This window comes from Pipistrellus kuhlii, unplaced genomic scaffold (genome assembly GCF_014108245.1).
Source record: "Pipistrellus kuhlii isolate mPipKuh1 unplaced genomic scaffold, mPipKuh1.p scaffold_m20_p_2, whole genome shotgun sequence".
Lineage (NCBI taxonomy): Eukaryota > Metazoa > Chordata > Mammalia > Chiroptera > Vespertilionidae > Pipistrellus > Pipistrellus kuhlii.
The window spans coordinates 69,321,794-69,393,882 of record NW_023425515.1 but is presented as its reverse complement, the minus strand read 5'-3'; the positions used below and the strand labels follow the sequence as shown (position 1 = coordinate 69,393,882).

General features: G+C 37.8%; 3 pseudogenes; all 3 read left to right on the top strand.

The window, feature by feature from the left end:
• Positions 1-9,893: 9,893 nt before the first annotated feature.
• LOC118722968 lies at positions 9,894-10,663 on the top strand (annotated as a pseudogene).
• Positions 10,664-51,427: 40,764 nt separating this feature from the next.
• On the top strand, positions 51,428-51,839 carry LOC118722967 (annotated as a pseudogene).
• A 576-nt stretch (positions 51,840-52,415) lies between these two features.
• Positions 52,416-54,119, top strand: LOC118722966 (annotated as a pseudogene).
• Positions 54,120-72,089: the final 17,970 nt, after the last annotated feature.

Here is a 72,089-nt window from a genome sequence, read left to right as displayed (position 1 = left end):
GTATGGTCAAATGGTGCAACCTCTGTGGAACACAGTTTGGTAGTTCCTTAAAATGTTAAGCAGAGAGTTAACTTATTGCAATTCCACTCATAAATATATATCCCAAATAAAGTAAAATACATGTCCACACATAAATTATAAATGTCTGTTCATAGCAGAAGCATATATAATACCAAAAAGTAGGAAACCGATCTCCTCCCCCCGAAAATATCTATTAATTGATAAAGGGAAAAAAAAAAAAAAAAAAAAAAAAAAAAGAAGATCCTCTGGTCGGCCTGCCCCAATGGGGGACAATTGGGCTGGGCTTACGAGGGGTAGGGAATGCGGGAGGTTGGCTGCCAGCCCTAACCCCTGATTGGGGTGGGGGATAACCAAGGGCCAGACCAGCCAGGGGGAGGGGCTGAGAGTGTTGGAAGAGGCTATCAAGGCCCTAATTGGGCTGGTTGGCTGCCACAGTATGCATCATAGTGACCGATCCTTCTAGTTGTTCCAGTTGTTCCGCTGTTCCAGTCACTTGGCTCTTATATATACATATGTATTAATACTGAAACATGCTACAACATGGATGAAACTTGAAAATATTATTTGAATTGAAAACTATCAATTACAAAAGACCACGTTATAATATCCATTTCTATGAAATGTCTAGAATAGGCAACTCCACAGAGATAGACAATAGATTAGTGATTGCCAGATTATGGGGAAGAACAAAATGGGGTGTGGTTGTTGATAGATACAGAGTTTCATTGGGGATAATGAAAAGTTCTAACTTATAAATGATGAAGCTTTGCATATAATATAAATCACTTTATATTTTCATAGACTAGGAAAATACTTATAATACATTTATATGAAAAAGGACTTATATCTAAGCTATAACAAAAAAACGGCACTTTATAATGAATAGATAAACACCCAACAAAATTTTGCAAAATATTTGAATATACACTTCACAAAATAAATATATAAATGGCCAATAAGCATACAAAAATGTTCTGGGCATAATTAGTCACCAGAATAATGAAAATTAAAACCACAATGAGCTATAACTATATATTTCAAAAAATGATAAAATATTTTTAATGTGTTGGTAAAGATGTAGAGCAATTAAAAGTTGCATGCATTGGTTGTAGGAGTATGAAAATATTTTGGAAAATATTTTATCAGATTCTTATAAAATGCAACATATACTTAACATATGACCCTGAGATCGCACTCCTAGGCATTTAAAAGAAAACATGTGTTCACAGAAAGATCTGAGCAGCAAATTTCATAAAGCTTGAATCATAATAGTTCCAAATTGAAAATACCCACATGTCAACAAATAAATGGCTAAATAAATCATAGTATATTCACACAATAGAATAGTACTCAATAACAAAAAACAAACAAACAAATTGAATATGCAATAACATAAATGAATCTCAAAAAAATCATACTGGGTAAGATAATTTAGATACAAAAATTATATATTGTATAACTCTATATAAAATTTTAAAGCAGGTCAGTGTTTTTCTAGGGCCAAGAAGTTGACTACTAAGGATTAATAGCAAATGGTATGGGATACTGAAATGTTTTATATATTTATTGTGGCAGTGGTGCATCACATGTGTCAAAATTCATCAATACAATTAAAATGGTGACTGTTATCATATTTAAACTATATGTCAGTAAAGTTGATTAAAAAATAAGGCCAAATGTTTCATCTTTGTCAGAAAGAACTTACCAAAGCTTCATTGTTGATTTCATGATTTGGGTGAAATTATTAAACTATTATTGGAGTCAATTGATTTTCTGCTTACAGTATATGATAATATTGATATATAAGTGGCAAACTTTAACTATTTACAAAGTTTTACAGTGAACAGGGCCAGCCCATTAACAGCTATTATTTCACATTTCATGGGTTTATAAAAATAAGTGAAATTAATTTATAAGCATAATCTTTTGATCTTAATGAAAAGTTATGCTTGAGAGAGTTGTACATGTTAAATGATTGTCTTTGAGCAATTTTTCTTAAAATAGCTATTAACTGTTGAAGTGGATGCTGATAATTCTTCACCAGATTCTGACATCTTCTGGTTTTCAGTCCATGAAATCACCACGGCTCAAATGTAGATGGTAAACACTGACAAACACAACACAAATTACGTGTGCACCATCAATTTCCTTGAGAAGCAGAACTTAAAAGCCTATTTAAAAAAATAAATATCCACTTGTGCTTTTTATGCTCATTACCAATGAAATAGCTTAGTGAAAAACGGACTAAAAGGAAATTACCAAACAACAAAATAAGCAGGTATGCGATAAATGTCCCATTCACTGTGGTTGCAACTTTCAGACACTTAAATGCTCTTTATACAGCAGAAGAGCTCAGTCTGTTTTCCCGCACATGTTTCATTTATACCTAGACTATCAATTCCCACATGTTCCACAAACCTGGCTCTGTGGCAACTTTTTGCATTTCTCTTGAAATCCAGGGCCTGCTTTAAGGATGTGTGACACGTACATTCACACAGGGTCTTTCTCTCAGAAGGAGCCCACGCTTGTTAAAAATTCAGTTGTTGCTCTCTTGAAATTCTTAAAGAGGGCTGAGGGGTTAATGAAGTACGTGCATAAGCAGTGGAGTCATAAATAACAAAATGAGATTAAAGAAAATAAAAGCAGTACATTTCTAAATGTGACAGAAAATTCTGATAGAGTATTGTTCCTAATCGTGAGTGCTAGTGGCTTTTATTGCATAGATTGAAGCATAGTTCAAAGGGCATTTTTAAATCCTCGTGTTGGTGGTTTTCCCAAAGTCTTATGTGTCCTTGCTATTTGGGGCTTTAACTGTTCTAAGGATTGCAAAGCAGTTTCATATTTTATATGCCGCTTTTCATTCGCTTTATTGAAGTGTTGCAATGTTGAAAAAACAAAACAAAAAACAAAACAAAAACTGGCCAACTTTTCAGAAAATATTTATCTGTTCCTAGCACTTATTTTTATATTAAAATTGATATTTTAAATTATAAAAAGCAGCAGTTATTTCTTGACAAAAGAGAATACAGAAATATATAAAAAATAATTGATGTCATATTCTTATCCCTCTGCACCCCATAATCAGCTTTTTAGAAGGAGCCACAATCTCTGGTTCATTATCAATCTTTTGGGAATACATCTCTGTGTGTTTATCTCAGCTTGTCCTGTAACTCGCTTTTTCATTCTCAACAACATATTACAGCTATTCTTTCATGTATATATCTATATCTATCTATCTATCAAGATTCTAAATATAGATTTATAGCATATATATATATGCTGTATTTTTTGAATATAGTAAAATTTTCAACTAACCCCAAATTGAATATTTCCAAAATTTAATAATGTAAATAACCTGCAGTGGAGAGATTCTTATTTACATCTATCACTTATAATACACTTTATAAAATATATAAGTACATGAAATGGATATTTTGTTTGGAATTATTAGCTATATTATGACAACCATCTTTCCTACTTATGCACCCTACCAAGAATAGCATCTCTTCCTACTTACTTGCTGAGAATTGCTGTTTGAGGCTAATCCACTACATCTAAACACAAAGGTTCTGCTGCAATTGTTCTTAACATTACTAAGAATGATAATAATAGGGATGGATAATCATGGGTTTACCTTGATTGTTGCAAATGCTTGTCATTAAAAGCTGGCTTCTATGTCCCATTTTCTAGAGTTAGTGCCTCAGGATAAAAAGATCAAAAAACACTCCTGTGGAGTCCATGTTCAATGAGCAGCAGTAGGAAAAGCTTGGTTTACTGCACCTAAAGCTTCACCGCTTTTACTGAAAAGTAAGATCATAAGGATTGTAGCTGAAAAGGTATTTTTCCTTATGGCTCCTGTGCAGGTTCAGATTCCACACACAAGGAAGCTCTCATTAAGGCTGCCGTTGTGAGGTATGCTTGGAAGCAGAGGATGGACAGTTATTTTCATCAACAGAAGCTGGCAGTTAGGATTTTGATTTTTGCGATGGTGTTGCTTCAACATTCAGCACAGGATAGTAGTCCCTCCCTATCCACAGTTTTACCTCTGCAACTTCAATGCCTGTGATCAACTATGGTCTGAAAATATTAAGTGGAAAAAAAACCAGAAGCAAACAATTTTTAAGTGCTAATTTCATGCCATTCCGAGTAGTGTGATGAAACTTCAGGTTGCCCTACTTTGTCCCACCCAGGATGTGAATCTTCCCTTTGTCCAGCATATCCTCACTGTATACACTCCAAATCCTTAGTCACTTGGTTGCCATCCTGGTTAACAGATCTATTAGGAGAATGAAAGAGAGAGGAAAAGAAAGATAGAGAGAGAGCATACATGAGCACATTCATTTAATCTTATAATAATATATTGTTATAATTGTTCAATGTTATTATTATTTTTAATCTATTTGCATAATTTATCAATTAAATTATATATATATATATATATATGTGTGTGTGTGTGTGTGTGTGTGTGTGTGTGTGTGTGTGTGTTTATAGGGTTCAGGACTAGCTGTGGTTTTAGGCATCCACCACAGGTCTTTCCTTAGGAATAAAGGGAGCCTATTGCATCTTCCAGGTACGCTCTCTCTGCCATCCATCCCTCATATGTAGACTGCATGTCTATCTCATAGCCCTAACTTTGTGTTTCCTTTGACCACTGTTATGCCTTCCCTCTTCCCATGTTAGGTTGAACCATCATCTAGGTACCTAAGAAGACTTGTGTTTTATGTGTGTGATTGGCATGCTTTTTCTGACATCAGTTTGAAATCTCTATAACGTTGCAAGTTTTCCTCTCTTCCCTGCACATCGATCTTTGTGCTGACTTCAATTATGCTGAGAAACGTTTTTTCCCCCTTAGCCCCTTTCTAGAGTTGATCTTTACTCCTTGAACTTTTAACTAGTGTCAGAGAAAAACAAAATCAGACATACATAAGGAGAGATTTTATCGTAAGAGGGAGGAAAGAGACTCCTGCAATAGGAGAAGGGAAACTTTTGTAATAGAATGCGTGGGACATAAACTCTGTGAGAATCACAAAGAGTAGTCAGAAAAGAAAGAACCAGGTTGGGAGATGGGATGAGTGAGAGTGGCTGTGAAAAGACAGTAAATCAGGTACTGTTACCCTGAGGTTAGTTAACATATTGTCAGAAGGGGCATTAAGAGGAGTGCTGTACTGGCTCAGGCTGAGGGTGAATTAAGTCAGTGGCCTGGAGAAAGGAAATGTAATCAGCATATAGTTAAAAAACATTTCATTTTTTATGACTTATGAGTAGGGATGAAACAGTCAGCTAGTCATTATGAGGGAAAGAATGGGAATCTGGAGGCTCTGTATCCATCCTTGTCATAGGAAGAAAAATGGGGCATCTATGACTCTGATCTAAGTCATAAGGTGTTTCTTTGTAATAAGACATATTCTGGAACACAACAGGTGAAATACCTCCTTTAACTGTTACTGTTTTCCAGGCCCATAAAGTTAAGGAAGAATCCAGTGTTACCATCAGTACATTCCTTTCCTTCTCTGTAATCTGACTTCTTTTCAGAAATGTGCTTCCCCACACCTGCATGTCTGTATTTTATATCCATCCAGTTTGTCTTTATCTCTCTCAGCTCTTGCCTTACACATTTTTCCTTAAAATTTTTATTATTATTATTTTAAAAATTAAGTTATAAATTTAAGCAAAAATTCCAAAATACAGTATTTAAAAACAAAAATACTACTTAACCTCATATCTCTAAGTATATTCCCTCTCAAAAACAAACACCATTTTTATAAAAATATGGATAAGTAAAAACAAACTATAAAAATTATCTTATACTAGAGGCCTGATGCATAAAATTTGTGCACGGAGTGCAGCCCAGCTTGCACTCTCTCCAATCTGGGACTACTCGAGGGCAGTCGGATATTCCTCTCACAATCCAGGACTGCTGGCTCTCAACTGCTTGTCTGCCTGACTTCCTGATTGCCCCTAACCGCTGCTTCTGCCTGCCATCCTGATCACCCCCTAACCATTCTCATGCCAGCCTGATTAATGTCTAACTGCTCCCCTGCCAGCCTGTTTGCCCCCAACTTCCCTCCCCTGCTGGCCTGGTCACCCCTAACTGCCCTCCCCTGCTGGCCATCTCGTGGTGGCCATCTTGTGTCCACATAGGGGCAGGATCTTTGACCACATGGGGGCAGCCATCTTGTGTGTTGGAGTGATGGTCAATCTGCATATTATTCTTTTATTAAATAGGATAGAGGCTTGGTGCATGAGTAGGGACCAGTTGGTTTGCCCTGAAGAGTGTCCTGGAGGAGGGTGAGGGTTCTCTTAGGGCATGGGGTGGCCTGGACAAGGGACCTATGATGGTTTGCAGGCCAGCCACGCCTGCTGGTGACCTAAGTGGAGGCCCTGGTATCTGGAATTTATTTACTTTCTACAATTAAAACTTTGTAGCCTGGAGTGGAGCCAAGCCTCTTGCTTGCTTAGTGGCTGGCAGCCATTTCTTTTGGTGTTTGTGTATTTTCTATAATTGAAACTTTGTAGCCTTAAGGAGAGGCCTGGGCTGGCCAGGTGTGCAAAAAGCTTTGTTTCTTCCATTGCCAGGGGAAACCCTAGCCTCCCACTTTTTCTAGCTCTGTGGCTGCTGCCATTTCTGTTTGGATTTGTTTACCTTCTATCATTGAAACTTTGTATACTTGAGTGGAGGCTTAGGCTGGCAAGGGTAGATGGAAAGCTTGGCTTCTTTCATTGCCTGGGAAACCCAAGCTTCCCTCCTGCTCTCTGTGGCTGTAGCCATCTTGGTTGGGTTTATTTGCATACTAGCTCTGATTGGCTGGTGGGCATGTCTGGTGGGCATGGCTTGTGGGTATAGTGGAGTGATGGTTAATTTGCATATTACTCTTTTATTAGGTAGGATTGTAATATTTTTTTATGATTTTAAAGATTTTCATTTAGCAAAAAATTCATTTGGTTTCCTCTCTGAATTTTATGGGTAACTCTAAATAAAGGCCTGTCGGGATACTTTTCCCAACCTTACAAAGGGTTGAGTATTTTGGAGAAAGGGGCAGAACATAGATGATTAAAGAGACAAAAGGTATTTTTGAAAGGCATTGGGGGTCAGAGGAGCTTCAGCTAAAGGGAACTGAAGACTCTCCCTTGACCAAGGACCCATGCTTTTATTCAACATGATTTATCCTAAGGGAAGGTGGAAATATACACTTTAAAGGGTAAGGTGTCTAAGGGTAGAGTGCAGAAGCATTATACGTTTGGGGAATAGCTTACAGCTGTTCAGGTGTTTGGCCAACAGGAGGCAATGAAATGCCCTGAACTGTCTGGCGGTTAACAATCCTATTCAGTTTTGGTGGAAGTGCCATTTAACCATTTCCAACAGGTAAACTACATATGTGGCTCATCCTTATTGAGCCACCCAAGCTTCACCAACCTTTTGGTGAAACGCTTGTAATTATTACATGCTGGAATTGGTTCTCGGCAAAGGCCCCTCTGTAGCCAAGTGCTCTATGAGGTTATTAGGACTTTGTTTCCTTCTATATTTAGGATCTGCTTTGCTTGGCATTGGCTTCATTTTACCAAATGGTGAAAAAGATGGCCACTAGCAGTCTAAGCTTGCATCCTATTCAATGAAAACATCTAGATATTTTGTTCCAGTTAAATTTAGGATTTGATCTCAATGTTCCCAAGTGAACCAAAAGGGTCCTCCCTAAAGAAATTAAGAAGCCCTAGAGGCATCCACGAATGGGCAGAGTCTCACAGCACAACAGACAGGTGAGCACTCCACCCACTGAGATGTCCCCACTGGAGTGGCCATCTGGTTGTTGTGTTGAGGGACCTTTGGTTCATTGCCTTGGAGAAGTTTATTTAGTTTGTGAGGTTTGATACCAGATTTCCAGTCAAATGTCTTATAAACTATCAGTTTATCTCCTAGTTTTCAGCCTTAGTTTTTACCTTTGGCTTCATAAGCACTTGACATTTCTGTGTGGCAAATCTCTTGGGATTCTGCAGGGAAAGCAGTTTTCCCTCCTCTACATTTCCTCCTGTAAGCACACCAGCTATGCTTCCTTTGTTCCTCTTCCTCAGTTATATAACTCCACCCACTCATGTTCCAGAGGATTCTTGGAATCTATTTTCTATTGATGCTCTTCCCTTAATCACATTATCTTGATTGATGTTTTACCTTTTTAAATTCTGTATCTTTATTTACTGGAGTCTTGAGAGAGAAAGGTGATAATGGTGATCGATCCTTGAATCAAATGTGTCCTAATCATGAAAGTTTTGGTGTTTCAGAGCTTTGTCCTTGGACATTTGCATTCTAGCTGGTCTAGCAGAAAATGTGATCCTTACAATGCTCTTTAAGTATATCCATTCAGGGATTCACTCTAAAAAAATTGTAAATTAAAATTATTATCTATTCACTTTTCATAAAACATATAAAATTTACACTTCATATTTAATATTGATGTCATTTGGCATCTTTTGTGAACATTCCTTCAATTTACAACATTCTGGAGCCTGACATTTTGCTGCTCATGTTCTTATTACAATGTACTCACAGAAGAAGTCTTCAACTGGGGTAGGGTTTTACTGTACTCTTAAAGTTACGTGATTTAAACATGTTATTCAACATTCTTTAGCTTAATTTTCCTCGAGAGGTTGAATTTAAAAGTCATTTTAAAAAATCCTTTTATAACCAGAATTTCATATTTCTCTAATTCTGAATAATGTAGGATAATCAGCCTACATTCTACAGACCAGGCAAATATTAAGAATTATGCCAATGTCCGGCACACAGTGTGTGTTTAATAATTTTTTTTTCTGAATGAAAGCAATTGGAATTGGAATTTATAGTCACTCATTCAACTAATCAAAAACCAAGTATTTACAGAGTGCTTACTCATGCCAGGTGCAACTCTAGGTTGGGGATGAAGCAGTGACTAGATATAATAGCATGAGGGTCTGTCCTCATGAAACATACACTCTAGTGGTAAAATACATAATAGAAAAATTATATAATATAAATTTGAAACAATTGTGATAGGTTTTATAAGGTGACTAAATAAGTTAAGCACATGTTGGTGGATGGTTGTGCTATTTGATAATGTATGCGCAGAAAAGGCATCTCTTACTAAGTGATATCTGATGAGTCTGCTAAAAGTAGAGCTAAGATAGAATGTTCCAGATAGAGAAAACAGTGCAAAGGCCTCGACACAGCAACATTTAGAGTGCTGAGAAACTGAATGGAACCTTTTAGAATCTATGATGAAGGAGGAAAGTTGGATAGGTAGGCAGGAGACCCAAAATAAGAATTTTTAGATTTTACCCTAGGTTTTTATGTGACTCATTAGAAGAATTTTAGAGTGTATAATAATATGAACTAATTACACTAAAAAAAGTATAATCTTTGTCTGCTGTAGGACTCAACCACCCTATTCACCTTATAACTTACTTGAATCTGGCATTTCCCATTGCCTTTGTTTGATTACTAGTATTTTTTCTCCTTAGTATTTATCACCATCTGTCATATTAATACATTTATTTTTTTGTTTATTGTGTGCCATTTCCACTAGAATGAAGTTCTGTAATCATTGAATTTTTGTCATTTTTTTGTATCTCTAGCTAATAGAAAAGTCCCTAGCACATACAATAGTATACTGATTGATTTTAGGGAGAGAGAAAGAGATTGATTGATTTGTTGTTCTATTTATTTATGCATCCATTGGGTGCTTCTTAGATGTGCCCGGACTGGAGATGAAACCTGCAACCTTGGTGTATTGGGACATGTTCTAACAAACTGAGCTGCCTGGCCAGGGTCCTAGCACATACTGTGCTACCAATAAGTATTATTGAATTAATCAATGGATTTTTTGATGGGGAGGGATGGTTCAATGAGCTTTCCTGTCCAACTCCTGCCATTGTATAATCAGCCAGGTATAGTTGCAGGGGTATGGTGGATGCCACCATCACCACCTCCATTAGACTGTTCACCAGGATTGGCATATTTCAGGCAGATAGATCAGATACTGATTCATTAGCAAGTTGAGCTTCTGGAAGTCTTCATAAGTTTTGGAACTAGTATTAAATATAAAATGAAGAACAGCCTTAGACAAACTATTTACTTTTCAGTAAAGGATAGTGATTTCTGTACCTGAAACTGCTATGGGCTTGTAAGTCTTTTACTGTAAGGATTCTTGGTAATATGAGCCAAGAGTCATAACTCTGGAGAGACCACTGAGGTGTGCCAGCTGCTGTTAGCCCTACTGCCCTCAAGAGATAGAAAGCCACGCTCCTCCTAGCGTACCACCAGGTTATGTTATTAAGAATTGGTATCCATGTCAGCCAGAGTTTACAGTTCAAAATGAAGAGGAGAGAGGATGTACTAAAAATTATTGGTCCATGTTGTGGTATTATGGATTTTGAGATTGAATCTCTTGATGAAGAAAATGTGGTTGGTAAGACTCCTAAGCATTAGACTGGTTTTGTGATTTAGAGATGCCAATAACTTTGGGATCCAGTTCCCTTTAGAACTTGATATAAAAGCTGTGATGCTTGGCATGCGTTGTCCCATTAACTTCATTTTTTGTTTGTTTGTTTGTTTGTTTGTTTGTTTTGTTTTTAAAGGACTGGAGACAAAGAACAGAGAGCAGGAGTTTGGTAGTGATTTAATAAAAATCTCCTTGGGAGAAAAAAAATAAGAACCAAGGTGGGATATCTATAGTAATAAAAGCATAATATGTTAATTAGGCCAGACAGCAGAATGACCTTCTTCACATTATTATGGATGTCACTGTGGCGGGGGCCCAGGCAGAGGTGGTTAGGGGCAATCAGCAGGCAGAGTGATTAGGGGTGATCAGACAGGCAGGTGAGCACTTAGGGTCATCAGGCAGGCAGGTGAGTAGTTAGGGGTGATTGAGCAGGCAAGCGGTTAGAAGCCAGCAGTCCCAGATTGTGAGAGTATGCAGGATGGGCTAAGGATCCACCCAACCCCTGATGCATGAATTTCATGCACCAGACCTCCAGTATATACATACATACATACATACATACATACATATTATACATACACACACACACACACACACACACACACACACACACACACACATATATATATATATATATATATATATATATATATATATATATATAGTTTTAGAGAAATTAATGAGAAAGAAGATAGAGAGAAGATAAATTCAAGCTTTACTTTGAAGGTATAATTGATGGTATTTGTTACTGGGTTGAATTCGAGAAAAGGAAATGCAAGAATTCAAGAATGGTTTCCTAGATTTTTATCTAGCAACTGCATAAGATAATGTTATTTTCTGAAATGGGAAAGTGAAGGTGAGAATCATGGTTTAGGGATGAAGTTAGTGGGAAGTAAGATGGTCATTCAATAGCCAAGTGGAAATGTCAGTTATATAATTGCCTATACCTTGTACTCAGAGGAGAGGTATTTGGGAGATATAAATTTGGTAGCTATCAGCATAAAGCTTCAGATGTTAATGATATTACATAGAAGAAGCATATAGACTGATAATTGTTGAGGGCTCAGGACCAAAAAATGAGTCATTAACATGTAGTGGGTAAGCCATTGAAGGAGATGGAGAGGATGTTCAGATATAGTGAGACTGGCAGAGCTATGTCATGAAAGGTCAGCAAAAAAGGTGAGTCAAGTAAGACATGAATCACTTTGCTGAATGCACCTGAGAGGCAATAATATGAGGACACATAAGTGTCCATTGGGTCTTGACAAGAGCAAGTGAATTGTAGTGCTTGGAATGAAAGCCATGTTAGAAATAGTTGGAAGTGAATCAGAAATGAGGAAGGAAACACCTTAGGTAAAGGGGATATATTAATCTAGGAAGGAAGGTGATAACCATGGATGTATATTCTTTAGCTGCTAGTGGGTAATGTTGAAGGTACTGTGTGGGTATAAAATAATTGTTATGAAGAGATGATATCTTTATGTGTTCCAGTGATCAAGCATTGAATTTCAAGGTTTTGTAACTTTAATGGTTCTAATGTCAGAATGGTGACTTATTTTTACATGCAAAATAAACTGAAGTAATTATCTGAATCTCAGACACTATGATTTACTGCCACAATGGAGCTTTGCCTAGAATCCTGGCTCTTTCTACTGGCCACATGATTCTCCAAGCCTGTGTTTATTCATCTTCTGAGTGGAAACAATAATACTCCTTATCCATGGCTTTTGTGGACATGAAGTGAGATGATGTCTGAGAGGATTGACTTATATTATTGATATTTGTGTCTGTACCAAAAGATAAAATGGACATTTACTGAAATACCTCTGATGGTACCCAATTGGCCATAGTGCAGCTATTGTCTTATGTCATAAAACAATTCTAGCTAATAAATAATGCCTTGAAGAAGAAATTATATTTTGACCACTTTTATATCCTCAGTACCCAGCAGTACACTTAGTTCTGAGATGTCTGTCAAATTAAATTAAAAAAAAGAAACATAGAGAAACTTCCAGAAAATTGTAGAGCAAGATGAAATTATGTGTGACTACATTTATCTGGCTTTGTAGTTCTGCCCTTGAAACAATGAGATGTGGAATGGTTTTCCTTCCAAGAGTCTATTTGACACTTGACTTTAAAGAATGGCTTAGGAAAACCCATATATCTTTCATATTTGCCTGAAGGTATACCACAACATTTTTGCTTCTAATTTCCCTGTTTCATTACTATTTATCTGTGACAAGATAGAACAATTTGTTGTAATTATACCTATAATCATCTTTTGATACCAGCATTTTAATTCAGTTCTGAAAGTTTGTTTAAAAAGGCTTTCAGGTTTTTTTCCTACATGTTTTAGTGGTTTATCACATGTTGTTTTAAATGAGTTCACTTTGTTCATGATGATTCCTTAATGCCCAGTGAATTGCATTAAAACTCTAGGAAACATGACCCCAAAAAAGTGCTCTCCATTGCCCCACATTTTGGAATTAGGTCTGAAAAAATATCTTAAGATTTGGGGCCAGGTGTATGTTTTTGTGTGCTCATCTGCCTTATTTTATTGTACCTGCTGTATTCTTTTCGTGGCTTACCATGTTTAAAGTCTTGGGGTATTTTAAGAATTAAAGTGGACATTTCAGCAGATATGCTTTCATCAGTCTGCAGGGACAAGTCTGTACGTTCATTGTGTCCTGAACAAGGAGATAAATGGATCTGTAGCAACAAATTAGACTTTAGAATTCATCAGTGTAGATTTGAGAGAAAGTATCTTCAATTGATCAGTGTAGATTTGAGAGAAAGTATCTTCATTTTCATTTGAGTACAAACAATTGAAATTAAGGAGATAAAATATTTAAATTCACCTGTTTCATTAAATGTTCCTGCATCTAATAAAATGAGGTTTAAAAGTGCAATGTTCTCTAGGAACCACAAAAAGGACATTTACTGCCTTTTAGAGTATTGACATATCCATAAAATTATTACAGGATTCAGTGGGGTTAAATTATGTATTAAAATATGAAAATATGGATCTTGGATCTATATCAAATCCTGATGTCAGGTCACTGGGGTTCATTAGGTTAGAATTGATTTTCAGAGAATATTATATTCATGGGATAGGGAGTGACTACTTTTTTATGTATTAGATTTATGAGACTGTATTATAATTGGCAATACATATTGTTTAATTTTCCCCCTAAGGATAGGTAAACCCTAAGTAAAAAATTCTGAATCACCTGCCCAATCACCAGAAACCAACAAATCCCTCAAACTCCAGTAACATGTAATGGAGTATTAATTTGAGACAGAGGAAAAAATATAAAAACAATGGTAATAATCAAAATAAAGAAAGAGTTAGATGAACTATAATGTAGTCACTAAGAGAATGTATAATTAGATATTTGTAATAACCTAGGGGGGAAAGCTTGTGTTGCAGTATTACATATGAAAAAAAGTCACAACTTTGATATATAGCAGAGCTCAACTAATATGTGCAAAAAATAGATTAGAAGGAAATTCACTAATATTTACCAGTGAGTATGCCTGGTAATTTACATTTTTCTTTATAACTTTATATGCTTGATTTTTATACAATAGACCTGTTACTTTTATCATCAGAAAATAAGTGAGACAAAGCTGTGTGTCAAACAATTCAGTTTAGTGCTAATGCTTATCCACTGGCCATTTGTGATGCCCTCTTGATGTGGTGTCTTGCTGTTTGAAAGTTATTTCTTATGTTAAGTCCTTTGATCACATTCACTTTGAAAACAGCATGTCCTTGCAAGCCCAAGGTTTGTAGCTTTCTCAGATGAGTGATTTTCAGATGTGATATTTTTTTAATCAGGTGAATTTTATGTAATGCAATTTTCCCTTTGTATCTAGAAATATATTTGTGTTAAAGGTTTAACCACAAGCCAAGTATAAAGTAATTTGGTTGGTGGTCACTAAGCTATTGATAAATGTCTGACATTATTAAATTAAATTTGCTTTTTAGTTTCATTCTGAAAATGGTCTGACTTTTTTTGAAAAGCAAGCTTTATTTCTAGCTCATATTGAGACCATGTACTCTGTGACAAAATTGTAGTATACTAGGTGTACCAGTTAATAATGAGGATTTTTTCAATAGATAGAGTTACACATATGTTGATATATATGCAATTTGATATGTATGCTATTTTGTTGTATTGACAGCAAGCTTCAAAATTTCATATGCCAAATTTGCTGAAATTGTTAACACCATAGATGTTTTTATGCTTAAAAATGTCAAATTTTGTGCCAAAAAAGAGCATTTGCAGGAAGTTTTAATCTGTTACTTTATTTTGAAGAAAAAATTATCGTTGACTTTGGGAAGCTTCTGGTAAACATGATCCATCTCAATATACTTGTGAGCACTGGTTTAAATGCTTTAAAAGTGATGATTTCAATGTGAAAGACGAAGAACATCCAGGTCAACCAAAAATGTTTGAAGGCCAACAATTACAAACATTGGATGAAGATGTGTGTCAAACTCAAAAACAACTCACAGAAAGATTAAATGCTGTTCAGCAAATAATTTCCGATCATTTATAAGCAACAGGAAAAATTTTAAAGGAAGGAAAGTGGGTGCTACATCAACCTAACAAAAGATAAATGGAAAACCAAAAAGTCGTCAGTAAAATGTTGCTTCCAATGAAGGAAAGGAAGTCTTTTTTGCATCAAATTGTGACTGGCAATGAAAAGTGGATTTATTTTGAGAATCGGAAATACACAAAATCAAGGGTTGATCCAATTCAACCATCAACATGGACTGCAAGGCCAAAACACTTCAGAAAGAAGACAATGCTCTGCATTTGGTGGGATTAAGAAGGTATGGTGTATTATGAGCTTCTAAAACCAGGTGAAACTATTAATACTAATTGCTACTGACAACAAATAATCAATTTGAACTATGCTTTCATTGTGAAGTTACCAGAATGTGCCAGAAGACACAAGAAAGTAGTTTTGCTTCATGATAATGCACCATCACACACTTCAAAACCATTTAAAGACATGTTAAAAGATCTTGCCTAGGAAGTATTACCACACCCACCATATTAACCAGACCTTGCTCCTTCAGATTACCACCTGTTCTGATTGATGGCGCACACACACTTTCTGAGCAGCACTTCAACAAAATATACTAAGAAGTGGAAAATTTGGTCTCTGAATGGTTTGCCTCAAAACAAGAAAAGTTGTATTGGGATGGTATCTACAAATTACCTGAAAGATGGGGAAAATGTGTAGCTAGCAATGGACATTACTTTGAATAAAGCACTTCTGATGTTTCTCTTGAAATTATCATATTTTCTTTGATTACAAAATCTGTCATTATTTAGTAGTACATCTAGTAGTATTAGTACTTTGAAAAAGAATTTGATTCAGGATTGCTGATATATTTCTGAGCAGCCTCCTAAAAAGCCTATTTATATGCTTACCTAATGAATCTCTATTGCATAATAATTCCTCCAACTTTGGGACATTTATTCATTCATGCATTCAACAAACATGTAATGAACACCTGGCATGTGAGCATGCTATAGCAGGCCTTAGTTCCAATTTTTCAGTGTATATGGGCATATTATGGTTTTAATCTATTTGGTGGGGGAAAAAACAACAACAACACAAAATATAAGTAAAATGCAAGTTTTGATCATATATATTTTCAAATACACTCAGCTATATGAGGGCAGGGATTTTTGTCTGTTTTGTTTTTCCTAGCTTCTAGAACAGTTCCTACTAAATAGTACATGTTCAATAAGTATTTGTTAAATAGACTGATAAGTAAGGGGCTAATATGGAGCATATAGATGAGACGAAGAAGACAAAAAAGACAAGAAAGAATTTGAAGGACAGTCACCACTGACTATGTCTAATTCCCAAAGAGAATGGGGAGTAGGCCCAGTGCTATCTTTGCCCTCAGTCTGTTGTCTTCTCACTGCTGATGCTGTCGATTGCTCTTGATTACTCTAAAACCGTAGTGTAAAAACTAATATTTCTATTTCTGTCTGCTCTTCATTTTCTTTGGCAATTAGATATAGCTGATTTAAAAAAAATTGTCTTAAATTCTTAAACATATTGGAGCACAAAGAAGTCTTTTTATTAATTAAAAACAATTGCATCCAGCTATCTCACTGTCTGGTATTTATTTAACCAAGAAAAAGGGAATCATGTGTCTGTAGAAAAAAAGTTGTAAAATAATATTTACAGTAGCTCTGTTTATAATAATCAAATGTAGAAAGAATCAAAATGAATTACAAGAAAAGAATGAATAAATAAATTGAGGTATATTCATACATTAGAATATTATCTATATATATAAAAGCCTAAGTGACCTTTACAACCAAACGACCAGAATGACTGGATGACTGGTGGGTAGCTATGATGCATGATGACTCATACCTTGCTGCTGGGGCTTTACTAGTCCCAAATCTGGTTCACCTACACCTTAGACCCAGATGAAAGGGATGACGGAACCTGATTCCTCAGGGAATTGGCCATTGGTTAGCTTGCTGCTGGGACCAACCTCCTGCTGTCCCTCTACTGAGTAGATCTGTCCCAATCACTAGCCAGGCCAAGGGACCCCACCTGTGCACAAATTTGTGAACTGGGCCTCTATTACACCAATAAAAAGGAATTAACTACTATCCAAGTGGCAACAATATGTTTCTCAATAATATATATTAAACAAACAAACAAAAAAGGTCAAATACATAAGCATTTGGCATAAAGTTATTCCATTTATTTGAAGTTCAGTAAGAGGTAAGACTATTGTATGATGACAGAAATAAAAATAGTTACTGCATGACAGTGGAAGGAGAGGAAAAGTGGCACGTGAGAATTTTCATGGGTGATAGAAGAGTTCTATGTCTTATTTAAAGTGACATAGATATGTAAAATTGTCAAAATTTATCACAATAAACACTTAAGGCTGTGCTTTTAATTTTACGTAAATTATACATTAATTTTAAAAATAAGAAAAAAATATAAACTACTTTGAGAATTAAAATATAATACAATTTATCACAGATGATAAGTATTTACTAAGCACATCTATCTTAGCCACTGATCATGGAGCTGGAAATATAAACATGAATAAGAAATAGTACCTTCCCTGATGAATTCACAGTCTAGGGAGGGGAATGGTTGTGTAAAAATAGGCATTTACAAATATTATATTCACGCAAACTTTTCAAAAGTATGTTTCTAGAATATACCTAGGCATTAAAAAATGATGTCCTATATAATAAAAGGGTGATATGCAAATTGACCGAATGGCAAAATGATCAGTCACTATGATGCTCACTGACCACCAGGGGGCAGATGCACTCCCATAGGAGGAGTGCCTCTCAGCCACAAGCTGGGCTGACAGCTGGCAAGTGCAGTGTCAGTGGTGGGAGCCTGTCAGCTTCCATCAGTCAGACATCCCTTGAGAGCTCCCTGACTGCTAAAGGGTGCAGGCCAGGCTTAGGGATCTCTCCCCCAAGTGCACGACTGTTGTGCACCAGGTCTCTAGTAATATAATCACCATCTTAGGTAAAGACTGTTGTGTGAAAAATATCCACTGCCAAATTATGTATTCATATTCTTGGGGAGACCTCCTCCATCATATACTAAGCTTGGTTTCTGTGACCTATTAGCATATAGCAGAGGGTAAATCATTTCCAAGATTAGGGTATAAAGGCTGTGGCTTCTATATAGAATAATCTCTCTCTCTCTCTCTCTCTCTCTCTCTCTCTCTCTCTCTCTCTCTCTCATCAGTCACTTTGTTTTCTATTTTTATTTTTATTATTTTTAATATATTTTATTGATTTTGTACAGAGAGGAAGGGTGAGAGATAGAGAGTCAGAAACATCGATGAGAGTCATTGATCAGCTGCCTCTTACACACCCCCTACTGGGGATATGCCCGCAACCAAGGTACATGCCCTTGACCGGAATCGAACCCGGGACCTTTCAGTCCCCAAGCCAATGCTCTATCCATTGAGCCAAACTGATCCTGGCTCATCAGTCACTTTGGGACAAGCCAGATGACATGGTGTGCGAATACTGAGGCAGACAAAGGAAGCCCATGTGAAGGGAATAGGAGACCTGTGACCAAAAGTTGTCAAATAAGTGGGGCCTTCCTACAACCACATGAGTTGGCTTGAGAGGACATCCTTCCCTTATCAGGTCTTCAGATCCAAGTGCAGCCCTGACTGACTTCTTAACTATATCTAGCGGGAACCTTCAGCCACACCACTCAGCTAAGCTATTCTTAAATTCCTAACCTTAAAAATTATGAAAGACTAAATACTTATTGTTAACTGATAAATTTTGTGGTAATCCGTTACGGAATAAATAACCAATACATATGATCTTCCCAGAAGGTAGAAGACATTAATTCAGGTTTAGTGAATAATTCCTAATTGTAAACTGATCACCTCAATTTTTCAATTTCCCTGAAACACATTAGTTAATGACTGTTTGAAAACCAAAAAAATTCTGAAAACTTTAATTTGATTCTCAATTTTATTCAGAGAATAGTTTGCTTACTCAAAAAATCTATCCTTAATGAAAATTTATGCTATATATCAATCTAGCTACCAAACTAAAATATGCAACACCATAATTTAATACAATTTAATTGCTTCTCAAGTATAAAAGGTCAATTTTATATTATTGACTTTATTAATAAAAAAGCAAGTGAAAATTAAAATGAGTTCAAATTAATATTCACAATTAATCTTCACTTTAACTGCAAAATATGTACTATAGTTCTAAATCATTATGGTTCAGAGACCCTAAGTTAATTTAAAAAACTGCAAGGTTGATATTGGCTAGTTTTTAAATCAAGCCAACAGAATATGGAATTTTAAACTAAGTGAGATTATTGCTTTGCCAGTTTAAGATGATCAGTCTTTATTCCTTCTTGAATCTTTAGATTTTAAAATTATACCACTTGATACAGATATTATTAACTTAGTCTAAACTAATTTTTACCTTAAAAAACAGATCAATGTGGCTCTCACTGGAAGAGTCTGATATACCTCGAAGCATAGAGAGACCCCCTTTTCCCTCTGCTCAACCGAAAGTAAATGGACTGTTGATCTTTGCCTAAGAATTCCTGTCAGGGCTTTCCCAGGGTTAGTGCAGTGGGTAAAGGAAAGGTTATAAAGACTTAACTGGGCAATAGGATCATTTCTTTTATTTTTTTAAATTATTATCTGTGTACATATACCATTGCTCCCCCCCCCTTCCATACATGCCCTTCCTCCCCAGAGTTTTGTGTCCATTGGTTGTACTTATATGCATGTATATAAGTCCTTCGGTTGATCTCTTATCTACCCCAGATCTCCCTACCCTCCCCACTGTAATTTGACAGTCTGCTTGTTGCTATACTGTCTCTATATCTATCTTTTGGTTCTTCAGTTTATAATGTTCTTTATCATCCATAAATGAGTGAGGTCATGTGGTGTTTCTCTTTCATTGACTGGCTTATTTCACTCAGCATGATGTTCTCCAATTCCATCCAGGTTGCATCATATCTTATTTCTGGGAGGCTGTAAAGGGTTATGGAAAGCTATCAAGATAATGTGAAGTTTGGTGTTTCCTCATTTGGTTCCAGACCAATAATTCACAAACAATAGGGTGCATCTGAATCACATGGAGGGCTGTTGAAAAACAGATTACTGAGTCCCATCCCTAGAGATTTGGATTTAATAATTTCAGCATGTGGCAAAGGAATTAGTCCCCTGGTGATGCTATTGCTGCTGATCCAGGAATCACATTTTGAGAACCACTAATATATCTAGATTGTATTATTTCTGTGTGTCTTTGGAAGAGCTGTGCTTGTGTTTGTGGGGTGAATGGGAGGAAGCTAAACTACATTTCTAAGACACTTTGGTATTCAACAGTGCCTTGAACATGAGTTTTGGCCAAACGGATGTGGGTATAGTCTTAAATTTCTATACAGGACTCACATTAAATTATCCCATGTGATTTTTTCACATTCTTGCCACTCTTTAGGCAGCTGGATGCAAAGAATTAAGTGGAGGCTTTAGAGAAAACATTTCATCCTCTCTACTGCTAACTAATCTTTATTGAAGAAGACTATGGGACCTAAAAGGTCCACTATGAACTGTGTGTCATGTGACTACCAAATTCATAACTTTGGCTTGGGCAACAGAACTGTCTCATTATGTAGAAGTGGCCATATGAGATCAGGTTCAAGTGTGTCCTGAAATCATATGTAAGTGGCATTAGCAAGGGGCCCTACTCTTGTTACATTGCTGCCTTGTTCCTCAAATCACCTTTGATCTCATGAGGCATTCTCTATGATTAGTTGACAAAGATGGTGGTGGTGGTGGGGGGAGTATTTGGCCTTTTTTACAGATACTTCTGCATAATGTGCTGACACAACTAAGAATCAACTAACATCCCCTGAGCCATGTGGGCAGAACTTGGAATACTTTGTTTTACTTGACTGAAAAGAGGCGATAGCCAAAGGTCTGTACCTAAAGTGATCACAGGGTAATTTGTTAACAGTCTTTTAGATAATTAGGAACTTTGAAGTAATAAGATTGATGTTTTGGTTAAAAAAATGTCTGGGAAAAGAATATGTGAATAGCAATCTTAGAATTGGACTGTTACTATTTGTTAACGGAGACTGTTATGGTTAATTTTATGTGTCAAACTGGTTGAATCATTCTGTGTATGTCTGTGAGAATGTTTCTACAAGAGATTATTATTTGAATTGATAGACTGAGAAAAGTAAATTGTTCTCCAGAATTTGGGTAGGCCTCATCCAATCCATTGGAGGCATGAATAGAACAGAAAGTGGGATCAGAGAGAATTTTTGTCTCATTCTATTTTCCTAATCCTTTCCTGAACTTTATACCATTGGCTCTCCTGGTTCTCAGACCTTTGGGCTTGGACTGGAACTATATTACCAGCTTTCCTGGGTCTCCAGCTTGCAGATGGCAGATGGTGGGACTTGACAATTTCCATAATTGTATGAGCCAACTGCTTATAATTTATCTCTACCTCTATCTCTAATCTCTCCTTTTGGTTCTGTTTCTCTGGAGAACCCTGAGTAACAGAAGAACATGGGGAATATTTATGTCACATGTGAGTGTACACCAGCAGATAAGGTTTTTGATTATCAGGTAACAAATGATCTATTCAACAGAGTGGTTATGGCTGCAGGAATAGAAGTTGCTATCATTGCTGCTGTGTATCTAGCTTGCCAATAGCAGTGTCCATTTTTGAGCCCCTGATGATGCCCCATTGCCTTTGGGAATCAGCCAGTCACCAGGTAGTATATTGATCACTTAGTGCCTCTTCTATCACAGAGGGAGCAGCAATTTGTCCTCAGAGGGAAAGATACTTACTCTGCCTTTCTTGCCCTTAATGTTTTTTCCAGTAACATCATCCAAGACTAAGTGAAGGCCTCAAGGTAACCTACATAATCTTTCTTTTGACTAAGAAAGCTGTTGTACAATAAAAAGTAGAGGCAATGGGCTAAACCTATTAGAGCAGGTCACTAGTTTTATTGTTTATCCCTTCATGTCAAAAAATGGGAGGCTTAATAGAAAAGTGTAATAGCCTATTAGACACATAGTAACAGAGCCACCTGGCTGACAACATTTGTAGAGCTGAGTAACTATCAAATGTGATGCAATATATGTTTTGAATAAATGACTACATATATATCTTCCTTAGCCAGAATACCAGAGTCCAGGAACCAGGGGATTTAAGTAAATTTATTCACTCTTATCCCAAATAATCCTCTCATAAAATTTATACTTTATCCTCCTACATCTTTTGGTCCTACTGGTATAAGAACTCTTATTTCCTAAGAAAAAATGTGATCATACTAGGAAACTAAGGTTCTATTTAACTAGAAACTGAAATTGCCATTTGGTTCTATTAGCCTCCTCAGGCCACAAAACCAACAAACAGATAAAAGAGTTGCTCTCCTGATTGGGGTGACCAATCATGGTTGTCAGGGGGAAATGGGGTTGCTGCTACATGTTGTGGAAAGGAAGAGTAGAACCCAGAGGATTCTTTTAGGTACCTCTTGATACTGACCAGTCATGTTTGGGCTATGCAGTTTTTGCTTATTGGTTCTCAGACTAACCCAGTAGTTCAGTCAAATCTGTTCTTTTATTATGTAAATTCTGACTTCTAAGAGTGGTTTCTAAGAGTTTTCCCCAATATCTAATAAATAAAACTTATTTGCAAGACTAATATTTATCTGCCTGTACTAAAAAAAAATGTATGCACTGCTCTCATGCACTGCTCTCCTAGATGTCTTTCCCAGCTGACTTGCATCTGGGCAATAATATACTCTTTTTGGTGGTTTGTGTATGACCTGCCCTAGTCATAAGGTCCCTTTCTTTTGAGCTCCCCCCACCTTTTTTTTTTTTTTTTTTTTTTTTTACCTCAGGACTTTTTTATTTCCCTTCATTTTTGATCCCAGGGAATATATAACTGAGCTTCTCCTTACTTATGTTATGTCTAGCGACATAATCTAGAGAGTTCCAACATAGCCCAGTATGCAATGAAAATAACTGTGTTTGTAAATTTAACTTTGTGGTATAATTATTTGGCCTGAACCAAAGGTCAATTGCATGGTAAAGGAGTAATGTTATATCTGGAGGGAATAGAGAATTCTATTTACTCTGATCCTCTCATTTCATAGAGGAAACTAGTGAGATCCTCAGGATTTCTTAGTGCTCTGTTAGGTACTGTTGTCCAAACATTATTTTTGGAATCAGTGCAAATGACCCAAACATCATGTTGATGCTCTGCTATTGTTCATAGGATATAAACATGGAGTTGATAATTTTCACATTTCAAATTTTATATAATAATCTTTAATATATACACAGAATTTTAGAGCTATTAAATAACTTTATAAGTATTACCTATAATTAAAAAGCAATTACATATCCTTTTCAACAGCCCCCACCTTTTTTTGAGAACCTTTTAATATATTTCCCTTTTCCCTGAATAACTGTTAAGATTGTCCCAAGAGACCAAAACGTAGGTGCTTTTCTTTTAATTTTAGATAGGCAAAATCATTTTTCAACTTTTTTTATGTTATGCTGTTTTTTACTGAATTTATTGTGGTGACATTGGTTAATATAATTATGCAGGTTTCTGGTGTGCAATTTTATAATACATCATCTGTATATTGTACTGTGTGTTCACCACCCCAAGTCAAGTTTCCTTCCATCACCATTTATCACTACTATACCCTCTTCTGAAACCTTCCCAACCCCCTTTCCATCTGGTAATCACCATGCTATTGTCTGTGTCTATGAAAATTATTTTGCCTTTAGTTTCTTACAGGTTTTATTTTCTTCATATATATATATGAACACACACACACACACACACACACACACACACACACGTGCACACATATATATTTAGACCGCCTGAGATTACATTGATGCAGAACAAATATATTTTTTTGAAAATTGCCCATTCTTCTCTTACTTTCCATTCAGGCAAATTTCACATTTACTAATTTAAATCACACGAGAGATAATTATTGGAACTATATATGGATTAGCTTTCTTATTTTTAAAAAAAATATTTTTTATTGATTTTAGAGAGAAATGAGAGGGAGAGATAGAAACATCAATGATGAGAGAGAATCACTGATTGGCTGCCTCCTGCATACCCCCCACTGGGGATCAAGTCCAAAACTCAGGCATATGCTATGACCAAGAACTGAATCATGATCTTCTGGTTCATAGGTTGATGCTCAACCACTGAGCCATGCTGGCTGGGCAGTTTTCTTGGCTTTGATATATGATGCATTAACCGTACTAATGGATGAAACTTGCCCTGCAGCCTATTGGTAGGTACATATCCAGGTTGATTCTGAGTGCCTTCAAAAATAGGCAAAGTTTCAAAAGTCCCTGGATCACCCAGGCCTATTCACAAAGTCATATATGGACATGTAAATTGGAAAATGGACATAATCTATATTTTGTTTTGATAATTCAAATAAATGTTTTAACATTTACCTCAATTTCTCTGTATCTACAAGAAAATGTGTTATTTCTTATGTTTGAATTAGTATGAAACTGTCTCAGAGTTTTATTCCAATTTATATGTCTAGATAAAGCTATTGGATAATAGTAATAATGCAAGCTTCCATTATGTTCCAGGCAGTATTAGGTGAATTTATATTATTTCTAACCCTCATCCAACCTGACAAACAAGGCATTGTTATTCCCATTTTACCCATGAGGAAACTAAGCTTATAGAAGTTATGGGGTTTATGGGAAGCTTTGAAATAGTAATTTTCTTTGAGAAAAATTGGCAACATAATAGCAAAACAATACATGTTGTAAAGTCACAGGAAATGAATAAATAATAGCAACATTATTTCTCAGTTTGCAAAGACGAGAAGTAAAGCCCAATGTCTCTGATCCTCTTATTTGGCCATAGTATGATAATGACTTTGGTCTTTGTCTTCCTCTGTTTTTGTGAGTTAGATTATGATTTCCATACTTTGTTTTTAAAGTTGAATTTTGTTTTCCATATCTTCAAGCAATTAAGCTGAAACTGTAAGGCTTTGCAACAAAAAGATGTTGTGCTCCATATAAAGCAGCATATGTCAAAACACCACTTACATCCACCTTCCAAAGCAGTTATTCGCAGGACCACTCTACACGAGAATGCACTCGCTGGCTACAATTCTGACAGAGGCAGTCTGTGTGCTCAAATCCCTCGAATACTGATGGAATTGTGATTACACCCTGAAAAGAGAAGAGTCTGAATACAAATTTCAGAGCGCCAGAAAGTGTTTAATGTCTCATTGTTTGCATCGAGATTCTAAATCACATTCAAGTTGATGACTCTGATCTTCATATCAATGCACAAATGGAACAGAAGAGAAAAGCCAGGAAAGCTGTTTTCGGAGTGAAACACTGATTTTGTTCTCATATTACCAGCAAGAGACCATTTGGGATATTGAAGCCCGAGGTTGAGTGCTGCGTGTTTGTTGGAGCTCTTCAGTGCTCGAAATGGGTTTTCCCTTTAGGGAGCCCATCCATTTGGACAAGCGCTACATCAGATCAAAAGACATGGGAAGAGGTATTTTGCGCACAGATTGAATTTTTTTCTGGCAAAATAACATAGCCTTTCAGCACAACATTGTGTATTCTTTTCTGAGAGTCTTTTTTTTTTTTTTTTTTTTTTTAATAGTTGGAGTCTTTTCCAGTAAGTGTCAGGCTTTTTTTCATGTGGCAAACTGGCCAGCAGCCACCTGGAGATCATGTGAAATGAAAGCTGGCATTATGGGATTTAGTTTCTCAGCTCCAGTTGGTATTGTTTTCCAGTTTATTAAATGTTGATCAAACTTCTCATTGTATTGAAATTATCATCATTTGATTTTTGAGTTATGTACTATTTAAAAACCACAAATATTAATATAAACTCTTGGCTGTAATGGTATTCTATTAAAAATATCATGAAACTACTAAAAGAAATTCTGTCTGTAGTTGTTTAATTTTTTTTTCTTTTAATTGAAAGAAAGGCAGTGTCATCTACACTTTGTCTATCATCACCTTAAATAATTTTGAGGGAGGTATGGTAAAACCAAATTGTTATTTTAACTATATTGAAAGGTTAATCTAGTGTTCGAAAACAATGGCCACATTTTATTTCCAAATGTGCCACTGATCCATTTTTGGTGAACATTGTTTACCAGAGCCTTAATCGCAGATCGTAGGCCACATTCTATGCCAAACCAGCATCAGGTAGTTGGGCAGAGCACCAGGAAGAGTGCTAACTGGGAGGGGAATATTAGAGAATAAAGAAAATGAGGAACAAAGTATTCTTTCTGCTTTTCTTCACTATGTATTTAATATTCCTGGCATGACCCGTCCAGTTATCTCCTGCTGTCATTGGCAATCGCTGCCAATTATGGCTAATTATCTACTTCCAAAATGAAAAGAGAGTTGGCCAAGGTGCAGTTGGAACTCCTTCTGCTGCATCCCTGGAGATGTTAACAAAAACTTTACAAATTCTTGTTTCCAAACTACTGTCTTCTAATACAACATAATGGAAAATTGGAGCAATTATTTAGATAATATGTGCAAACAGTTCATTTTCACCTTCAGTTTATTGAAGAAAAGCCTCCAACTCTAGTTACAGTCTTTTCTGACTTTTAGCACTTCTTGCTGGAACCATTATCTTTTATGAAATTCTACATAATTGATGTTTGAATCCGCCTATAGCTTGACCTCCACAGTGCCTGGAATCCATTAGTTATTGGATAGTAATTTATTATTTTTAAAATATGCTTTTATTGATTTTAGAGATAGAGGAAAGGAGAGAGAAATATTTATATGAAAGAGAAGCATCTATCAGCTGCCTCCTGCATGCCCACTACTGGAGATCAAGCCTGCAATCCAGGCCTGTGCCCTGACCAGGAATCATACCAATGACGTTTTGGTGGATGGAATGATGCTCAACTGAGCCACACTAGCCAGGACAAATTAGTTGTTTTTAAAGCTAATTATTTTATTTATAAACAGGAGGCAGAATAGCATAACTGTTACAAGAACAGGAATTGGTGTCAGACTGTCTAAGTTCAAGCATTACCCTCTCCATTCAATGGTCATGTGACTGGTTAAGTTGGTCAAGTCTATGGGGTCTCATTTCTTCATCAATGAAATAGAAATAATAATATTACAATATAAAGAGCTGATATTTAGCTGATATATACCTATGTTCACCATTTGTTAAGACACTAAATGCTTCCACATTGATTGGGAAATAGCTGCAGTCTCAAGCCCCCTGAATGACTCCTCTTTTCCCACCTGCCTCAGTATACTTTGATCTTCCCAGTGATTCTGCAAGGCCAGCTTACTCAGTAGGATGCCTGCAGGATTCCACCTCAGCACTATATTCAGCATCTGCTTCATAGGTCAAGTGCCCATGTGTATTTTGCACATACCTCTGAAGCATAATGCAGTAGGCGAACAATATAGTAAGTCATTTTTTAAATTAGAACATTTAACAGGAGATTTGCCCTCTTAATGAATTTTTGTGTATATAATTTCTTGTTGATTATAGACATAATGCTATATAGTATATCTCAAGAGTTTATTCATTTTGCATAACTGAAACTTTATGCCCATTGAACAGAAACTTCCTATTTTCTTCTCTCCCAGCTCTTGGTAAATACCATTCTACCCCAGCCATTGTGGCTCAATGGATGAGTGTTAAGCTATGAATAAGGAGGTCACAGTGCAATTCCCGGTCAGGGCACATACCCAGGTTTTGAGCTCCAGATCCCTGGTGTGGAGCATGCAAGAGGTAGCCAATCAATGATTCTCTCATCATTGATATGTCTATCTCTCACTCCCTCTTCTTCCCTCTCTGAAATCAATAAAAATATATTTAAAAACAAAACAGGAGGGGACTAAAATGGTGGCTGGCAGGATGGCAGTAAGGGAGAGAGTGTAAATAAGTGAGGGAGTGAAAAGGAAGTGTGTGGGTGTGCATGGTGTGTGTGTGTGTGTGTGTGTGTGTGTGTGTGTGTGTGTATGAGTGAGGGACAGTTATATCCTGCTCCTCTTATTAAAGATGAGTCTCAGGGGCTGGTATGGGCAGCCCCTGTTAATGCTGCAAGCACTCCCCGGTGGCCAGCACTGGCACAGTAACTATACCATCTTGAAGGGGAGAGCAGCTGTAACTAGAAACCCAGCCTCACAACCACCCAGACTGATTTCAGACACCATCCTGGACACTGCAGCTTCTCTGGCCAAAGACCTGCTACCTCATTTGCAAACCCACAGACCTCAGGACTCCAGCTCCCCAGCTGCAGGCTCCTGTGTACCTCTCCTGTCAAGGCCACTGCTTCAGCTGCAAATCTTGGGTGACCCAAGCCTAAGCTCCTGAACTCCTCCAGGCTTTGCAGTAGATGGGAACCCACGTCAATCTTGTAGAGGGCAGCAACAGGGGCCAGAAGTGCAGCCACACCAACACCTAGGCCAACCTCGGACACCACTCCTGGGCCTGTACAGAGAGCCATTTGCAGCCATAGCCTGAGTGGAACCACCACCGTGCTCCAGCAGTGAGCAGTGCTATACCACACAGGAGGTCCCAGACATCTGTAGTGAGTGTAGCAAGAGAGACCTCCCAAGTTGTGTGTCCTTGCCAGAGCCCAAACACAGAGTCCCAGGATTACTGTGGGTGCAAGCCAGGAGTACCCCTCTTCTGCTTGATACCCCCTCCCATACAAAGGCACAGACATAGCCTTCTGGCCAGAGCAGGCTCCTTCCCCTGGCACAGACAGATCAATAAAACCAAGAGCTGGTTCTTTAAAAGGATCTACAAGATTGATAAACCTCTAGCCATGTTCACCAAGAAGCAAAAGGAGAGGACCCAAATAAACAAAATCAGAAATGAAAGAGGTGAAATAACAACAGACCCCACAGAAATACAAAGTCTTGTAAAAAAATACTATGGACAACTCTACTCAAACAAACTGGACAACCTAAAAGAAATGGACATATTCCTAGAAAAATACAATCTTCCAAAACTCAATCAGTAAGAATTTAAAAAATAGACTATGAAGAAAATTGAAGTAGTAATCAAAAAACTTCTAGCAAACAAAAGTCCTGGGCTATACAGCTACACAGGAAATTTTTCCAAACATTCAAAGAACTAAAACTTACCTTCCTCAGACTATTCCAAGAAATTTGAGAGCAAGAAACCTTCCTTTTTTTCTAGGAAGCCAGCACTATCCTAATCCCCAAACCAGATAAAGACACTATAAAGAAAGAGAATTACAGGGCAATATTCCAGATGAACAAAGATGCTAAAGTTGTCAACCAAATTTTAGCAAATTAGATCCAACATTGCATTAGAAAGATCATACACCATGACCAACTGGGATTTATTTCAGGGATGCAAGGATGGTAAAATATCTGTAAATCAATAAATGTAATACATTACATAAATTGAGAGACAAAAATCACATAATCATATCAATTGATGCAGAAAAATCATTTGACAAAATTCACCACACTTTCTTGATAAAAACTCTCAGAAATATAAGAATAGAAGGATCATACCGCAACATAGTAAAATCCTTATATGACAAACCAACATCCAACATCATACTCAAAACTAAAACCTAAGAACAAGAACAAGTCAGAGATACCCACTTTCACTACTCCTGCTTGACATAGTACTGGAAGTGCTAGCCATAGTGATCAGATAAGAAGAAGAAATAAAGGGCATCCAAATTGGAAAACAAGAAGTAAATCTTTCATTATTCGCAGATGACATGATTTTTTACATAGAAAACCCTAAAAACTCCATAAGAAAACTACTAGATTTAATAAATGAATTTGGCAATGTAGCACCATACAAAATTAATACCCAGAAATCTATGCTTTTTTAAATACACTAACTAGAGATCCAGTGCACAAAATCCATGCACTGGGGTTGGGAGGGAGGTGGTTCCCCAGCCTGGCCTGCACCCTCTCATAGTCCAGGACCTCTTGGGGAATGTCTGCCTGCCATGGTTGGGCCTAAGTCAGCAGGCAGACATCCCTGTTGCAATCTGGGATTCCTTGCTCCTTACTGCTTACTAAAATTTAATACATTTTGAGTTGTTTTTATAAATGCTATAAAATATGGGTTGATTTTTATTCTTTTGCATGTAACTACACAATTTTCTTAACACTATTTGTTGAAGAGACTATCATTTTTCCATTGTGTATGTTTAATAAATCAACTGTGAAACCATCTGATGCTGAGCTTTTCTTTGTTGGAAGGTTTTCAAGTACTGATTCAATCTCATGTTAATTAGAGATCTGCTTAGAATTTTTGTTTTGTCACAATTCAGTTTTGGTAGATTATAATTGTTGGAATATAATTTCTTTTTGTAGTCTCTTATGATCCTTTCTATTTCTGGGGCATTGCTTATAATATCTCTCTTTCATTTGTGATTTTATTTATTTGAATCATCTCCTTAAGTAAGTCTCACTTGTCAATTTTGTTTAACTTTTCAAAAGCCAACTCTTGGTTTTGCCAATTTTTTCTATTGTTTTATATTCTCTATTTAATTTATTCCTGTTCTAATCTATATCATTTCCTTCCTTCTATACTTAGTTTCTTTTTATAGTATCTTGAGGGTTAAAGTTATTTATTTATTTTTGTTTACTGAAGGGATTTATCACTTCCTTCAACATTGCTTTGGCTACATCCCATAAGTTTAAGTTTGTTTTGATTTATCTCAAAGTATTTCCTAATTTTTCTTTTATCCATTAGTTGTTCAAAAGCATATTGCTCAATTTCCATGTAGGTGTGACTTTTCCAGTTTTTATTCTGCTATTGACTTTTAGTTTTACTCCATTGTGGTTGGCAAAAAATACTTGGTATAATTTCACTCTTCTTAATTTTGTTACCTAACATGTGATCTCTCTCAAAGAATAGTCCAAGTGTACTTGGTAATAATGATAATTCTGCTGCTATGTGGTTGAGTGTTCTATATATGCCAAGTATTTTCTAAGTTGCAGACACTGTCCTAAGTATTTGGAATATGTCAATGAATAAAACAAGGATCTCTGCCTTCATGAAATTTTCTTGTTGGAGGAGAACAAAAATAAGAATAAACATGAAAAGTGTTATATGTCTGAAAGTGATAAATATGTTGACTCTTGACTCTCCAAAAGATTTCTGGCAATCTACTGACTAAGCAAAATTTTTTATTTGACCTACTTCTGTAAAACAGAGAGCATCACCTCGACAGAAGTTTAGTAGTGTCTCAAAAGGCAGTGGACTGGTGCAGGGTGTTTATAGTGTTTGTACACTGGAATCAAGTGACTAAGATGTATCTTTCAGAGTGGAAAATCTACTGAAATTGGACAGAGTTTGTAATATAATTGTTAAGGTCAATAGAAATTCTTGAAAAGTAAGCTCCTGCTTAATTAGTGTAAATTATCTATTGCCTGATAGAAGAGAGAAAGACCCAAATAATTAAAGTGCCTTGCTTAATCATTTTGCATTTCCCAGTGCAAAGAGTAAAGTTATTTACTGGATAAGATCCAGCCTTATTTTCTGGAGCAATAATGTTCTACATCTTGTTTATATTGGGGTTTAGGTCTCAGGGATATGGGTAAGCTCTGGAGATGATCTCAATTATGAAATGCTATGGAAGAAAAAAAATAGAGAACATCAAAACAAAGTGATTGAGATGCCCAGGAGAGGGCAATTCATAATATTAAATTAGGTGGTCACCATTGTCCATGTCATAAAGGTGATATTTGAAGAGACTTACAGATGGTGAGGGAGTTATCCAAGTTGGGTAACTGGTTTATGTATCTATTATATTTCTCTAGATTTAGGCTGGGTCAAAGTTTAATCAAAGCTGAATAGTGTTTATAGTGGTCAAAAATTCTACTTTGTCCTTAGTTTTTCTAAAATATGTCTAATAAAATAATGTTTTTGGTTTGAATTTTCTGTGAACTCCCTCAATATGGAGCTTTATTCTATGGGAGAAACTGGTTTAAATGTAGGTAAATAAGAAGTTCAAAGAAGGGTGAAATAGTAAGTTTAAGCATTTGTCCTGGGGACACATTTCTCCTTTTACCTGCCTTTTAGCTAACCAAACCATGCTCTAAGTCTGCAAAGCAAACATGTGTCTCCTTCTAAGTTGCCTTCATTTATCTTCATTAAAAATATCCCAATGGAAACATCCATTCAAACAACCAACTGATAATTTTTGCTTTTGTTTAACAAAACACTATATTCTCCAATTTTTCTTTGTCTCCAAAACATTCTTAGAAATTAGTTTCTACTTTTGCATTTTAAGAACCATAATTTCATGCTGTGGATAATTTTTCTTCTTTTTCAATATCACAATCTTGGCGACCACTTAGCAGGAAGATTTGCATTGTCTCTAACAAGTATCGTGGGAAAATCTACTTTGAAATGGAACTATTTAACTTTATCAAAAGCTAATGTAAGTGAAATGGATACTTTTTGTTCTTTCCATAAGCCACTATATTCATAAAGAAAATAACTGGAAATGAATCATTCTCACTTATTATTCAGCAAGAGAATGTTTTGAGTTTTTCTTTTCTTTTCACAATGAAGAGTAGTTGTCATAGCAAAGCTAAAACCAACACACTGCGTTCCTGTGTTACATTCATCTTGAGCCATAAATGGACTTTTCTTTATTGAATGGATTACTGAAACACAGATGCACTCTTTCCACCAACCATATGTTGTTAAGGCAGACTGTATAACACTGGGATGCCGAATGAAAGAGACAACACATATTTGAAACTGCATTAGTGTGGGATGAAGAATAAAAATTTCTGATTTCATTTTTCCTGTAGGTATAACTATATAAATTAATCCAAAGTCAACAAAATTTTTTTTATTTATCTCCCAATAGTATATGAATTAAAATTAGAGCAGTTGTTGATCTGCTAATTCATATTGTTAAGCACATAGTGGGGACTCATTATATATTTGTTGAATGCTTGATTAATTGACCTCTGTTCTTACAACTGGGTAACGGGATGAGTGATACATCATCCTGATTTTATCCTCGGCTCCGCCACATAAATTTATGCCACTTAGTTTTACACTATTATGTACCTTCCAACCTAATATATTTTGTGAACCTGGCTGGAGAGCAGAAATAAAGAAAATTTCATTATAACATGGAAACAAGCATCTTAAGACTTTTAAAGTTCTTAACCATTAGTTTGATATCTTATTGATATTATAAAATCTTTAGAGTTATACTTTTTATTGCTTAGTAACATTTTTACCTAAACTTTTTTTCCTATATCTGCCACCATCTGTGTTACATTTGTATTGGTTCTCATTTACATAACTATCCTGGTTGGAATCTTTCTAGGCCTCACAATAGTCCTATTATTACTTTCATTTTCCACACTAGTCACTTAAGGATCAAAGATGGAAAGTAAGTTGTCAAGTTCCATAAATAGAGTTATTATTTTTTTCCAAATGCTCTTTATGTCAGAACACTTTGCCTGAATTGACACTGCTAATAGGATTGTCCTTGTTTCTCCACTCACCAACCATATTGCATCCAAGCCTCCTCAGGAATGGTGGAGCATTTTATCTGAAAGGTGATTTAGATATTATTGGAGGACCACTCTTCATTTCATTCCTCTTCAGTGGCTTAAAATAATTTTTCCTTTTCAATCAAGAGGCATACCTTACATTAGAAAAATCAGTAAGCTTTAGAAATAAGTCTCCTAATGTCCTCAGTATTTGTAGAACCCACACCTGGCAAAGAACTCTGAATCCTTAGTGGCTCCTAAAATATTGTCCACTGGAATTGAGTCTATATACGGTGGAGATAACTGCACTTGTAACCAGAAATCAGAATAAACAGAATCTCATACACGTTTGTTGTGTTGCAACCTCTCAGAAGCTTTCTCTAAAAGGATACGGCAACCCAGGCATCATCCCCGTCAGCACCTATTGGCGAAATGCTTGGGTGGAATCCATATTTTGTTCCTAGTTCATTCTTTGGAAAACTCTGCAGCAAAGAGGCTCAAGTGGAATGAATTCCTCAGGGTAATCTAAGAAATAAAGGCCCATGTTGATTTTGTTGCTTTTATGTGCTAACAAAAATAGAACTATTATGAAAATCCCTGTAATTATAATTATTTTAGTTTAAAATAAAATCTATTATCATACAAAATTTTGATCAATATTTCAAGTAAAACAACTGCCATACATCTTGGAAAAGAAGAAATATACTTTTATATTTTCCATATTTACTTGCTTTCTATTTTTTCCACTTATTATTTTGTAAAACCTAATTTACCCTTGTGTCCATGAGGTAATTCTAATGTGTATTAAGGAAATATTGTAAAATTCTCTTGTCATTAAAATTGCTTACAAAAATGATTACTGTTTACTCAAATTCTATATTGCTACAAGTTCTAATCCAGTAATTACTTAGGCTAGACTTCCTATTGGGAACTTTATAGTTTGAGGTATTGATTAAAGAGTAAACACAGTACTCTTTCATGTTAGAAGACTTTACACTTATTCATGGTTACATGATAATGAATAATAAATATGCGGGCAGACATTACTTATTTGAAAATTATTGCCAAGAGTATTCACCCATATTGCAAATTGTTCCTCGAAGCCCCTTAGTTCCAGGTCATCTGGTCCAGCTCAGAGCAAAATGATAAAGTAGGTGAAATATACTTTTAAAAAAGAATTTCTCCTTGTTTCTCTGAATAGGGCTGCTGTCCTAATTATTCCTTTAATCACTGTTCATTTATTTCTGGTCTTTACACTTTTGTGTGAGTTAAGTTCTTCTGTATCTTTTTTTCTGGTATATTTTTATTTTGATTCTTCTCTCTGAAGGTGTTGGAGATTTCACCTCCAATTTCAGGAATTATAGGGATCCTGAAATGGTGTGTTATATAGTTCCACTGGATAAATTTTTAGTATTAATTTTAAACTTTCTTTAATTTCCTAAAAAGAAATGTATAGAATTAGCTTCATTTTCTCTTCTAATATCCTCTTCTTATTTCAGATTACTCTATGACTAAATGCATAGTTACTTACTTTAAATTAAAGAAACATAGCAAGTTCCAGTACATTATCACTTCATTTATTATTTTTTCTCACCCCCTTTCACATTTCACCTTAAAATAAATGAGCTCTTCGTTTTTCCCTCAGCTTTACTTGGTTCCCACTTTGTTACATTTGTATAAATCAGTTATATTTATTTAACTTTTTTGGTGACACACTGTATGTTTTAAAAACAGAGTGGCCTATATCAGCAGCTGAATTTGAATAATTTCTTGATGGTAAATAACAATAATAGTGGTACAAATCATAATATTTGTATTTGTAAGGAAGAACATAAAATAACAGTGATAAATATGAGTGCAGATAAGTTTAAAAAACATTGGAAAAAAACTGCATTGCAGTTAGAAAAAAACACATTTTGAATGTTTTTTTCGCATTCTCAAGTGATTATCATGGACTATTGTTTATGAATGCTAAGAAATTTGGAAAAAATATCGCCCCTTTTTTTCCTCAGTGCTTTAATTAGAAGTGGCAAACAAGCACTCCATTGAAATACAATAAAGTCCTCTTCCTTCCGAAACGTTTCTGTGGTGGTGCCCACTTTGATTTCATTGCAGTCTCTCAGTCTCCACCCTCAGGCATGGTTTTGTTACTCTGATCATTAATATTGACATACAGCCATCAATACACAAACTTGCTTTTGTTAATGGATTAATGCATTACCAAAAATTATGGAAGGTAAAATGCTACATGTAATGGCAGTATTCAATTCACCCAGACTTCCTCTGCTTCTCTCTTCAGCTTTACACTATACCACTACATGCAAACACACACACACACACACACACACACACACACACACACACTACCAAGGAGACCCTGGGAATGTGGTAAAACTTCAAGTTCACTAAAAAATAGGGAGGTGATAGCCTGAGTGTACCAAGAAGCAGGATTTGGAGGGTTAGTAAGATGCTTCTAAAAGAAAAGGGACAAGGCCAGCAGGCCACAGTTTTTACGGAAACTTCTGACAATGTATTCATACCATATCCACATACTTTTCTCAGAGGACTGCCTTGACTTATTTTAAGAATCACTGAAGTTCTGAAGGTTTGTTTCTTTCAGGACTCAGCTTCCTTTGGGTGTTTTCCTCCCATTTTATGTGAAGACACTGTTCCAGTATTCTCATGATGTAGCATGTTCCTCCTTGCTCCTGCATGCACCGCCTCTCTGTAGTTGTCACATTGTCTACACTGACTCATATCTCAATCCCCCTTTCTCTGCTTGCCCCATATTTTCCACAGGTGAACTCACTGATCTTGCCACACACAGAACTTTGGCATTTCAGATCTATAATTTGCCTTATTTGCCACAGATTGCTCAATCTTTTCCATGCCTGCTTCCCAAGATAGATTATATTTTGGTTCCATAATAAACACATGTATGATTTCCTTTTTTTTTTTTTTTAATGACTGAGTAGTATTTTATTGTGTAAGTACACCAAAGCTTTTTTTTATCCATTGATCTAGTTTTGTTTGGTGCTCACAGAATAATAGAGGTCTTTTTTTTTTTTTCTTTGCTTCATTGGTGGAGATTTTCTAGAAGTTGCAGTATATCTTCCCTTTTAATTTTTCCTCAACACAGTGACTTTACTTACATCTCTCACTTTTGCTTTTTCTCCATCCCCACTTGCTCCAGGCTCACTTTGCTCTGGTGTCTAGGAGATCCTGCAATGTGTCTGCCATGATGATTCCCAGCATACCTGGTACTCCCCGCACTCTTGGTTTCTGCTGCCAGTCCAGGGGCTACCATCAGAACTATGATTCCTAGAATTCTTGGTGCTCCCTGTGCTCTTGGTTTCTACTTCTGGCCCAGGGGCTGCACAAACCAAAAGGACTGTGAACACTCCAACTGCGAACACTCCACCTGCCCCCAGGACAGGCTGACAGGACCGGACACTCCAGTGACATCCCTGGGACCCCAGCCACCCAGTGCTGGCTCATGTGTGTGCTGGCCAAAGGCTTGAAGTGGGTGGGGTCCCGGGGATGCCTGCTCTGTCACTCTGGCTACACAGAGGGCAGGTGGGCACCCTGCCCTGACCCCGTCTGCTTGGTGCCTGCACGTATGTGTGCTGCCTACAGGTCTGCTATCTCTGCTGGATTAATTTGCATACTCACTCCTGATTTGCTGTGGGTGTCATAGAGGTATGACCAATTTACATATTTATCTATTATTAGTATAGATAATGCTACAATAAGCATAAGGGTGCATATCTTATTTCAGATAATTGTTTCAGGTTTTTTCAAGTACATTCCCAGAAGTTAAATTACTGGGTCATAGGATAATCTTATTATTTTTTTTTTTTTTGAGGTAACTCCATACTGCTTTCCACAGTGATGGCATCAATCTGCATTCCTGCCAATAGAGCATGAGGATTCCCTTTTCTCCACATCCTTGCCAGCATTTGTTGTTTATTGATTTATTAATGATAACCATTCTGAATGGTGTGAAGTGATATCTCATGATAGTTTTAATATGATTTCTTTTATGATTAGATATCTTTTCATATATCTATTGGCCATCAATATGTTCTCTTTAGATAAACATCTATCAGGCCTTTTGCCATTTTAAAATTGGATTGTTTAGGGTTTTTTTGTTTTGAGTTTTATAAATTCTTTATACATTTTTGACATTAACCTCTTATCATATGTATCATTGGTGAATATCTTCTCACATTCATTGGGATATTTTCATTTTGTTGATGGTTTCTTTTGTTGTGCAAAAAGTTCTTAGTTTGATGCAGTGCCATTTGTTTATTTTTTTTTCTTTTGTTTCTCTTACTCAAAGTGATATATCAGAAAAAATATTTTTATGAGAAATGTCAGAATTTTACTGACTATGTTTTCTTTTAGGCTTTTTATGGTTTCAAATATAACATTTAAGTCTTTAATTCATTTTGTGTTTATTCTTGTTTATGCTATAAGAAGGTGACCTAGTTTCAGTTTTTTTTACGTGTCTGTCCAATTTTACCAAAACCATTTATTAAATAGACTATAGACTATCTTAACCCTACTATATGTTTTTGCCTCTTTTGTCAAATATTAATTGACCATAAAGTAAATCTTCCCCTTTGGGACAGCATGGATGGACCTAGAGAACATTATGCTAAGTGAAGTAAGCCGGTCAGAGAAAGTCAAATACCATATGATTTCACTCACATGTGGAATCTAATGAGCAAAATAAGCTAACAAACAAAATAGAAACATACTTATAAATAGACAAAGGACTGGCAGCTGCCAGAGAGGAGCAAGGCTGTGGAGCTAGGTGAAAAAAGTGAAGGGATTAAACAACAACAACAACAACAATAACAAAACCCTACAAAAAAGCAAACAACTACAAAACAAAACAAAAAGCCTCATAGACACGGATAGCACAGCCGTGATCACTGGAGGTATGAGGTGATAAATGATGATGGAAGGGGGATTGACTTTGGGTAGTGAACACACAATATAATATATCAATGATGTATTATAGAATTGTACACTTGAAACCTGTATAAGTTAATTAAGCACTGGGGTGATATTGGTTAATAAAACATGTTGTAATTATGAAGGAATTTTAGGAACTTCAATCTAAATATCATTTGATTGGTCTTTGCATTGGATCACCCTTTTTACAGTTCTGGGTGAGGACAGTCATTGAGATGTTCTTTTTTTAAAAAATATATTTTATTGATTTTTCACAGAGAGGAAGAGAGAGGGATAGAGAGTTAGAAACATCGATGAGAGAGAATCATCGATCAGCTGCCTCTTGCACACCCCCTACTGGGGATGTGCCCGCAACCAAGGTACATGCCCTTGCCCGGAATCGAACCCGGGACCTTTCAGTCCACATGCCAACGCTCTATCCACTGAGCCAAACCGGTCCCGGCCATTGAGATATTCTTGCTGCAAAACTCACTTGGCACATTTATCTTTTCTGTAATCACTAGGACTCTCACATGGCTTTTACATCACAGTTTCCTCTAACAGAGAGTAGGTCCTCTACACTTGATTTTCTGAGCCCAGGGTCACTCTGCACCTCAGTTTATAGCACTGATCACCATTTCATGCTCTGCACTAAAATCCTACATGTTCCCAGAAACCTTTTAAAGCCTGGAGCTTGCTTTCTTCCTGGGGATGGAGGCCAGCTCCTAACATCGAACAGCCCTCCCTGATGCCTTTTGGCAATCTGGGTTTTAGAATATCACTATCCCCTGGATTCTCTCACCACTGCTTTTCACCATCTGCTGGCATATTTCAGACTCCTTGGAAATTTAGAACTTATAAATTACCCCATTTGTGGTTAAGATTTCATGATCTCTTGGCCTCCATGTATTGTGTACTAGACTGTGCTGTCCTCAAATCTGGTTGCCAGTCTGCCCAGCTGTGTAAGGTTCATATCAGGCCCCCTAACCATCCTTTCTCACTCCACTGTCTTACTGTGAGTAAGTAATGTGTTTTATATGTATTATTGCCTCAAATTCTTCAGAATAAAGCTCAATGACAACTTATTAACATTGAGGACATCTATACATCACCATTTTATGAAAACAGGGTCCAATCTTGGTTAAATATCCAATGAAAGTGATTTCTGATGCCAATTAGATCTGAGATATGAGAACATACATCTTAGTTTCTATGCTGACATACTGATCATATTCCATAGAAATTTAAATATATTACTGAGATAGAGACAAACTTTTTTTATGAAACTTATCAAATAATAGAATCGTCAAGAAAATCCACTTTGTTCTTTTCAGCCACTATTATCTAACTATGCAACAGTGCTTTCCCCAAGTTCTCCATCTCTGATAATGCCCAGTGACTGAGTTTCAGTGGCTCCCATTTGTTCACAAAGTTGTGCAATTTTGATTGGGCGAAGCTTTGTACACTTCCTGGGAAAACAATTTGATTCAGAAGGAATTTCACCCTTAAAACAGAATTGTACTTCTTTCTGAACATTGTCTCAGTAACATCTTATTACTAAGATGTAATTCTTAAAATTCAAATTCATAGTCTAACATTTTTAGCTGCTTAAGTTGCTGTGCAAGTCAGATGAAAGATATCCCAATAAAAGGAAACTTTTCAAGAAGGATACAGCAGTCTTATGTTCAGGAAGTCCTAATAATATGCTGGCAGAGCTGTCTTAGCTTTTTGTACAGGAATATGATTTTTTTATAATTTTGAAAAATACAGTCATGGAAATTACATAGTATATGTTTATTAGATTGACAATGTCTGTCATATGTTCTGATCAGCCCCAATTATTAAAATTGTATTACATATGATAATCATATTTATATATTATTTATTTATAATATTATGTATAAATCTCAATATTTTAGAAAGATTAAAAATTAGAAAACCTGTAAAATTTAATATTATTAAAATATGGTATCTGGAAATATTAAAGTTTATCTTAAGATGATACAGAAGCAAACTCATATTCTAGAACTAGTAGTTTGATCACCTGTTTACAATGGCTCTGCCTGTATTGCTACCATATTAGGTTGAGGCTATGGTTAGTTTTTATAAAACTTTGCATTTGAAATTCATGTGTTGCTAATACCTAGACATATCTGTGGATTACTTTCTATTCTAAATTATTTCTATTCTCTGCTACATTATAACAATTACCAGTACTCTTCTAAAAGCACATTCAAAAAATGAAATCTTAACTATTTTTCATCTGAGTTAGGTAACTATTGAGGAAAAATATGCATTTATATGTCATATTTAAAATATGATAAATCAGTTATAAAGTTTTACTAGTCTATCAACTTATTATTCATTGAACAATTAGTTCTATAGAATTTATCAATTTATTGATGTATTAGTAGTTGTAAAATGAAAAATATTTAATTATGGCTACCACATACTAAGTGCTTATGTGCTATGTGTTTTAACTGTATAAATGTTCATCCCCACAATCACACTATGAGGCAGATAATTAATTATTTTACAGAAGAGGATACTGAGATTTAGAGATTAAAGATCTTGACCAGATCACTCAAATAATGAAGGGGAGGTCTGGGACTTTTTCTGACTCCCACGTTTTTTTACATTATTGCCTCCAACACTTCAGAATAAAGCCCAGTGACAACTTATTAACATTGAGGACATCTACACATCACCGTTTCATGAAAACAGGGTCCTATCTTGGTTAAATATTCAATGAAAGTGATTTCTGATTTAATACCAATATCAAGTAGGTGATGTTACAGTGTATGAAGCTGCAGAAAGGTATGAGGGAGAGTAGCCAACAACACTCTACACTAGATATCATCAAAGTGTCACTCCAGATCAACGAGTCCACTGATGAGCAACATTGTTCATAGGGGCTGCTGAGCCACAAGCAGCAGGGACTACACCCCTACCAGACAGTGGGAGAGAACAGACTGGGTCTCTTTGTCAGATCACCACTCACCCCAACCCAGGGGAGCTAAGAAAAAGCTCTTTAAATGAAAAAAGCACAATAACTTCTAATGTCTTGACCATTATCAAGGCTATTAAAAAGATATAAAAAGCACAGCAGCTAACCACATTCATAAATAGTAAACTAGCCTTTGAGAAGGCAGTAAGAAGTCAGTCTCATAAGTAAGTAGATGTACGTTAATTTAATTTTATTGGCAGGAGAAGTAGGAGAATATAAAACATTAATCACTATCTCAGGAATGATTTATTTTGCATATATGCCTGCAGAGAGAAGGAAAGCTGTGTGCTTTTGGTAATCTTCCAGCTGCTGCTTCCTTCTTTATCATCAAGGGGCTGGAATCATATATCATCCAAATGTCTATAGTAGATTAGCCCTGATGTGGCTGTCCTCTGCTTTCCTGTGCAGTCAGATCCACTGACTTTCATGGGTGAACAGTGGTGAGTTCGATATTTGTGATTAAGCTATCATACCTCAGACCTCTGTGCCAAACGCTCTGATCCAAGGACTGTAACAGATGCCCAAATAATTACTTCTCCCCTATTATATATGAAGGGGCCCTCTTTTTTGGTATTTTTCTGGGCTTACTGAGATATAATTGACATACAATATTGTGTAAATTCAAGGTTTACAGTGTGTTCTTTGCTATACATATACGTTGTATGATGATTATTGTTCGTCTTTTAGCTGGGAGTTTGAAACCTTTGACATCTTTATCCATAACTCCCAACCCCAACCTCTGGCCACTGACAACCATCTATCTAATCTGTTTATATGAGTTTAACTTTCTTCAGGTTACACATTAAGTGAGATCAGATGGTATTTTTCTTTTTTTGTTTGACTTATTTTATTTACCTTAATCTGTCTAAGTTCATCCATACTGTTACAAATGGCAGGGTTTTCCTCTTTTTTAATAGTTGAATATTATTCCATTGTCTACATATACCAGTAAACCATATTTTCTTTATTCAGCCACTGATGCACATTTAGGTTGTTTTGTGTCTTAACTATTGTGCATAACTCTGTAATGTACATGGGACTACAAAAAATCTCTGATTAGAAAATTTTATTTCCTTTGGATATATTCCTAGAAGTGTGATTGTTGGATCATATGGTATTTTTATTATTTTGAAGAGCCTCAATACTGTTTTCCCCAGTGGCTGCTCCAATTTACATTCCCATCAACAGTGCACAAGGGTTCCCTTTTCTTCACATTCTTGTCAGCATATTTCTCATATCTTTTTTATAATAGCCATCTTGAAAGGTATGAGGTGATATCTCATTGTGATTTTAATTTGCATTTTCCTGATGATTAGTTATTTTGAGTACCTTTTCATGTACCTATTTGCCATGTATGGTTTCTTTGGAAAAATAGCTACTCAAGTCCTTTTTGAATGAGCCTTTTTCTAAGAAAATGTGCCTTTAATTAAAAATTCCTGATGGAAATAGGTTAGTACATACATTGTATTCTATTGTAGTTGAGGAAATTGTTTTCCTATACAGAGTTACACAATGGAATACTATGCAACTGTAATAAAGAAGGATCTCCTATCCTCTGAGACAGCATAGAGGGAACTGGAGAATATCATGCTAAGCAAAATAAACCAGGCAGAGAAAGACAAGTATCACATGTTCTCACTCAAATGTGGAATATAATGAACAAAATAAACTGATAAACAAAATAGATCTAGAGACATAGAAGCATAGAACAGACTTACAAATTTCAGACAGAAGGGGTAGGAGGAAAGAGATTAACCAAAGAACTTGTATGCACATATACATAACCATGGACACAGACAATAGTGTGGGGAAGGCCAGGGGGTTGAGTGGTGGAGGGCTTCACTGGGGGAAAAAGGAGGACATCTGTAATACTTTCAATAATAAAGATAAAGTAAAAAAAAAAAGAGTTATGAGAAGTTCATCTAATACATTGATAAAATATAACTTGCATAGTCAGCTTGGTTTTTATTCTACTTGGGTCTATCTGTGTCAGAAATTGTAGGAATAAAATAAAAATGTTAAACTTAAAAATAAATCAAGCTACCCAGGAAATTATAATCCTAGCTACAAGCAGACCACTATGTGTAGAAAACCCACTGCAAAATCCAACATGCCAAACCTGAAGTCAAGAAAGGCTGTGGACAGGAGGGTAGATCTACTGGAATGCCACTGGTTTGACTTTTTATATTAATGGAAAATACCCAAACATAAATCTTAACCAGAAGATTTTACAAAGGGCCAGTATACTAATAAGGTAATTTTCTATTGTTAGAATTGTTTGGTAATAATTCAAAATTACCAACTCCCCAAAACAATTTCAGTAAAGTTAAGCCTTGCTGAAACTTGTGTTTCTGATGGAAATATATAAATACATGAATTTTGTAAGGTATGTTTTTAAGCTTTTACAAGTGAGAGTTTTATTCTTAAAACTTATCAGGAGATTATTAGCATGGTATAACTATCCCATTATTACTCAAGACATTGTTGTCATTAGGTGCATCTTTTAGGAAATTTCCTACTAAAATTATTTCAGCAGAAGTTATTATTATTTTTGAGTGTTTCTTTAGCTTTTTTGAGGTGCAATTGACAAAAAAACTGTAAGAAACTTAAAGTGTACAATGTGATAATTTGATATTAGTATTCATTATGAAAGAATTCCTCCTCATTCAGTTGATTTAACACATCCATAACCGGAGGAATTATCTTGACTTTGGTGGGTTCTGAGCTTCTGAAGAGGTCAGAGGGGATTCTGAACTAAACCTGACAGTTAAATTGAGGAACAGGATGGGACCATATGATTTACATGAATGGGTCTGATGTTTTGTATAAATTGTGAACTATCTCTAAAAATTTCTCAAATGAATTCTAATCCAGGCTTGAGTAACAACAACCTTTATCAAAATAAGTAGTTAGTTCTCAAACATATAAACATTTTTTAAAAACAGCACTTACTGGGGATCCTACTTTAGCATGTTTATTAAAAATTCACTTAAAATCTTTCAGTTTAGCAGGAGACCAAAAGCTAGGCATTGAACTCAGAGTGTCTAATTTTAAGTTTCAACTTGCCCAGGCTAGAAGTAGACTTCTTTTGCTGAAGGATGGAGTCTATTTCCAGGATTAATTTATATTGCTCTGGAGACAAGTACTAGAAAGTAATATTCTTTGTAATTATAGTTATTAATCCCAGCCCACATTAAAAGCAGTCTTATTGTGTGCCAAAAATGATGGAGAATTGGGAATTGCTTCATGACATTAAACCTTATCTTTTTTATTTTATTTATTAAATTATTATCTGTGTACATATTTTAACATTGCCCCCCCATACCCTCCCTCCCCAGAGTTTTGTGTCCATTAGTTGTATTTATATGCATGTATGCAAGTCCTTCGGTTGATCTCTTATCTCCCCCAGATCTCCCTACTCTCCCTGGTGTAATTTTACAGTCTGCTTGTTGCTTTACTGTCTTTATATCTATCTTTTGGTTTGTCAGTTTATAATGTTTTTTAATGTTCATAAATGAGTGAGGCCATGTGGTATTTCTCTTTTATTGACTGGCTTATTTCACTCAGCATAATGTTCTCTAGTTCTATCCAGGTTGCTGCAAATGATGAGAATTCCTTCTTTTTTATGGCAGCGTAGTATTCCATTGTGTAGATGTACCATAGTTTTCTGCTCCAATCATCTGCTGACGGGCACCTAGGCTGTTTACAGATTCTAGCTATTGTAGATTGTGCTGCTATGAACATAGGGGTGTATATATCCTTTCTGATTGGTGTTTTTAGTTTCTTGGGATATATTCCTAGGAGTGGGATTACATGCTCAAGGTCACTAATTATCCGAGAGATGCAAATCAAAACAACAATGCGGTACCATCTCACACCTGTCAGAATGGCCAACATCAACAAATCAACAAACAACAAGTGTTGGCGAGGTTGTGGAGAAAAAGGAACCCTCGTGCACTGCTGGTGGGAATGCAGACTGGTGCAACCATTGTGGAGAACAGTGTGGAGTTTCCTAAACCTTATCTTTATAAAAACGATGCTAAGCACTTTTCACTTTCCAGGAAGTAAACTTTACTCTCTGTTGAAAATAAGTGAGAAAAACATTGCTGCTTCCAAACTGTAGGTGGGAATTGAAACACTTTAATAATACACAGTTAAATGTTCACCCATTAAAAAATTCTAAAGTGGTTATTTAGGAGCAGCAGAATTGTAATATTCTAAATCATATAAATTGATGGGTAATAACAGCATCAAAGTTACCGACAAAAATCAGTATTTTTGTGGATAAATTAATGCCTGCTCTGCAGAAAGTCTAGAAATGCTCAGATTCTTCACCCAAATACAGTGACTCCCCAAAATATATACACACTTTAAAACCTGATAGCTCAATTTTGAAAATGAAATGTATTTTAAAAAGCACTGCCTTTATAATTATTCAAGGTGTGTGAATACATTTTTGGGGGACACCCTCTATATTGGGTTTGCCAAAAGGATATCTCATCTGGCCTCTGGGAACCAGTTTCTTGGTCTTCCCGTGGTACTTGCTGTAGGTGCCCTGTTTAGCTTTGACTTATTGTGGAGGTGCTTGTGTTGGCTCTAAAGTCTAGAAGCAAAACCAGCATCTGGCCGAAACCGGTTTGGCTCAGTGGATAGAGCATTGGCTGGGGGACTGAAAGGTCCCGGGTTCGATTCTGGTCAAGGGCATGTACCTTGGTTTCGGGCATATCCCCAGTACGGGTTGTGCAAGAGGCAGCTGATTGATGACTCTCTCTCATTGATGTTTCTAACTCTCTATCCCTCTCTCTTCCTCTCTGTACAAAATCAATAAAATATATTAAAACAACAACAACAACAACAACAACAACAAAAACCAGCATCTGTATCTTTCCAATCTGCTAACGGCCTGCCTACTTTCCATAATGCCTGCCCATGTCTTGTTATATGTCTCTAGTTATCCAGGACAGACTAACACACCCTGTGATGGTTAAAACTTAGCCTGAACATGCTAAGACACCTAATTCAGAGTTTCTATTAATGAGCCAGCTCTTTACTTACCTGGTGTTTACTGACCAGGAATTACTGCATCCTTGAGATTGTCACTATCTCTTAGGAGTTTTGCTTCAACTACTAAAGGGTGAAAATGGAAAAAATTGTAATAAAAATCATAACTATTATAACAGCAGGTAGCTAACATAAAGTCCTACTGTATGCCACAGATTGTTCTGCATTGTGCTTTACATTGATTATCTCAATCTTCACAATAACCCTTTAAATAAGGGCATTTGTAGCTCCCATTCTACTGTGAGGACAGAATGTGCCTGAAGTCATGGCTGCTGGATTCAAGTCTCAACATCTGATGACTAGAAAGAAAGGGGAAGGGAGAGGCGTGAAATTTCGCCTCTGTTATATTTTGTTCTTTATTCTTATTTTTATGAGTAATTAAAGGGAAATAAAAATATTTCTCTCACATACAAATGGTAAGTCTCACAAAGCAGCAGCTGTTGTCTGTTTTCTCTCTCCAGGGTATCTCTGGCACCTAGTTTGTGTCTAATACAAAACAGACAAGCATTCATGGGGCAAATGAATGAATGATCTCAAAAAATTTTACTTTTTCTTTGTGATCTACATCCTCTTTCTTGTCTTTCCAATTTCTGTGCCTGTTCTAATCTCCTGTAAAATAATTTCTGAACAATGTCTGGATTACAGTTATCTAACACTTTGTGAATAATTAACACAGATTTTTGATTGCTATCATTGCTAATAGAAGAATTAGGGTAGGTTTGGAAGATGAATCCATTAAGAGCATGTTTTCCTTACAGGATATCATGGACAAGACTTCTCTGAGATCCATAATGAAGACCATACTTAAATATGGAGTCCATATTTAGATGGTGAGCATCCTGTTGTGAGATCCTTTACTGCAGATGCCAGATGTGGTGGGGGCCAGATATGGCAGGGATCTCCCTTTTCCGTGTCCAGAACGAAAAGAGAGATGAATGAATGGGTTCTAAGGGGAGGCAGCCAGGATTTGAGAGAGACAAGATAGAAAAATAGAAACAAAGCTGGGAGCCAGGTGGGATGCTGCCACTTTGATGAAGGGACAGGAAGACCCTGAGCCCATGTAGCACATTTATTTTATACCCCCAAATAGCAGGAAGTATCACTAAAACTTAGGATTAAAGGAGTTTATTTGCATTCTTGAGTAGACCCTAGCATTCCTGGTGCTTGCTTTGATTTATATATCAAAGTCCAATAGGCAGGACATCTGGGCTGATATGAAGGCCAAGCTGATAATACTATGCCGTCTGTGGGAGTGTATATCCAATACGCAGCTCTGCTTCCTATGTGGCCATCTACACTTTTCCTTATACTACTTTGTAATTATTTCTGGTAGTAGAATATCTCTAAAGAACAATCTCTGGTTGCATGTGCCAAAGCTGACAATGCTGATAGAACTAATTAAGTTTTATATAATGTGTCTATAAATTGACTTACAAAGCTATTTATTGACTAGTACATACAAGGTTTATGTAAGTATGTATTGTAGCTTCTAAACCAAACCATGGGAATTCCAAGGGAACTGTATTTTAGTTCTTTATTTGATTATTAATCCTAATATTACTCATAGTTTATAACTTCTGACCATCTTTTATTTATTGGTTCTGAGAAGATGCTAACCATCTTCATTAAAGGAATAATAAAATAACTTCACTTCATACAATGCTTTTTTTAAAATTCCTTGATAGCATCTTAGAATTTAAAAACATCCATTCATAAATTATTCTTATGATTGGACCTTAATTAACTCACTTAAATTTAATGTACCCTCTTCTCCATTTCCAAATGGAAGGATAGTCTTCACCTACTTTTCAGAAGAGCCAATAAAATATGATTATTTGAGCCTTCCCTATAAAGTACTTTAAACATAAATAACTGTTCTGTATATAGGAAAAATTAATCACAATTAAAAAAATAGTTTAAAAATATAGGATGCAAATAAGAACTTGCTAATGCTAAATAAGGCAAAAGAACATAATTTTCCCACTTAATTATAAAAATCTATTTAATCAGTGATGGAGTCATTCCTTTTACTGAGTGTCTAGTAGGGGAGCTTCAGAGCACAATCATGACCTCCTTCTGTTGTGCTAAGTTCAAGATCACATTTAAGAAAATGTGACAATCGGGCAGTTCCCTTGATTAAAGCACTTAAATAAGTAAATAAGTAGATAGACACATTTGCCAGCTAAGTGGGGTAGGGGGCCGCAGAGAGAAAATGGAGCTATAAATTCTGTAAGAATAGTTTTATTGTTTTTAAAAACTTTTATGGATTATTTAAATTGTGCTCCTCTGATTGCTATAGTTTATAATGTTTCATTTTGTTGCAAAGCATTTGCTTTGATTGTCTCATAATCATAGTTAGCAAATTGCTCTAGCATCTACCTTACAGTTTCTCTCCAGTAATGTGAAGGATAATTGAAGTTATGTGAATGTGCTTTCTTTTTCTGTCCCTAGAATGAGACCATAATAGTCAAAATATGAAGTTTTATATTTGTAGAAAATTTATTTCAGAGAACCTTACCGATTTGCAATATTTCAGACTTGTTTCTTGACAGTTTAATTTTATATACTCATCCATTGTAATCACCCCCTCACAAATTTTAATAATCCTATTCAGTTTGGCAGTATTGAAGTAGAAAGATAAATTTTCCCATTTTTGTTCTTTTTCTTTTTGAGTAGATCCACAGCATTGCAGAGAACATTTTTTTTTTTAATCAATTGTCTTGTGTGCCAAAACTCTGCTCTTACCTTGTACCCTAGTCCTCAGCTCCGGTTTCAGAGGTTATCAATGGGGAGAATTCTCACCCTCCCTCTTGCTTTGCATGATCTCCTAGACCTGATGTCCATTTATGTACTTTCCCAGGTTGATTTGAGAGTGAACAAAAATGTCATTGTGCAGGAGTCAAGCAGGGGCTCAAACCAGTTTGTGAAGGTTTTGCTTTACCTTGTCTTTGCTCATGCACCTGTTGGCATTTAAAGGTGTGTGTGTGTGTGTGTGTGTGTGTGTGTGTGTGTGTGAGAGAGAGAGAGAGAGAGAGAGAGAGAGAGAGAGAGAGAGAGAGAGAGAGGGAGAAAATGGTTATATCTACTCTATAATAATAATAACATAATCACAACCAGGTCAAACAAGTGTCATTGATTATCTGATAGTAACTATAGTTCCTGTGGAAAGAAAAATGGTGTTGTAGTACAGTAGAGAAAATAAAGGTTTAAATTTCAGCTCCGGATTCATAGATAGTTAGCTTTCATTTCCTTCACAAGTTCATTAAACCCATCTGAATCTGTTTTCTTATCTGTAAAATAGAAATAATAATACAATGTTGTGTGTTCTCTTCTGCTCCTTAGTACTCCATTGAGGTGGCTTATCATTATATATAGAAATATGATTAATATCTGAAACAGAGCTATCAAAATATCCTAATATGTAAAAAGCCGGGGGCTGTCACAACCTGGATGACCTACATACATCATGGTAGGGAGCTGAGGGAGAGGTAGCTGATCAATCTGTTGCAGCGGTGACTGGGAGCAGCTGGAAAACAGACCTCTTGGTCTCTCCTCCTGGCTCTCAGACTCCAATCAATATGTGGTGGAGGAGGGGTAGAACAAGGGACTAGGTCGTTTAGTATTGCTGCAGGTTCAATCTCCAGAGGACAGGCCAGGTACCAATGGACCAGTGCTGCCAGCATGATCCTAGCAGTGCTTCCAGCCTCCTGGAACTTGGCCTTGGGCACTGAGGCTACTTCCCCTTCTTAGATGTTCCATGAGGAAGAAAGAATACCACCAGCAGCACCAGGAGCAAACAGCAGTGACTGCTCTCCCCATGCTTCCTCCAGGTCACTTGAGCTGGCTCCAGATGAAGTGTAATCACTGCACATGGAAGGAATATAGTAAAAAAAACAAACAAAAAAAACACAAAAAAAAACAATGATCAAGGGCCTGCCTCCATGAGCTCTCAGAGGCCTCTGAGCACTGGGGACCCTGACTATTTTAGGGAATTCAGGTGAGTGGGGGACTCAGAGAGGTCAGGAAACCTCCCTTGAGGTTCAGCTGTGGGTCTGATCACGGATCCAGCCATCCTGCCTTCTGCCAGCAGCCACCTCAAGGAGAATGGAAGAACAAAGGAAAGGGGTGGTTCAGCAAACCCAAGAGGGAATCCATGGTCCCAGGTATTCTGTGCTGCCTGCTGACACTTTTGGTTTCTCTCTGAGTCAGAGGTGCTGCCGGAGAGACCCTGGCTGGGCGCCTGGCACAGCCACCTCTCCACATTTGCCTGTACATCTTTGTGTCTGTCTCTGTGTCTGTCTGTCTGTCCCCAAGTTTGCCTCCATTTCTGGAACTAAACTTCTGGTATAGCGACAACCTGTGAACTCTCATCCCTTTCTTATGGCAGGATACTTGCCCCTCACAGGCTATACCACTTCACCCCCTCCTCCCTTCCCTGTGACCACTAGGCAGCCTGAGCAGGTGCAGCATCCTGGGCCTGGACCAGGGCCAGTGCCCACCCCAGTGCATGTCTTTGCACCTGGCTTCCCTCTCTTCCCCTTGCCCGGCCCCAGTGCCCTGGTGTCTGCTGCTGGGCCTGCTGCCCTCCTCTTGCCAATGTCCGGGGTACCTTCTGGCCTCGAATTCATGGTCCAATCTCCAGAGGACAGGCCAGGTTCCAATGGACTGATTCACCAGAGGGCTGAACGAATGGAAACGCTCCTAGGCTGGGAGACAAGTAACTGGTATGAACTGCGCTCAGGGGCTGGCTTAAGAAAGAAACTGCTGTGCACGTCTGTGCTGTGGGGCCCACTGGCCTCTTCACATCCATCTGGTGGACCCTGGGGATGAGAGATGGAAGTACAGTCACTACCAGGCACCACCATTGGCCATGTGCTGCAGACCAGGCATCCCTTCCGCCCAAAGTTCTCCATTCAAGATGCCGATCCCCATAGGAGCAGTGTGTGCCGCATCAGCAGTGCGAGTGTGGGGGGGGGGGAGGGGGAGATGGCTGCTCCAAGAAGCCCTCATGGATGCACATGACTTTGGCTTGCAGTTCCCACTGGATCTGGAAGTGAGAGTGAAGGCTGTACTGCTGGGAGCCACATTCCTCATTGACTACATGTTCTTAGAGAAGCAAGGAGGCAGTGGGCCCTCTGTCATCAGCCAGAACTCAAGGTGGTCACCTGGCCTGGCCCCTCCTCAGAGGCAGCCCTTTCCTCCATGTACACTGCAGAGACAGACCAGGATGCCTAAGAGGCTGTGACCATGAAGCCCCATGCCTACCCTACTCCCCTGGCCTCCTTCACCTGTGGCCCCCACAGAAGGGTATGTATGAGAGCCCTTCTCCTGCTACCTCTCACCACTGTCTCCAGCCATCCCTCAGCAAACAGGCATATCAGCTTTCAAATGTGCCCTACTCATTTCCTCTCACCCCCTTTCAGAGCCTCTGCTGTGGATGGGGCCTTTGGAATCCAGGGCTCCGGGGTTTTACAACAGAGCTGGGGTGGGAAAGGGTAAACAACACCAAAGATGGCTGATATGGCCACCACCTCTGCCTCAGCTTGACCAACTAGTTCAGCCTCAGAACCTGGCACTCAGAGGGGATCCCTACTTCCCCAGCAACGGTTCTAGGGCCTCAGCTCCAGTGCCAACCTCCTCTCCCCTTCAGCCCTCCCCACAGCTGGTGCTTGCTGCAACTCCATGTGCCTTACTTAACCACCCCTTCCTTCCCTGTTCTTACAAAGGAGGGTACATCTTTGTATGTCATATTCACATACATTTTGTAACATTTTGGAAAAACAAAACAAAACAAAACCAACAACAACCAATAACCGATAGAATGCGGCAGTCACCAGCCGGAGTCTGGGCTCAGGAGAACGGAAAGAAGGGAGAATTCCAAAAGTTGGCCAATACGAAGATATTTTTGAGTGACTGCTTGACGTGTGACAGGTGTGTGACTGCAGAGGAAGAAGCCCAAGTTTCTCAGCAGAACACCAAGGACTTCTTCCGTGTTCTGAACTTAATAAGAAATGTGATACCTCACAGCACAAGGTGCTGGCAGTGTCCGTGTATCCTCAGTCTCTGCCTTATTTTGCTGCCAAATTCAGCCTCAATGTCACTGATGCATCTAGAAGGCTCTGCGGCTTTCTCAAAAGCCTTGGGGATCATTGTCTTTGACATGAAGATAGCTGTGGACTTCAGCACCCTGGAGAGTCAGAAGGAATTAGTGCATCGGTACTGCCAGCCCCGGCTACCCATGCTGACCTCCGCCTGCCCCGGCTGGAACCAATATGCAGAGCGTGTGCTCAGTCACCCCATCACCCCCACCTCTGCATGGCTAAGTCTCCCCAGCAGATCATGGGCTCTCTGGTGAAGGATTACTTCACCAGATGGCAGAATCTGTCCCCAGATAAGATTTTCCACGTCATTGTGGCCCCGTGTTATGACAAGAAACTGGAAGCCCTTTGAGAAGATGTTCCTATAGCCTTGCATAATTCGAAGGGTGCTGACTGCATGTTAAACTCAGGTGAAATTGTCCAGATAATGGAGCAAAGTGACCTCGCCTTGAATGACTCTACCGTGGATACTCTGTTTGGAGACATGAAGGAGGAAGAGGTGAGGCTCCATAAGGGTGCCAGCTCTGATGGGTACCTGGCTCACATCAGGCCCATGGCCAAGGAGCTGTTCAACGAGGATGTGGGGGTGCTCACCTACCACCCCCTGAGGAACAGACTTCCAGGAGGTCACCCTTAAAAGGGACGGAGAGGTTCTGAACTAAGTCTCAACTCTACCCAAGACACTTATGGGTGTGACACACACACCCATAAGTGTCTTGGGTAGAGTTGAGACTTAGTTCTCTCCACGCACCTCAGATAGATTGGATGAGGAAATGGCCTGACTTGGCCCTGACTTTACTCACTTATGTTACTCTTGAAGGTGTCTTTGCCAAAAGGTGAATAAACTGACACCTTTTGGAATAGGGGCTCATAAGAAAGTCTGCATTCCCAATTTTTCTGAGGCTGTTTACGGCTTTCGGAACATCCAGAAGTGGTCCTGAAGCTGTAGAGGGGCAAATTCCCCTGCCACTTGGTGGAGGTCCTGTCCTACACCGGGGATGCCTACGCAGCAGGGGCCAGGCCCAGGCAGACAACAGGCGTGCAGACAGGGCACTGCTGGGGCAGATGGAAGGCATCTATGCTGCCATCCCAGGATGGCCCCCGGAGATCAGTGCCCATATGCAGGAGCTGTACCAGGGGTGACTGGGGGAGAGGGGCGACTCTCCCCAAGGTCAGGCTGCCCTGCACATCACCTAGCAGGACTCAGGGCAGCCTGCCAGGACATCAAGTGGTAAAGGTCCAGCAGATGCCCGGCCTTGAGGCCGCCTGGGGAGGGGTGTCAGACACATGGAGGAAAGGCTTAGTATCTCTGTCATCACTTTGGTTTTCAAAATTCCCTGTTCCCCATATGTTGTCTCTCTCCCTATGAGGGGCACTGTCATCATCACATGGGTGCAACTGGAATATTGTATCTGAAGAGGATTGCTCCAATGTATGTATCTTTTTATCCGTCGATGAAAAATTCCAAAGAACAAGAATGGAGACAGGCTACTGTCCGTTAGGCTTAAAAAACACACACACCCATAAGTGTCTTGGGTAGAGTTGAGACTTAGTTCTCTCCACGCACCTCAGATAGATTGGATGAGGAAATGGCCTGACTTGGCCCTGACTTTACTCACTTATGTTACTCTTGAAGGTGTCTTTGCCAAAAGGTGAATAAACTGACACCTTTTGGAATAGGGGCTCATAAGAAAGTCTGCATTCCCAATTTTTCTTGAAACAGATCTATGTTCTGGAGCTGTGGCCACTATCCTGAGACCAGGCCCTGTCGACCAGGTCCTGTGGATGGAAATTGAAGGGCACTGGAGTGGAGGCCCTGTGTCCTTTTATATTCAGGGATTGAGCTGAACTCACTTGGGGGAGGCCTGGCAAGGGTGACAGGTGTCACAGATGGAAGGATGGAGAATGGAGAGGCGGACACTCTGCTCGGTCCCTCCCTGAGTGGGGTCAGGCAGATGAAGGCCGGCCAGCCCGCCCCACAGTTGGGTGAGATGCCGTCCTTTGTGTCCACCTCTCACTCTGTGGGCCCGGCCACTCCCCTCAACTCTGGGCAGCCCTCTGCATTCCATGACAGCACACTTTGCCCTCACATGATGATCGACCTAAATGAGAAGGAAGAGAGCAGTTGGCCTGGTCCACAGACAACTATACAAAAGATAGGGCTCACGGCTAGTGAGTTCAGTGGTGGTGTTGAGAGCCTCTTCTACCTTCATGGCAGCACTAAGCAGCAGTGAGCTGAGTGGTAAGGAGCAGTGAGCAGGTAGGCAGTAAGGAGCGAGGGGTCCCAGACTATGAGAGGGATTTCCACCTGGGGACTTAGGCCGACATCTCCTGAGGGGTCTGGGACTGCAAGAGGGTGCAGGCTGGGCTGAGGTACCCCCTCACAGTGCACACATTTTATTTCTGGGCCACTAGTGAATAGTAAAAAGGAGGTTAAAATAATTAGACTAAACTAATGCCTAATGTTGATACTGCAACAAATTGTAGTACTTAGCTCTCAGGTTCTCTTTGTCTTGATGGACAAAGTGACAAGATAAACACAATAGGTTACATTGTTACTGATATTTGAGAAGATAAAATGAGACTCACCAACTTTTTATGTATTACTTATCTTACCTAATAATAGACAAACATGTAAATTGACCATACCTCTGCTACGTCCACAGCTAATCAGAGTGAGTATGCAAATTAGAAGGCCAAAGATGGCTACCATCCAGCTGCTCCAGGCATGGAGTGACCAGGTGGGGCAGGATTCCTGCTATGAGAGGGAGGGTGTGGGGCAGAGGGAGAGGGAGAGGCAAAAGGGATCTGCAGGAGTGGAGTGCCACAGCGAAGATAAGATTGCAGAGAAGACAAAGAAGGCAGACTCTGGCTTCAGCGAAGGCCTGGGTCTTCATAGCAGAATTATGAAGGTTTTGCTTCATAGTTCACCCAGATTTGGTTCTGATTGGCCAGTTTCTGTGCCAGTCAGTGCCTCACGGCCTATCTCCAGGCCTGATCAAAGAGGTGGGGCTGATCAGCAGCTGCTCCAGGCTGCTGATGGTGGGCTGAACTTCTGACTTCTCGGGGAGAGAGGTGTGGCTCTGGCATGGCTCGGATAGAGAGAGAGGCAAGGCTTGATCAGCAGTTGCCACAGAGCCTGCGGATCAGACCCTGCTTCTCTCTCTCTCTTCAAGAGGTCAGCAGTGCAGCCCACTCGCCAGCCCTTGCCCACCTGAGCCTGTTGTGTGCACAGCCTGGTGTTCAGTTGTCCTTTAGGTTGTTTTTGATGTTACAGACCCTGGCTCTTATATATATATATATATATATATATATATATATATATATATATATATATATATATATATAATGAACTCACAGAAAAAGAAATAAGAAAAACAATCCCATTTACCATTGCAATGAAAAAATTGAGATAACCAAGGAGGGATGAAACCGGTTTGGCTCAGTGGATAGAGTATCAGCCTGCGAACTGAAAGGTCCCAGGTTCGATTCCGGTTAAGGGCATGTATCTTGGTTGTGGGCACATCCCCAGTGAGAGCTGTGTGGGAGGCAGCTGATCGATATTTCTCTCTCATCAATGTTTCTAGCTCTCTATCTCTCTCCCTTCTTCTCTTTAAAAAAAAATCAATAAAACATGTATATATATATGAAGATCCTGTACTCAGAAAATCACAGGTTGCTGAAGAAAGAGATAGAGGAAGACATAAAGAAATGGAAGAATATACCATGTTCAGGGATTGGTAGAATCAACATCATTAAAATGTCCATACTACCTAAAGCAATCTAGAACATACTCTCCCAAAACTCTTCTGGAATAAAAAAAAAAAAAAAAAAAAAAAAGACCCCAAATAGTTGCAGCAATCTTGAGAAAGAAGAACAAAGTTGAAGGAATCATAATACCAGATATCAAGCTATATTGCAAAGCTACTGTTTTCATAACTATCTGGTACTGGCACAAGAAAAGAAATATAGACCAATGGAACAGAACAGAGAACCCAGAAATATACCCAAGCCATTATGCTAAATTAATATTTGACAAAGGAGGCAAGAGCATACAATGGAGTGAAGACAGTGTCTTTAATAAATGGTGTTGGGAAAATTGGACATATATATACAAAAAATTGAAACTAGACCACTAACTAACACCATACACAAAAATAAAGTCAAAATGGGTAAAGGACTTAAAAGTAAGATGGGAAATCAAATATAATATTTAAGTTAGCAGTGTCTGCAAAGAACTATAACTGATAGTGCATACTCAAACTCTGATAAACATCAGTAAAGAATACTGGATTATATTCAACTAATGGAATGTTCTGAATCCTAGCAAAATTAACGTCTCTTACTACACAGGATCATGTACCTAAATTGCCAATATAAGGACTTATTTTGTTTCCCAAACTTACTTTTTATGACATTAGTCATAGGATTTGTTTAAATTTATATAGCACATGCATATAAATTTATTAATATTTATTTTATTTGCAATCATGACTTACTGTTAGTAGCAAACAGGGCTATGAACACATAGTTAGCAATAGCCACACGCCATACAGGAAACTCTCCTCTTGCTCCTATTCAGTTTCCATAACTTCTGTGTCTCCTGTCACCATTTCCTGCTTCCACTCCCAGTTGACTATTAGAATATTTTGAGCCAGTGCTATTTATTACATTTTAATTCTTACAAGATAATTATATATTTTTTGTTTTTTCCATATCTCAACTGATCTTTCTCCTGATTCCAAAGAAACATATACACCACCCAGAAATGCTAGGAAGAGATTCTTTATAAAAACACCCCAAAATAGGCCCTCTTTTTAGGACTGTGATTCTCAACGTTGGTGGCACTTTAAATTCACATACATGCTACTTTTGAAATATCTGTGCCTAGACAGTGTACCCCAGGGAGTTGACTTAATGGGTTAATTTTTTCAAATACTGGCAATTCTGTTATGTAGCCAGGCTTGGCAACTGCTCCTCTGGGAAGCACCCAAAGGATTACTCACCATTTTGTAATGCTATGAATGGGCTTTTAAGTATTTTTCATTCTTTCCTTCTACGTGACTTTACTTCTGAATTCTCTAAAATTGTTTGTAAGATTTGTAGGGGAAGATATATTTACTATTGGAAGCTTATTTTTAATCGGTAATTTTAAAACCTAAGAGGTTGTTTGCATCTTCCTAGATATTTTAGAAGTAAATTGTATAAAATGACATCTAAAAAGAAGAGGTTGGGTCTTATTACCCCAAAGTTGGGTTTTAGAAGTAAATGGGTATATGAGAAATACAGGAAACCATATTATTTAAAATACTTAAAAGATTAATATATTAAATGTTAGTACCTTTATTTTATATGTTGGCAGTTATAAGTATTTAATTTATCTTATTTTTTAGTTATCAAAGAAACATACACTTCTTAATAAATTATTCATAATGAAAACAAGACTTACGTTCCAAAGCTTTCCTCTCCAGAAGTATCCAGTTTTAAGTATTTCAGCTTTGTACACTTGCTATCTTAGAATTTCTAAATAATATGATTATGCTGTTATTTCTTAATTATTTCTTTGACATCTATTAATTTCCTGCCATGATAGGAAGGATTTAGCCATATACCATCCCCAACATTTCCTCCATCCTTCCATTAAATACATTATTATTTTTCTATTCTCTCCTGGCCACTTTTCTGATTTCAATTTATATATCTGTGTCATTTTTCTCACACATTACTTATGAGCTGTATCTCTTGAGTCCTCACTTTATAAGACAAGGATATTAGCACCCATGACCTTCTCTTCCACTTTCATGCATCTTCCAACTTCTGTCATTTTTAATTTTACACAATCAAGCTTGATCAAACACATTCCATTTTATAGAATATATATTTTTCCTATAGCTGTCTTAATTTGATAGCTAATATACATTTTCACATTACCCTGACTATATAAGGATAGTAAATTGAAAAGATGGTTTGACTTTTGGACTTTGAGATACCCTGCTCCTTTTTCTTCCCTACTTTCTTTTGTATCTTGTCATTATTAAAACATTCATTATATTAGATATAAAGTCCCAGTGCATGAAATTCATGTATTGGGGAGGGGAGAGGATCCCTCAGCCTTGCCTGTATCCTCTCGCAATCGGGACCCCTTGAAAGATGTCTGAATGCCAGTTTAGGCCTTGTGGGATTGGACCTAAACTGGCAGTCGGACATCTCTCTTGCAATCCAGGACACCTGGCTCCTCACCACTGGCTCCTAACTGCTTTCCTGCCTGCCTGCCTGCCTGATTTCCCCTAACCACTCTGCCTGCCTGCCTGATTGCCCCGAACCACTCACCTGCCTGCCTGATTGCCCCTATCTGCCTCTGCCTCAGCCTCTGCACTCAGGACCTGGGATTTTATCTCTCTGGCTGGCCCTAGGCACTTGAGAATCCAGGCAGCACCGCCTAGGCCCTGGCTTTGTCAGGAAGGAGGACCAGAATGCCCTCTAGAAGACATCTGGTCTTTCTGGTATAATTAGCACATTACCCTTTTATTAGTATAGATTCTTTCTTGAGTCCCTTCCTCAAAGACCACTATCCTTTTTCTTTTTTTATGAAAAGTAACTATATTTTCCAAAGCAAAAATAATTTAGTGAGAAGTAAGGCATTGTTTTCATTTTTACAAACCTCTTTAATATCTGGCTTCAAAGAAATGAGTTGGATTATTACATTTGCATTTTAAAAAAATAATTGTTTAAAGTATTACACGAGTCTCCATTTTTCTCCCATTGACCTTTCCCCCACCACCCTCTCCCCCAAGCACAGAGACCACTATCCTTAATTACTAATTTGGTTTTCCTGTTCTAACAATCTATACTCGTTCTTGATTCAAAGCTATAATTCTGGCACTTCCTTCTATGTTAATAATAATTTTCTCTCCTATTTTTGAAGGCATTGCCATATAATTTCCTGTCATCCAGTATTGATGATGTCTTCTGTTGATAATTTTCCTTAATTTTTAGGTAAATTTTAATCTCTCCAAAGCATTTTCAATTTTCTCTTTATCTTTGGCACTCCAAAATTTCACAATAAAATGTCCATATATGGGTATTTTTTTCTTTCATTATGATAACACTAAAATTGATGTTTCAATCCTGAGATTGTGTCTTTCAATTTTGAGTAATTCTCACTCATTTTTTTCTCTTATGATTTTCTTATCTCTGCCTACTCTGGTTTGATCATCTGAACTCTAATAGGTTAGATGTTGGATGTTCTCTAAACCTTGTATTTTCTTCCATTTTCTGTCCAGTTTTTCTAGGATTTTGGTAATATTTAAAAATATTTATTTCTCAATGATTTTAATTTACTTTTTAAGCTCTATTTTTTTTTCTAAAATATATTTTATTGATTTTTTTTTACAGAGAGAAAGGGAGAGAGATAGAGAGCTAGATATGTCGATGAGAGAGAAACATCGACCAGCTGCCTCTTGCACCCCCCCGACCTGGGATGTGCCCACAACCAATGTACATGCCCTTGACCGGAATCGAACCTGGGACTTTTCAGTCCGCAGACCGACGCTCTACCGCTGAGCCAAACAGGTTTCTGCTAAGCTATAATTTTTAATTTAAATATATAAAATTTTAATTTAAATATGTTGGTTTACCCCTGTGATATCTATCTATCTATCTATCATACATCTATCATCTATCTATAATCTTTATGTCCATATAGACTACTTTATTTCTGAGGATGTTATTTCCATTATATTAATGTTGTCTTCTAAATCCTATATTATGTATATTTCCTCCGGAATGACATTTTTCTCTTTAACATGAGTTTCTCAATGTTGCAGGCTTGCCTCAAATATCTCCTGCTTGCTGCCAATTCATATTTAAAAACAAAACAATATAAATTACATCAGAGGTTAGTGCACAGTTGAGACTTTTGATAGGTTTACTGTAGAGCAGTTGGGCATATATGTGACTGTCAAAACTGTTAGAATGTGATACATTAAAATTTTTTTTTGCACTTGGGGAATCATTTAAAAGAGGCTTTCATTTTTTTTTTTTTTTTTTTTGGTCCAAGCAATGGATACCATAGTGTCAGATGATGATGAAGAGAGTGGGAGCTTGACTTTTAGTTAATGTTCCTATTTTACCCCCAAGTCTTACCTTTTTCTTGGTGTTTAGAAATCCCAATCTCCACCCTCAGCTGCATCTCTTTTCAAGTTCATTTTCCCAGGCAAATGCTATGTTTCCCAACACCATCATTTTTGTTGCACAATCTCCCCTTTGTGATTCTTTCCTTGTGGACACAGGCTGTACACTCAAGCACCCACATACTCAGGTAGGGTAATTAAGTGAATGAAAAGGGCCAGTCCTTAAGAAATTAGAATGGGGCTAGTATGACATGATATGGGAGAGATTGTCACCACTAAGTTTCAATTGTTATGTTTTATTCCTTTACAATTGATGTACTGGATTTTTCCCGAGGCAAAATGATAAACATTTATAGTTGGACAATTATCTTGACTCAGAGAGTTTCTTGAGCACTAAGCTTTAGATCTGTATTTCGGTGTGTGTGTGTGCTGGTTATTTTTACTATTGAATTTATTGGGGTGACATTGGTAAATAAAATTCTATAGGTTTCAATGATATAATTCTATAATTCATCATCTGTATATTGTATTGTGTGTTCACCACCTCAATCATTTAGAAGGTTCACCTTCCATCATCATTTAACCCACCATTATGCTCTCCTGTTTCCCCTCATCTTCCTTCCCCTTTCCTTCACTATACAGCAGTCTCTCTATGAGTGTGTTTCATTTTTTCTCAATCCCTTCACCTTTCTCACTTAGTTCCCCCTCCCCCACAGCTGTCAGTCTGTTCTCTATGTATATCAATCTGCTTCTATTTTGTTAGTTAGTTTATTCATGGTGGGGGTTTTAGGTCCTACTTTTTCCCATCAAATGTTTCTAAGATACCTCAAATGAACATAAATTCTAGGTTAAACCATGTCCTTGCCATGCTCAAGCAACTTCAAAGAAAACATTGTATTTCCTATTCAACAAATTTCAAAGTAGGAGGTTCTGAATAAACGAAAAGCAATAACTCTAACGTGATTTTATGGTGCCATGGCAGCATGCTTCATGTTTCTCATTTGGACTCGAGGTATAAATTTTGGAGCTGAATATTAAGACATAACTCAGGGAAAGTGATTTTGCATGGGTCTAGGTTAATGTGGCTCATTTATATAGCTTTCTGGTTCTATAACTTGATCCAAAGGTAGGGATGAATTTAATTTATAACCTAAGAATCAGATGAATTGCATATTTTTAGATGGTCACTTTTAATATCTTCTCTCTTGCCAGGCCTTTAGATAGCGCAACAGAAAGTTAATGATTATATTCTTAAAAATGAGATCTTGAGTGTCATGGTTTTCTGATGCTGATTGAAGAACAGATTATTGAGGATTATTTGCATTATATAAAAATGGTAAGGCTGATAGCATATTGGATATTGAAAAAATGTAAATGTGTTTTGGATTTGAGGAAGGCTGGCTTATAAATGAGGCCAAAAGGGATATCCAATTTATTATACCTTTCTTGTTATATTGGCAAATTTGTCAGTTTTCTGCTGAAGGGTGGCAGAATATGCCAGCTCAAAATATGATTGTAGGAGTTCAGGATATGCCACCACTAAGTGTTCTGCTTTAGTGTATTATCTTGAGCTGAAGGCATAGAAAAAACAGTAAATGTAGAGAGGCTTTCTCTGAATTCCCTTAATCTGTTTAGAGAGAGGAACTCCATTGTCCTCAAACCCCTCCAGGGGAAATTCCTTTATTCAGGGATGATTGGCACATCACAGGAGAGGTGACTAGTTTTTGACACCATATTCAGATAACTCTTGTCACAAACTGTCCTACCTCCCATCTATTCCTCAAAAGACACATTCCATTCATTTTTCTTTCTTTTTTTTATGTATTTTTATTGGTTTTTAGAGAGGAATGAAGAGGGAGAGAGATATAGAAACATCAATGATGAGAGAGAATCATTGATCGGCTGCCTCCTGCATGCCCCTTACTGGGGATCAAGCCTACAACCTAGGCATGTACCCTTGACTGGAATTGAATCCAGGATCCTTTAGTCCACAGGCTGACACTCTATCCACTGATCCAAATTAGCTAGGGCTCATTCATATTTCTTAAAAATCATTTCCTGTATCTATATTACACCTTCCTTTTCCCTGTTTAGATAGTATTTAAGCCTGAATGCTAAGCCACCTTAAAGAGTTACTCATTTTCCTCTTTGGGATCTCCTATGATACATGAGTTATGCATGTTAATAAACTTATTATTCTTTTGTTAATCTGGTTTTGTGACCCCATTGAGAATTTAGAAGGGAAATAGGAATATTATGTTTTCTCCCCCACAATTATAAGGCATGGCTTGATAAAAGGGGGTTATCAGGAGTGAGTATGCAAATGAACCCAACAAAGATGGTGGGTTAATTTGCATACATGGGCCCCGAGTGGCTGGGGGCAGGGTGGGATGCTTGCATCATCACTGTGGCAACGAATCAGGCTTTCCTCACCACCCTAGCCGCTCCCTGCCTCTGGGCAGCATGGGAAGGTGGAAAGGTGGCTCCTGCTGGAGCAAAGGTGATGCTGGCAGCCTGGCAAAGAAAGGCCCATTCTTGGATAAATCTTCATGCATCAAGCCTCTAGTATATATTAATACCATGTGCTTTTCTCACAAAGGTAATTTAAGTCTCAGTAATAACACACAATATAAGAACAGTGTGTTTTCTCTTGTAAATAGCTTCAAAGCAAGTTCCCAACTTCAACTCTCAACCTGATTTCTAGACTTAAGTTTCTCCTATTTAGAAAATTTGTTAGCACTATCATATTATCAAAGGAAATATTATAACAGCATGTAACCACAGTTTATAATCATATCTGTACTCACAATCTGCTGAGAAATAGGGCACATGTGTTTTGAAATCCATAAAAACATGTCTTGAAAGCTCTAATTCAGTTAAGTCTGGTGTGCTCAGCTATTTAGAGCAAACAACAGGTTTTTAAGTTGTGTGCATTATCCTAGCAATTCAACATGATGCAGATGTCTCCATTAAGGCTGCCTGTCAGCTCCCTCCCTGAGCAGGAGAAAATCAAATCAAAGCTCAACAAACATGAAACGCCTGGTTTGCTGCTATGGGTCTTCATGATGGATATAGAACTCTAAACAATTGATAAAGTTGTGGTTTTCTAAATTGATTGCTGAAATGGGCAGTGGTGCACACCACAGCCTGTCTTATCCTTGCCACACACTGCTTAACTCGTCACTCATAGCCATGTGTCTAGATCAATAACCCAACCCGTGAGAGCTTGTTGGAATGTTGCAAAGTGAAGCAATTTAAAGGTAGGTATAAGCTGTTAAAATTGAAAAGCATCTCAAATAATAAAGGTGTAAGACCAGTGATATTCTAGATTCTCAAATAAAAATCTTAGAAAGGGATCTCATGTCCTTTTTAAGTAAATTTTGAATCCTTGGGAAACCACCCAGAAGGGAAATAATACATTTAATAAATTCTTCTGTTTTGGTTTGCCAATATATTGACTTACTTTGTTTTTTAATTGACTTTTTTAGGTGACATTGGTTAATAAAAAGATTTATGCTTCAGGGATACTATTCTATAATTCATATCTATATATTTTATTAATACTTTGTATTTACCACTGCAAGTAAAGTCTTTTTCCATCACCATTTATCCCCCTTTTATTCTCTCCTACTTCTCCCCCTTCACTCCTATAATCACTGCTGTCTATGAGATTTTCTGTTGCTTAATACCTTCAATTTTTTCACCCAACTTCTAAAGCCCCCTCCTCTCTGACAGATAGATGTTCCAGTCTGTTCTCTGTATCTGTGAGTCTGTTTCTATATTGTTTCTTAGTTTACTTTGTTCATTAGATTCCACATATAAGTGAAATCATATTGTATTTGTCTTTTTCTGACTGGGCTTATTTTATTTAGCATAATATTCTGGAGGTCCATTCATGCTATTACAAAGGGTAAGATTTACTTCTTTTTTTATGGCCAAGAAGTGTTCCATGGTGTAAATGTACCACAGCTTTTTTATCCACTCATCTACTGAAGGACATGTGGGCTGCTTCCAAATCTTGGTTATGTAAATAATGCTGCAATGAACATAAGGGTGTATATGTTCTTTCAAATTCATGTTTTGGATTTCTTCAGATATATTTTCCAGAAGTGGAATTGCTGGCTCATAAGGAAATTCTATTTTTAGTTTTTTGAGGTATCTCCATACTGCTTTCCACAGAGGCTGCACCAGTCTGACTTTGTTAACTTATTTTAAACAAACTGAAGAGTTGCCCTTCTGCCAGTTTTTATTTGTCATTATTTTTAAAGAAGCGTACGGAATCTACTGTCCATACTTAAATCCTGCAAATAAATATGTTAAACTTGCAGAAAGTTTTATAAAGTACTTCAAAGACTTCTCTAAGATTAGACAATAAAGGTATATATTTTAATGTAGCTATGCTCAAACCTGCCCCACACTAGAAGCAAGGAGAGAAAACTTGAACTGCAGGTCCCAAGGGAAAAGTATATCTTTTTTTGAAAAATTTGCTTGGGTACCATGAGGTGGTACATTCCCAAAAGGACCACAACAATGTCTCCCATCTCACATTCCTTTCTTTGAAGGTCCTCCCATTGAGGTGGGATGTCAATGTTCCAACTCCTTGACTCAGGGTGGACTTGTGGTGACTATAGCGAAATGATATAATGAAGCTAGCTATAAAAGGTAATACAACTCTGCTTAATTCTCTTGGGACACACTCTTAGGACAGTCATCATACAAAAGAAAATGTACGTAACTGGGAAGAAATCAATATCCTGAACCCTTTCACCAGCCCTGAATGAACTATTGTGGACACTAATCCTCCATTTCCAGCTGAGCCCTAAGCTCACAGTCCAGTGGTGCAGCAGGGCTCTCCCCACTGAACTTGGTATACATTGCAGATCCGTGAGCAAAGTGAACAATTGCCTCTGTGCTTTTGAATTTTTGAGTGCTTTGTCAGGGACTCAAACTTAACTTTGCTGAGAATTAAACTGGATATTGTGTTGTTGTTTTTTAAATATATTTTGCTGATTTTTTTACAGAAAGGGATAGAGAGAAACATCAATGAGAGAAAACATTGATCAGTTGACTCCTGCACACCCCCTGTTGGGGATTGATCCCACAACCAAGGTACATGCCTTTGACTGGAATGCAACCTAGAACCCTTCTTCAGACTCGGGCTGAAGCTCTATCCATTGAGCCAAACCGGTTAGGGCTGGATTTTGTTTTTATTTCCTTCATACCAGAAGTTGGCAAACCTCAGTCTGTAGGCAAAATTGAGACCCATAGTTAGGAATGGTTTCTATATTTTAAAAGTGTTATTGAAAATAAAAACCACAAACAAGCAAGCAAATAAACAGAAGGCCAAAGAATGTGTAACAGAGATTACATGTGGCCTGCTACAATGAAAATATTTACTATCTAAACCTTTACAGAAGAAATTTGCTGACCTCTACTCTATAATTATCTGCTCTCAGGCACTTAGTGTGAATTAGTGCCACTGGTTTGATGCTGGAAGAAAAACTTGGCAACAAGAAGAACACTCAGAAATAAGGACCCTACCATGACATTTTTCACAACTAACTTAAACTTCAAAAGCAGTAAAGTTTTACTGAGTTCAGGCAAATTTATTGATTTCCTCATTAAGATACAATAGGCCAGAGGGATCCAAGATGGTAGTAGAGAGGATGGAAGCTACACTCACCTCCTTCCAGGACCAAATTGGAATTACAACTAAATTATAGAACAATCAGCCTGAATAACCAACTGAAGACTAGCTGAATAGAAGTCTTATAACCAAGGATTTACAGAAGAAGCCACATCAAGAAAGGCAGGAAGGGTGAAGAGGTAAAAAGGGCAGGCCCTACTCCTAGAGGCAGCAGCTGAGATTGTGGAGGGAGAACTCAGCTACAAAGTTTCTTCCTGAGTGGCATGGCTTCCCACCTCACACTTGGCTCCCCAGCCCACAGCACCAGTGCTGGGAAGAGGCACCCACATAACATCTGGCTGTGAAAATGAGTGGGGATTCTGTCCATTAGGGGGAGTTCACTAGAGACACAAATCCCCTCTTAAAGGGCCAACTCACAAAATCTCATTCATGGCAACTCACCCTGGGTTCCCAAGGGAGGGCAGAGCAGACGAGTCCTATGAGGAGAGACTGTGGTTTATGGCTCTGGGGAGAAGGATGAAGGGACAGCTGCCAGGATCCCTGAGCTGAGTTCTTTTCCCACACTACAGAAGCCCTTTTTCTTGGGTGGAACACTCCCCTCGATATGCCATCAATTGAAAGGAATGCAATAGCCTCACCCTCTGAATTTGCTGTGACACCACTCTGTGGAACTTTCACCCTGCTGAGTAATCAGCTAAGAGGGGCAGGGTTTAGAAATCTTATCAGTGACTGAATGGAATGTCAGGAGCCATTTCTCCCACATTCCCATGAACCTAAGTGCTCCTCTTCTCTCATGGGAGATCCACTAGCCTCACTCTCCTGAGTCATGGCTCCCAAATACTATCTCCTGCTGGCTCTGTCCTGCTGAGGTCTGGGCAGATTCCAGGTCAGACTGAATAGTATGGTTCTTGGGTGAGGGTCACTCTCCCCATATTTTTCCAGGCCTAACCAGAACCTGCCCCTCAGGGAGATCCACTAGCCCACTCTCCTGACTCTGGCAGCTCTGCCCTGCTGAGATGGGGTTCTGGGCAGAATCTCAGACAGAGTTGTGTGGCTCTCTTGAACATTTTCCCCTCCTATGTTCAACTGGTGCAGAGCCCTCCTTTTACACGGCTAAATCTGGCTCTGTTTGGACCTGATAAACTCTGCTGGCCACACCCTGACATCTCCCTGAAACCCTGCTCCACACCACAAAGGTGTGTGAATACTCAGTGGATGGCTACTGGACTTAGTAAACCCTGCAGCATTTTTTGAGTGGCCTGACACCCAGCACTGGTACCAAAAGTGAGCCTGTATTGATCTGGTGAGCACCACTTGCCCTAAACTCACTGAGAATCTACCCATGCAACCTGAGTACCACTCTTTCAGTGACTGAGCCGAACGGGCATGTGGCAAGCAAAGGCAGGTGAAGGTGGGTCATAGGGAGCCTAGGGCCTTTTGCTGACATGCCTCCTTTCCCCGTGATGGAAAGGCCAGTTTTGGTGTGCTTTTTGGTTCTTCCTGTGCAGAGCAAAGCCCAGCAGAGGCAACCATAGAAAACGAAAGTAAAGCAAAGTGGGATTTAATGAAAATACACTCTAAGGGAGAAGTAGGCCAGTCAAGAGAGAAAATGGCCCCAAACTTAATAGGTTATTTGGTTTAAATGAGCGATTTTATGGATGAATGAGTGACAGAAAAGGGTTAAGTAACTATATTTCTTCTGTGCATGCCCTTACCCATAATGCATACAGAAAAACACATACAGAAAAAAATCATGGGTGAGGATTAAAACCACAATGCAAATTTTATTATAATTGGTGCAGGGCCTAGTAAGGTCCCATGAGCTCACTGTTCCCATTGGTTCTCTGCTACACTGAGAACCTGCTCCAGCAGCTTCAGCAACTGCTGGCTGCAGGGCCACCCATAGACAAGCAGTATGAAGGCAACAGTGGTTAGATCTCTGTCAGGACTCCAGGCCAGGCTCTACCCCAGCTACTCATGTCTGACTTTCTACCTAACACTATGCCAGCCAACTACCAGCCCAGAATTATACTAAGCAGCTGTGCTGTTTCATGTTTTCAATGTACCTGTAAAATCATAGAATTTGGCCAAAAAATAATTTTGTCTTTGTTGTTACTACAATGAACAGATAGCTCCATCATGTATCTAATCATAGGTTCAACAATTGCTGGTATACAAACTTTCTCAGTGTACTATGAGTAATAATAGTAATTTAGTATATTAGTATTTGGATTTAGACGAGAAACAATGTAAGTTTGTGTATTTGAATTCTGCTTACTCTTCTGAATCAAATTTTTGTCAGGGAGATGGGGAGCTGTCTGAAGACGAGTAGATGTGAGCCTATGGATTTGTACTCACACCTTGCATCTGTTCTTTGGAATCTTTGTTTTTCTTTCTACTTTTTATAAAACCACTTATTCTGTTTCAAAGCTAGAGTTTTGAGTTGGTAAAATTTTTAATTGGAATATCTTTGATATTTAAACTACTATCACTTTGTCACTTGTCACTGAAATGTGTCCATGGAAAATGAATATCAAAGGAATTATTTACACAATCAGCATACTGACTCACTGATCTCTAGCTGGGGTCTTGGTGATTTTTAGAGAAAACAACATACTACAGGCTTTATAAGGCTGCATTTAGAAAGCTTTTCTTAGGTTGGAAATTGCTGTGGAGCTTTAATTTTTTTGAAATATGTTTTCAGCACAAAGTAAAATTGATGTGATAACATAAAGAAGCATAACAAGTAACAACCTTTCAAAGAGATTCAACATAATTGTTACAAAGTGAAAAACCTTTTAGGGCCCCCATACATTTCAGCAAGAATTGTGTTGTTTTCCATTATGGTTTTTATAGAGCTTCTGTAATGTTGCTTCATAAAATGTGTGTCTGCAGAAATTATCTACGGAAGTTGGAGGTAGAAAGACCTGTTAGGGCATCTATTTCATTTACAAGCCATCAATAACTAATGTAAGACACGACAATAATGCAACATTAAGGTTATACATTTAAACACAAAAGTCAGGAAATGAAAAAATCAAGTATCTCATAATAACATCAAACACCACAGTGCACAGATAAAATATTTTTGATTGCTAATTATACTGTTAAGTGTTATACCTTAAAATGAAGCACATGAAATATGAACAAGCTAATGTTCTCTTGAGATACTTAACTTACATTTCCTGGCTTTTATGTTTAAATTGGAAACTTGAAGAGTTTCATTGACATAGATTTTTGTTTTTCATTTCCTTCCTTATTTTTTAAGAAAGTGGGGGAGGGGGGGAATGTCCATTGATCACTAATGTTAACTGAGTTAAGAGTTACCCACAGTCTCCATAGAGCAGACTGAAGTGATTTTAAATCTGAGTGGTAAAATTAACCAGAATCATGGCCTCAGTCCCCAGTTTGTGGTCATCCATGTCTTTGAGCATGAACCTGGTTTTGTGGTTTGACCCTTTCATTTAAACATAGAGCTGCCTTCTCTAAACAAATGGACTCTGACACATTTATCTATTTCTAAATTCTATGAAGTACAATTTGAAAGGGAATGGGGGGGTGGTATGTCCACATCTAATAGATTTCATAGTGTTAACATATGAAAACATTCAAGTTTGTAAAAAAAATAAAAATAAATAAATTGTGAGTTTATTTGGCCAAACTGTCAACAATTGCTAAGAAGCAAAATCTCAATGTATTGAGAGAATGCCCCAGAGTATGGTGGTTTTTCACCTATTTTTGTAAGTTACCAGCAAAAGTGGAGATGTAAGTGGGTTCCATTAAATCCATTGGTGATAGATTAGTGAGATGGGAGAAAGCAAAGAGGGGAAACCTCTGGCATTGAATAAAAAGTAAAATAATAGACACATACTTTTTTTTTTTTTTTTCTTATAGGTAAGTACAAAATAGTTAACAGTCAACAGTTAACAGGATAACAATAATAATGAGGGAGTTTGTGGTCTCCACCCAGGCACCATTTGTTGTGCTCTGAGGGTCCAGAAAAGGGGAAGTTACAAGTTACCTGACATTCTACAAGTATGTTACCTTAGATACAAGAAGATAATAGGCTCAGTAAAGATCAAAGTTGATCTTTGAGAGAGACAATACTGACTTAGGACATTATTACCCACTATAAAATGCTTTTTTAATTAAAGGTTTTAATTTCAGACCATCCTTTGTGGTTACTTTAGGTCTCTAGAGTTTGCAAGGCTACCATGCAAGCCTTCTTTGAATTAGTCAGGTTTGCATATGGCCCCTTTTCCCCCCCCACAGAATGCAGTGTCGCCCTTTCAAAAGACTACTACTCTTAAAATATGATGAAAAGAGAGAGAAGAATTAAAGATGTGGAACACAGCATCAGAAAAAACACACACCTGAACTGTGAGATTAGAAACTGAATATTAATTTAGATTAGAAAATAGATAATAGCAAGCAAAAACGTCAGCAGGGTAGAGGAAGAGGACCCAGAAAGTAGAAGGCAACCTTTATTAATGCTTTACTACTTTGGTCAAAAAGTCTAAATGTCTGATGTGATAAACAGAGTTCTCCCCAATTGACATTCTTGCACTTCATTATGCCCTGATAGGAGCTCTTGTCCCTCCCAGCGATCTTCCTGTTATTCTCATTATAGGTTTCATGATAATGATCTTAGGCTTCCAGTAAACTGCTTCACCCAGTTTCCAGTGGATCATCTACACCTGGCCCCCACCTGCACCTGGCTCAGCCAGTTACCCTGACCGACCCTTATAAGAGACATAAATACCCCACTCTCCCTACTCTGCCCCACTGATGCCATTTTAGCCTCATCCCTCCTGCTCACAGATGTAACAATCCTATATAATGAAAGTCTACTATTAATATGTTAAGTGTCTGGTTGACCAGTCAGCCATTCAACCAATCAAAGCATAATCTACTAATAATATGCTAAGGCCACTCAACCACTAGCTATGATGTGCACTGACCACCAGAATTCAGATGCTCTGACCGGTAGTTTAGCTTGCTGCTGGGGTCCGGCTCATTGGGACTGATCAAGATGGGCCGGACACACCCTGGAGCTCTTTCATGGTCCTTTCTTGGCTGGCCAACCTCCCAGGCCTTAATCGTGCACTGGTGGGGTCCCTTAGCCTGACCTGCAACCTCTTGCAATCTGAGAGCCAGTTTCAGCCCCATCCCACAGGCCAGGCCAAAGGACCCCATTGAAATAAACATTTCCAGGGACCCCCATGGGGGGATGAGATGTGGTTAAAAGCTTTATTTGCATGAAATTATATCTACACCCCTTTTGGCCTTGTGCATTCCTCCTTTGCAAGCCCCTAACAAGCCCCAGCTTACCTTTTGTGATGGGCAGAATCAAGGACACCCAAGGATGTCCAAGTCTTAATCCCCAGATTATCTGCCTATTATTACTTTACATACCAAAAATGTGATTAAATCAAGGGTTTTGAGATGGGGAGATTATATTGGAATATCCAAATGGGCCCAATAGCCCTGACTGGTTTGGCTCAATGGACAGAGTATCTGCCTGTGAACTGGTGGGTTCCAGGTTTGATTCTGGTCAAGTGCATGTACCTGGGTTGTGACATATCCCCAGTAGGGGGTATGTAGAAGGCAGCTGATCA